Source organism: Vigna unguiculata, chromosome 11 (genome assembly GCF_004118075.2).
Source record: "Vigna unguiculata cultivar IT97K-499-35 chromosome 11, ASM411807v1, whole genome shotgun sequence".
Lineage (NCBI taxonomy): Eukaryota > Viridiplantae > Streptophyta > Magnoliopsida > Fabales > Fabaceae > Vigna > Vigna unguiculata.
The window spans coordinates 8,411,208-8,483,296 of record NC_040289.1 but is presented as its reverse complement, the minus strand read 5'-3'; the positions used below and the strand labels follow the sequence as shown (position 1 = coordinate 8,483,296).

At 35.3% G+C, this 72,089-nt stretch overlaps 1 protein-coding gene and 1 long non-coding RNA gene across 2 annotated transcripts; both read right to left on the bottom strand.

Moving 5' to 3' along the window:
* Window positions 1-22,072: 22,072 nt before the first annotated feature.
* On the bottom strand, window positions 22,073-24,276 carry LOC114169771. The gene is made up of 2 exons (XR_003601001.1): window positions 24,023-24,276; window positions 22,073-22,201 (listed from the first exon to the last, which is right to left on the bottom strand). It is a non-coding gene; the product is annotated as an uncharacterized LOC114169771 (long non-coding RNA).
* Window positions 24,277-27,876: 3,600 nt separating this feature from the next.
* Window positions 27,877-62,036, bottom strand: LOC114170148. Its single transcript, XM_028055632.1, has 5 exons — window positions 61,687-62,036; window positions 31,040-31,477; window positions 29,007-29,049; window positions 28,168-28,265; window positions 27,877-28,083 (listed from the first exon to the last, which is right to left on the bottom strand). Exons 1-4 carry the CDS (start codon window positions 62,034-62,036, stop codon window positions 28,203-28,205), a joined length of 894 nt encoding a protein of 297 aa, XP_027911433.1. The 3' UTR covers window positions 27,877-28,083; window positions 28,168-28,202.
* Between the last annotated feature and the right edge of the window lie 10,053 nt (window positions 62,037-72,089).

The window sequence follows — 72,089 nt, the reverse complement described above, 5'->3', positions numbered from 1 at the left end:
AGTGTTGGTCGTAGTGGATGGTGAGGATATCACCGGAAGGAGAAGAGAACTTCATGGCTAAGTGGGGGGTGGAGACAACGGCGCCAAGGGTGTTCAGGGAAGGGCGGCCTAGGAAGATGTTGTAGGATGTTGGTGCGTCGACGATGAGGAAGCGGATTGGGATGGTTTTGGTTTGGGTCCCTTCACGAAAGACGGTGTGGAGGTCGATGTAGCCACGAGTGGATACTTGTTCGCCAGAGAAGCCATAGATCGGCTCGTCATACGGGACCATGGCGGTGTCCGGAAGTTAAAGTTTTTGGTAGGTGGCCCAATACAGGATGTCAACGGAGCTGCCCAGATCAATAAGGACCTTCTTAACGGCGTAGTTTTCGATTTCTACAATGATGACCATGGGGTCATCTTGTTGATGGTTTAGGCCATGAAAGTCATCATCTGTGAAGATGATAGGAGGCATGCGGCGTCTGTGGTGGGAATGGGTGATATGGTTTATGGATTAGATATGGCGGAGGTGTCTTTTTCTGGCAGAAGAGGTGGATCCTCCACTAGCGAAGCCACTAGAGATGGTGGTGACGGTGCCACGTAGGGGAGGGTCGGCGGGGGTGATGTCGGTGCGGGCTGGTTCGGGTTCTTGGTTGGTGGGTTGGGTGGGGCGTCTGTCGTGACGGGAATCATGTGGAGGGCGTTTATGGTCAGATCGAGGGGGGTGGCAAGATCGAGAGGAAGATGAATGGTCATCTCTACGGATGAAACGGCGAAAGTGGCCAGCACAGACCAGTTCTTCTATTTTATCTTGGAGTGCTTTGCATTCTTCTGTAGTGTGGCCATGGTTGCGGTGGTAGTGACAATATTTGGTCATGTCTATATTAGGAGGGGTGGTTGTCTTGCGTGGTGGAGGGATTAGGTCAGCTTGTAGGGCCTCATCGAGGATGCAGGAGCGAGCTACGGTAAGGGGTATATCTAGTGAAGCGAGGTTGGCGGATCTCGCGTGGGCGGGCATTAGGGCGGGGAGGTTGCGGGGTAGGGTTGGCGGTGGTGGCTGCATAGTCATTGCAGAATTTGGTGTGGAGGGTTTGCATTTCCTCCATGCGACGTAGTTGGCTGCACGTAGTTTAAGTTCGTGCATAGAGGCAGGTGGGTGGAGGTAGACGTTGTTGGCGAAGGGGCCGGGTTGCAGGGTAAGTGCCATGCACTAGAGTATCATCTCCTGGTTGAGGTGTGGGGTGCGAAGAGCTGCCTTACTGAAGCGATCTATGAACGCTCTGAGTGGTTCGCCTTGTTCCTGTCTAATGCCAGGAGGGAGATTGTGGTAGTTTGGTGTGGACGGCTGCCAGCGAAATGGGTGGAGAACATTTGGGAAAGAACATCGAAACTGTCAATGGAGTAGGGTGGAAGGGTTGTGAACCATTTTAGGGCAGGACCCTTAAGGGTGGTGGGGAAGGCTTTGTAGAAGACTGCGTCTTGGGACGTGTACAGGGCGACATGGGTGATGTAGACTTTGAGGTGTTCGTTAGGGTCGGTTTCGCCAGTATAGCGGTCTAGGGTGAAAGGTTCCCATTGGGCATGAAGAGGGGTGTTGGCGATAAAGTCGGTGAAGGGGTGACGACGTCTGGGCTGGTGGGGAGGGAGCAGGTGGGGTGGGATGGGTTGAGTGATCATAGCGGGGAAGGTGAAGGTAAAGTTGTGAAGGGGGATGTGGCTTGTCGGGAGGTATTGCGGGTTGTACGTTGGAACTTGTGTGGTGTGTAGGGTGGGGGTATGTTGTAGGGGATCTGGGTGGTAGGGAGGGTAGCGACAGGGGTTGGGGCGGTGGTATGCCCTGATTGATTGGATGGGAGGTGAGTTGGGTGGGTAGAAGGGATGGGTGTTTGTTGGGTGGTGGTGAAGGTGTGAGGGGTGGGGTTGTATTCGCTTTCCTCCTCTGTGGGCTGGATGGCCGGGGAGCTTGCGGCTTCAGAGGCTTCCTTGGCCTTTCCCTTCAGGGTGGGATCAACCTCGATCTTCCGCCTAAGGCGAGAGTTCTCTTGTCGCAGCGCCTCCATCTCATCCGTGCTGCATTTCTTCAGGTCTGTCAACTCTTGTTGCATCTTCGCTTGGCCGTCCAGGATGGCGGCGAGGTCAAGGGTGATGCCAGCAGGTCCAAAGGGACCAGCATCCGCCTGCTTGTTCACTCCAGCTTTGCTGCAGGTGGAAACCATCTTTAGAGAAAAATGGGTACTAAAGGTGTTCGTCTCGTGCGCCACGGTGGATGCCAATTGTTCCTGCAGAGAACAAATAAGATGAGTTAGGCACAAGCGTCACCTTACTATGTAGTCCGTTATCTCCTCGGTGGGCTTCTTCCTGGTCTGTACATATCGGTTTGGACCGAGAAGGGGTTACCTGCAGAAGATACTCCGAAGCTCAAGTGAGTCAAAGCTCTCAAAAAGGTCAAATATGTGATTAATGAATGCGTACCTTTAATTACTGGGGTCCACGCGTATTTATAGAGCATTAATGATGTCTGATTATCCCATGGGCCAGGCCTTGACTTGGGCTCTAGCTTGGGATGTGAGTGGGCCTAGGCCCTAACCCAGGCCCTTAAGACCTATTGAACGCGGGGGCTTCCATTTTTATTAAGTCTTTAAGAGCCTTCTAATCCGTTTACCTCTCAACTTGTCGGATGTCGTCCTTGGCCGCACACTGTCCTAGATTGGCCGTTTTGTTGTTACTTTTGTTTTCGTTCAGTTATGAGTCTGATTTTATGCCGGCCCAAGTCACGTACTTGGGTTGTTTCCGGCATATATGTGAGGGTTGTCATTTATATGGTTACGTTGACTAGGTCCGGTACACCAGTCCCCCAACCTTTGCCGATATGATGTGTCGGTGAAGGATGATATGTATGGATGTGCTACTCGAGATCGGCTAGGTGTGATATAGGAAGTAACCGTTAATTTAAACATATGACATTTGGTTGGGTATTAGTATATTATCAAGCAAAGATAAACCATTAATTTTTCACAACCTCACTCTGGTAAAGGATCTTGCATTCCAGACTAATGTAAGTTTCTTCCTTCATCTCCCTCAATATAGGAAATTTATTAGAATATTCATGAAGCTGAAAGTTGACTAGACATTTTCTTATGAGCATCTTGCCTTTATGTGCAAGTTGAAATTTGGAAGAAAATTTATATAAGGGTCTAAGTCATCACCATCTTTGCTTTTTATACAAGGAAAATGAGGAACATTTTTTTTTAAAACAACAATTACTTCCCCATTATATGAGTTTACCGAAATACAATAAAGTTGAACTACATCCCCTACAACAACAACAACAAGGAGAAGACTTTCAGTATTCTCAGAAAAAAATGTTGACAGACAATCTAACATCCTGATCAATGACATTGTATAATGCGACTCCTACTACTGGGAAATATAGAATGCGGTTAACACTAAAGGATTCAACGACTAAAATTCATGCTTATGTAATTGCTAAGAATGGGGAGATCCTGTTTTACGGTTATCCTGTAGCTAAAAAGTTAAGAAGGAAAGCAAAATAAATTTCTTGGAGTACTAGAGAATTCAATGACTAAAATTCATGTTTATGTAATTACTAAAAATGGGGAGACCCCCTTTTATGGTTATCCTTGAAATGAAAAGTTAAGAAAGAAGCAAAATAAATTACTTAGAGTACGGTCATTTATCTTAGAATAATTGATGGCACACATCACGATGTCAGCATATTTGTCAACATTTTTCCTTAAAATACTAAAAGTCTTCCCCTTATTGATGTTATTAGAGATGTAGTTCAACTTTGTTATGTTTCGATAAATGCATATAATGGGGAAGTAAATATTGTTTTCAAAAGAAGTTGTTCATCATTTACCTTGTATAAAAAAGGCAAAGATAGTGATGAGTTGGACCCCTATCCAGTTTCTTCTGAATTTCAACACAAACATAAAGACAAGATGCTCATAGATAAGCTTGAGAAAATAACTCTTCAATTTCCAATTTCATGAAGATTCTGAAAATTTTCCTATGTTCAAAGAAATCAAGGAAGAAACTTACATTAATTTGGCATGCACGAGCCTTTACCACAGCGAGGTTTCATAAGATCAATGGTTTGTCTTTGTCAACGATGGTATTGATACTCAACCAAATATCATACGTTCAAACCTATAAGATGAACTTCAGTAGTGACTTCCTTTGTAAACAGAAATTTTATGTATTTTCCCAACTATTGGATCCATCTCGGGAATAACTTTTGAGAAAGATGTTTAAAAGATTCATTTCCATCTTTTAAGCATTGGTAAATGAATTACGATTATGAATATGTAGATTAAGTTGCATGTTGGACTGTAGCGTGGTGTTTTTTGTAACATCCCTAAGGAATATTACTGATATTAAATAAATAAAGTTTGAAATACAATAAATGCCGCATTTAATATAAACATTTTCCCAAAACATGGGAAAATTTAAAACTTTAATATATAAAGCCATAAAACCAGGAGTCCATAATTCGTAAAACTGAAATAAAAGTCAATAGCTCCCGCTAGGTTTACATATTATTCTCAAAGCTAAAATAATAAACATATAAAATATGTATATACAAAATATCATCTGCTAGCCCTCGCTCCGAGTCTAAGCATCTCCTGGTTCACCTGTCACATCATCTGCTCCCGGATAACAAGTCATCTGATCATCGGCACACACACACAGAGAAAGGGTGAGCTATGCCCAATATATATAAACAAACATGAATATAAATATGTTTCCCAACCCAAAATAACATAACTAAATTCTCATACTTTTCAAATCATCCAACCATGACCTCATAGTCCTTCATGAGTCATACACATGAACTAGATCTTGGGACTTCACTGTGCTTCCAAGAAACTAACTCATTTGTGGTCCAACCCTATGAGCTTATCCTGCTCATAGTCCTGCCCTACAAACTCCTCGTCTGTAGTAAATCATCCAAGTCTTCTCACTTGGACCCTGACACGCACGCAATCACCATACTATGGACTCCTCGCCCAATAGTAGCCGACGGGAACATAACAGTTCCTTACCCATCGTGCGCCCGACACATGCAATCACCATACTAAGGACTCCTCGCCCATTAGTAGCTGACGGGAACTCAACCAGTTCCATGCCCATCATGTGTCCAACCACAAAGCACATCCCAAACCCCTATTGGACTTAGTCCTTCAAGCCCAAACACCACACCACATGCACATACATCCTATCCTTAGGATGAACAGCCAAAACACACTCACAAGCACATAGAAACATATTAACTCACATAAAATGGCTTAAGCTAGGGACTTCTCGCCCAAGCTAAGCCCTCAGCCTCGCTTAGGCTAACCCACCTCTCCTGAGCGAGCTAAAAATAATGACCACATCACATTATCTCGCTTAGGCGAGATCCTCTCGCCTAGGCGAGTCACACCTTCGCCCAAAAAAAAAACACAGACCTCGCCTAGACGAAGTTTCGACAAAACAACACCACTGCACTTCGAAAACTCACACAGGTGAGTCACTCTCGCCTGGGCGAGAGTGTCCATCGCCTCAAAACCCAAAACCTCTCGCCTGGGCGAGATATCGCGCTCAAAATTCCCAAGTCACTTCGCGACCTCGCTTGGGCGAGTGTCTCTCGCCTGAGCGAGAGACCAAGTCGCTCAATTCGTCCAGAGTCGCCTAGGCAAGATACGTGTACCAGAACCAAACATGAGACTCTGCAACTCTCGCTTAGGCGAGATGGACTCGCTTGGACGAGACTTGCAGAGTTCCAACTCTGATTGCGCACACAATTCCCCCAACCTTGCCCAATTCGCATACCAACACATGCCAAAACAACATTCGATCATTACCCAACATAAAACAATGGCTAGCAAACATCAAACCTGTTATTTCATCCATTCCTATCACCCTAACTCGAGATTGAGTCATCCTTACCCAATTCCATACCAAAACCCTCAATGTACCCCATATACGCATAAAAGACTTTGCACCCCAAATGTCAAACCAACCAATTTACATCCACAGTACATAGGATACGAAAATGTACTTCATTCAGAATACATGTGAGAAAACCAATAAATCCAGAATTATAGCACACGCATCAACGAATTCACATGCACAAAGACAGCTCCCCTAACCTGGAATTAGTGATCAAAAATCGAAAAGATAGAGGCCTTGATTCGCAATCTCCCTCTTGGTTCAGCCCTTGCACACCCACAACTCCACTCACACTCTCAAATTCGTGCTTCTCTCTATAGCAGTCCACCACAATGCCAAAACCCTTCCCTCTACCTAAATTTTGGCTTTTATAGGTGCCTTTAAAATGGGTTTTAAAAATAAAACAGGATTGGCTTTAGTGTGGGCATAATGGCTATTCAAGTTCCTTAGTGGGTGATTTTTCAGCACCTAGTGGTTACCCTTCTTTTTTTCAGAGGAGTTCATCTTGTAATTAAAAAAGTTTATCTTATAGTAAGAAATCGGTGTCTTACTCCATTTTAAGGAACAAAACAAGAGAACATTAGCCTGACAAAGGGTTTAGCCATAAAATCGAATCCATAATTGATTTGAGATATTGATAAGGTGAATACCCATTTCTCGTCAATGCTAAACATAAAGGGTATAGGGACCTAAAAAAGATTATCTTTTCTTCCTATTTTTCTGCTAGGTTTTCTTTACCCCTTCACATTCATACCACAACTAATAGTTAGCAAAAATAAAGCTTATTCTTTGCCCATCAAGGTTTGAACCCGTGACCTTCCACTCATAAGGCCAAAACACAACCACTATGCTGAACCAAATTTGGTGAGACCCTCCAATCAAAAATAGTTTATATCATCAATTCCATACTCATACATATTATTAAAATTAATAATAAAACAACAACAAATAATTGGCATACATAGGACTCAAACCCAAGTCCTCTCACACAATCAAAGTACTGTCAACCATTTGAGCTAGTACTTTTCCACATCACAACAACCAATAATTAATTCCATAAAGGCTCTTTCTACTCGCATTTATAAATTAATTACTTTTTTAATTAATTAATGTCACGGGTCTTACATTTTTACCCTTAGTACAAAACTTTGATATATATAATATGATAGGATGTCTTTAACCTCGGGAGGAATGTCTTGTTTTAGTTTCCCTGAGTCTTCACCTATAACAATGAATCATCATGATCATTTTACACTTGTTACTTATATGAGTGTCATCACTCATTCAAAGGTGATGTATATATTCAACTATGTTATTCGGGTGGTAGCAGCAATGACATGCTAAGCTGAGAGTCTATACTAAAGACTTAAAGGTATATATTAAGTTGATCTTTGTAAGACCCGGGAAAATTAAATAGTTATTTAATTAATTATATAAATAGGATGGGTAATGAGAACATTTAAAGTAATAAATGTGAAGAACTATGACGTGGAAAAGTACTAGCTCAAGTGGTTGAGAGTGCTTTAATTGTGTGTGAGGACTTGGGTTTGAGTCCTATGTGTGCCACTTGGGTGTTATTTAAATTATGCGTTTTGTGTGTTTATATATTGAATGCGCGGTTTGATGATAAATTCTTAGAATTGTAGGACTTATCATGAAATAAGGATTGGTTGAATGGTTTGGTCTTGGTTGGGTATGTGCATGAGTGTGGGTTCAAACCTTGGTGAGAACTAAATAATTTCTTTTTACCAAATTTTATTTTTGCATGGAATTTGAAAGGGGCAGCTTAACCTAGTTGTCTAAGGGGCTGAAAAATCAGATGGATGATCCACTCAATAGCTATTAAACCCCATTTAAAGTAATTTTCGTTTTGGAAAGTGAATGAGTGAATAGATTACTCATAAGACAAGAGAAAGAGTGAATTAGTGAAAGGAGAGGTGTTGTGGTACGTGGGAGACTTGGACAGAAGGTTTTGTGGATTTGGGACTGAAAGCAGAGGGAAAGTAAGGAGAAGAAACTAGCGTGGGAGTGTGAGCAAGGGCAAGGAGATTTTGATTGGAGCACACTCACACTGATTCGTAATTTGAAGCAAATTCCAGGTTAGGGGAGTTGCTTTCTTGTCTTTTGTGCTTGTAATCGAATTACTGCGTTGTGCCTTGAATTATAACACGACCTCTGCACTGTTTTATGCACTGTTGCATTGAAGTTTCTGGATTTTTCCAGAAACCGCCTGGCGGTTCATCCCCTACCGCCAGGCGACACATCAAGTTGTTGTGTTGTTCTTGTTTTGGTATGAACCGCCTGGCGGTGATGAGTTTCTGCCCGGCGGTGCGACACTTTCGCGTTCGGTTTGATGGGTTCACTGCTGTTTTGCATGGATGTAATGAGTTGTCGAGTTCTGATTAATTTTATATAATTGTGTGATCGATTTATGGTCTTGGATTGGTTGAGGGATGTTGGGGATCATACTAAAATTTTCATATATGGGAAGGTCGGGTTGAAACCAATGGGTTATTGTGAACCTTGGGTTGTTAGGGTTAATTAAGAAATAATTTAAATTATGATATGCATAAAGTATATTGGTTATAGGGATGCGTATTGAAAATGTTGCAATTGGTGAGGTGACGATTATTGGGAAAGAAGAGAAGAGAGTTGGGATCGTGGAGTATGCAGAAAAATGGGGTAAAGGGGTCTGCGTCTGATATGCCGCCTGGCGGCCTTCATGCTGGCCGCTAGGCGATGCGGTGTGGCAACCCAGGTTAGCTGTTGCACTGTGGTAAGGCGAGAGAAGGATAGGAAGTGAAATACACCCGTATACAAATAGTGAATAGAAGGGAGCGGTGAGATTGTAATTGTTGATGTTCGATAAGAGATGAAAATGTTGATGGGGATATAGAATTCGATATAAATAAATGGTTTGGGAGAGGTAATCATAATTTGTAAGTAAATATAAGGCTTGCGTTTTGGTATGCTAGTTAAGGATAAGTGAGGGATGTGAGAATGCACTAAGAGGGGTTATGCATGGGAATTAGGGTGGAAGGCATGCATTGGTTAGTTTAGCATGGTAGAATCGGTGGTATGAAGTAAGGAAATGGATTACTAGCTAATTTCGTGGGATGTATGGAGATGCACCGTTATGACAATGTTCTTGTTACTTGAAAAGAGTTGAATAAGATGGATTTATCATGGTAGTGTATAGATACTTGATTAATCATGTTTGGGGTAGACTAACCACAGGGAGGAGTCTCTATTGGTCCATAAGAGTGAGTATATAACCAATTAGACTAGTTGAGGTGCTAAAACCAGTGAAGTACTGTTCTAGTATAGTGCCTGGCGGGCTAACGAAACCGCCAGGCGATAGGCTTAGCGTGAGAGAATACTACACCGAGGGGCGCCTGACGGCACGGTGTGCTCCGCCAGGCGGTGACGAGAAAACAATGGGTCTGGGAGAATGTTGGCGCCTGGCGGTGAGTGAATACCGCCAGGCGGTCTGGAACAGTTTAGCCTGGCGGCATGTGGGCCGCGCCAGGCAGAAATGATGTTGTTCTTTGCTTTCTGGTGTGTTGTTTTAACTGACAATGATGCTTTGCTTGGATCGGGAGATGCTGTGCCATGAGCGGGTAGGTTCATGGATGGTGTTTGACATGTGATGATATGAACGGGGAGGTTCATATCCAGTTACTCTCACGTGGGGATACGAGCGAGGTAGGTTCGTATGTTCCATGCTCACGTTGAGAGATGCCACGTGCGGGGAGGTACGGGGGCTGGTGGATCACATGTGTTGGAGTACGGGCGGGCAGGTCCGTAGAGTAGGACTACGAGCGGGGAGGTTCGTAGAGCAGGACTACGAGCGGGGAGGTTCGTAGAGGTAGGACCACGAGCGGCAGGTTCGTGTGAGCATCAGGTTCCTGAGTTCAAGGCTAACTAATTGTATGATTTGAAGACTGCTAAGTCTTGGGGTTAGGGTCTTGGCCAAGAATTTTATATAATGAATAAGATGGGTGTATGATTTATCTCATTTTTTTTATGCTTGTTATTTTATTTTTCTCAGCTCACCCTTTTTGTTTGTGTTTGGCGATGATCGTGTAATTCGTTACACGGGAGCAGATGTTGATACAGGTGGTGCTGAGGATGTTCAGATGGCGGAGTGAGGGCTAGCATGGGATTAGAGCTAGGGTTTTGCTCATATGTATTTTATGTTTTAAATACAAATTTTGGGAACTTGTAACATTTTATGAATTTAATTATGAGTTTTGGCGCGCTATTTTAATAAATTGAGATTTTCCCGCGTTAGGATTTTTATAAGGATGACTATTAATATAATTTTTTCTTTTATTATTTATTTTTAAGTAATATTCCCTAGAGATGTTACAATCTTCGTTGTGTATATAACTTTAAAGGTAAAAACACCATGCAACTTAAGACGCATATTGCTAATTTTGACTCATTTAATAATGTTTAGAAGGTGAAATTGACTCTTTTAAACACTTTCTCAAAAGTTATTTTAAGGATAGATCCAACAGTTGGAAACGTACGTAAAATCTCTCTTAGAAAAGGCAAAGGTTCTAATTGTAAAGGAAGTAACCGTTAATTTAAACATATGACATTTGGTTAGGTATTAGTACATTATCAAGCAAAGATAAACCATTAATCTTTCGTAACCTCACTCTGGTAAAGGATCTTGCATTTCATACTAATGTAAGTTTCTTCCTTCATGTACCTCCATATAAGAAATTTATTAGAATATTCATGAAGTTGAAAGTTGACTAGACATTTTCTTATGGGCATCTTGTCTTTATGTGCAAGTTGAAAGTTGGAAGAAAACATATATAAGGGTCTAAGTCATCACCATCTTTGCTTTTATACAAGGAAAATGAGGAACAGTTTTTTTTTTTTTAAAACAACAACTACTTCCCCATTATATACGTTTCCCGAAACACAACAAAGTTGAACTACATCCCCTACACCAACAACAAGGAGAAGACTTTCAATATTCTCAGCAAACCATGTTGACACACAATCTAACATCTTGATTAATGACAATGTAGAATGCGGCTCCTACTACTGGGAAATGTAGAATGCGGTTAACACCAGAGGATTCAACGACTAAAATTCATGCTTATGTAATTGCTAAAAATGAGGAGACCCCATTTTATGGTTATCTTGGAACTGAAAAGTTAAGAAAGAGGCAAAATAAATTACTTGGAGTACGGTCATTTATCTTAGAATAATTGATGGCACACATCACGATGTCAGCATATTTGTCAACATTTTTCCTTAAAATACTAAAAGTCTTCCCCTTATTGATGTTATTAGAGATATAGTTCAACTTTGTTATGTTTTGGTAAATGCATATATCGGGGAAGTAAATATTGTTTTCCAACAAAGTTGTTCATCGTTTGCCTTGTATAAAATAGGCAAAGATAGTGATCATTTGGACCCTTATCCAATTTCTTCTGAATTTCAACACAATCATAAAGATAAGATGCCCATAGATAAGCCTGACAAAATAGCTGGTCAATTTCCAACTGCATGAAGATTCTGAAAATTTACCTATGTTCAAAGAAATCAAGGAAGAAATTTACATTAATTTGGCATGCAAGATCCTTTACCACAGTTGTAACATCCCCAAGGAATATTAGTAATTTTTTTATAGATAAATTTACCATTAAAAAAATAAATACCGCATTGATTATAACTATTTCCCAAAAACGCGGGAAATTTAAAACCATAACTGGTACCATACATAGTCCGAATGTACAATATCGTGAAATAGAAATGTTATTAAAACTCATCATAAAAATATTTACATCAAAATCAAAACTATAAAGTTTCTTTCAAAATCCCAAGTAGCCCATGCTCTCCGTCTCTAAGCATCTCCTGGCTCACCTGTCATATCATCTGCTCCCGAATAACAAATTATCCGATCATCGCCAAACACATACAGATAGGGTGAGCTATCAACATTAACAATATAAACAGATATATGAAATAAATATGTTTCCCCAACCCAAAAATACATAATTAAAATCCTCATAGTTTCCAAATCACCCCAACCATGACCTCATAGTCCTTCATGAGTCATATGCATGAACTAGGTCTTGGGACTTCCCTATGCTCCCACGAAACTAACTCATTTGTGGTCCGACCCTATGAGCCTATCCTGCTCATAGTCCTACCCTACAGACTCCTCGCCTGTAGTATAAACATCCAAGTCTCATAACTTGGACCCTGGCACGCACGCAATCACCATACTATGGACTCCTCGCCCAATAGGAACCGACGGGAACATAACAATTCCTTGCCCATCGTGCGCCCGACACATGCAATCACCATACTAAGGACTCCTCGCCCATTAGTAGCCGATGGGAACTCAATCAGTTCCATGCCCATCATGTGTCTAACCACCAAGCACATCCCAGACCCCTATTGGACTTAGTCCTTCAAGCCCAAACATCACACCACATGCATGTACAACCTGACCATGGTATAAACAGCCAAAACACACTCACAAGCACATAGAAACATAGTAATTCGCATAAACTCGCTTAAGCTAGGGACCTCTCGCCCAAGCAAGACCCTCAGTCTCGCTTAGGCTAATCCACCTCGCTTGAGCGAGTTTAAATCAGCAACAACAGCACGTTATCTCGCTTCGGCGAGATCCCCTCGCCTAGGCGAGATCGTCTCTCGCCCAAACACCCATTTCCATATCGCCTGGGCTAAAATACAAGCAAAACACCACACATGACCATGACATCTCGCTTAGGCGAGACCCTGGTTCACTCAAAATCCATAAACTCCTCGCCTGGACAAGAAGTCGCGCTCAACACGCGCAACTTCATCACAACCTTGCTGAGGCGAGCGTCTCTCGCCTGAGCGAGAAGCAGGTCGCTCAACTCTAATACTAGGTCGCCTAGGCGAGATAGGCGAACCCGCACCCAACACAAGACCCTACAACTCTCGCCTAGGCGAGAAGGGGTCGCTTGGGCGAAACATGCAGAGTTTTGCCACTACTAGCGCACCCGAAACACAAAACCAATACCAATTTACAATACCTTCAGGTTTCATTTAATATGTACCATCAATCAAACTCTAAAAACACGTTTTACACAAGTTTAAATCCCCAAAACGCATAAAAATAACCATGATTCAATAATAGTACCCGAAACCCTCATGACATTGCTTATTTCATACCCAAAAGACTTGGCACCCACATTCTCTTCCAAATTCTCAATTGCAGTATACTTTATACCAAAAACCACAACACATAAAATCCCAATTGAGAATAAAACACAGGAATACAACCCAGATAAAATGCACATAATTCAGCACCCCTAACCTGAATTTTAGATTGAAATTGGGAAGAAAAATTGAGATTCTTGGTTTGCCAATGACGTGCCACAGACTCCCTCTCGATTCAGCCCTTTGCACACTCAGAACCTTCCCTCACAGTCTCAATTTCGTGTTCTCTCTATAGCAGCTCACCACAATTGCCAAAACCCTTCCTTTTTCCTAAACTTGGGCTTTTATAGGTGCCTTTAAAATAGGTTTTAAAAATAAAACGAGATTGACTTTGGTGTGGGCTTAATGGCTATTCAAGTCCCTAGATGATTTTTCAGCACCTAATGGTTACTCTTCTGCTAGGTTTTCTTTACCCCTTCTCATTCATACCACAACTAATAGCTAGCAAAAATAAAGCTTATTCTTTGCCCACCAAGGTTTGAACTCGTGACCTTCCACTCATAAGGCCAAAGCACAACCACTATGCCAAATTCACATTTGGTGATACCCTCCAATCAAAAGCAGTTTACATCATCAATCTCATACTCATACATATTATTAAAAACTAATAATAAAATAGCAACACATAATTGACAAACATACGACTCGAACCCAAGTCCTCTCACACAATCAAAGTACTCTCAACCACAAGAGCTAGCACTTTTCCACATCACACTAGCCAACAATTAATATATATTAATTAATTAATTATGTAATTAATAATTTATTAGAATATTCATGAAGTTTAAAGTTGACTAGACATTTTCTTATGGGCATCTTGTCTTTATGTGCAAGTTGAAAGTTGGAAGAAAACTTATATAAGGGTCTAAGTCATCACCATCTTTGCTTTTATACAAGGAAAATGAGGAACAATATTTTTTTTAAAAAAACAATTACTTCCCCATTATATACGTTTACCGAAACACAACAAAGTTGAACTACATCCCCTACACCAACAGCAAGGAGAAGACTTTCGGTATTCTCAGCAAACCATGTTGACACACAATCTAACATCTTGATCAATGACAATGTACAATGCGGCTCCTACTATTGGGAAATGTAGAATGCGGTTAACACTAGAGGATTCAACGACTAAAATTCATGCTTATGTAATTGCTAAGAATGGGGAGACCCCATTTTACGGTTATCCTAGAACTGAAAAGTTAAGAAAGAAGCAAAATAAATTACTTCAAGTACGTTTATTTATCTCAAAATAATTGATGCCACACATCACGATGTCAGCATATTTGTCAACATTTTTCGTTAAAGTACTAAAAGTCTTCCCCTTATTGATGTTATTAGAGATGTAGTTCAACTTTGTTATGTTTCGATAAATGCATATAATGGCGAAGTAAATATTGTTTTCCAAAAAAGTTGTTCATCATTTACCTTGTATAAAAAAGGCAAAGATAGTCATGAGTTGGACCCCTATCCAGTTTCTTCTGAATTTGAACATAAACATAAAAACAATATGCTCATAGATAAGCCTAAAAAAATAGCTCGTCAATTTCCAAATTCATGAAGATTCTGAAAAGTTACCTATGTTTGGCATGCAAGATCCTTTACCACAGTGAGGTTTCATAAGATAAATGGTTTATCTTTGTGTGGGGTGGTATTGATACTCAACCAAATATCATACGTTCAAACCTATAAGATGAACTTCAGTAGTCATTTCCTTTGCAAACAGAAATTTTAGGTATTTTCCCAACTATTGGATCCATCTCCGGAATAACTTTTGAGAAAGATGTTTAAAAGATTTAATTCCACCTTTTAAGCATTGGTAAATGAGTTACGATTATGAATATGCAATTAAGTTGCATGTTGGACTATAGCGTGGTGTTTTTACCCTTACTATAAAACTTTGATATATATAATATGATAGGTTGTCTTTAACCTCGGGAGGAATGTCTTGTTTTAGTTTCCCTGAGTCTTCACCTATTACAATGAATCATCATGATCATTTTACACTTGTTACTTATATGAGCGTCCTCACTCATTTAAAGGTGATGTATATATTCAACTATGTTATTTGGGTGGTAGCAGCAATGACATGCTAAGCTGATAGTCTATATTGAAGACTTAAAGGTATATATTAAGTTGATCTTCGTTGTGTATATATTGAAGCTTTAAAGGTAAAAACACCATGCAACTTAACACGCATATTGCTAATTTTGACTCATTTAATAATGTTTAGAAGGTGAAATTGACTCTTTTAAATACTTTCTCAAAATTTATTTTAAGGATAGATCCAACAGTTGAAAATGTACATAAAATCTCTCTTAGAGACGGCAAAGGTTCTAATTGTAAAGGAAATAACCGTTAATTTAAACATATGACATTTGGTTAGGTATTAGTACATTATCAAGCAAAGATAAACAATTAATCTTTCGCAACCTCACTCTGGTAAAGGATCTGGCATTCCATACCAATGTAAGTTTCTTCCTTTATCTCCCTCAATATAGCAAATTTATTAGAATATTCATGAAGCTGAAAGTTGACTAGACATTTTCTTATGGGCATCTTGTCTTTATGTGCAAGTTGAAATTTGGAAGAAAATTTATATAAGGGTCTAAATCATCACCATCTTTGCTTTTACACAAGGCAAATGAGGAACAATTTTTTTTAAAACAACAATTACTTCTCCATTATATGTGTTTATCGAAACACAACAAAGTTGAACTACATCCTCTACAACAACAACAAGGACAAGACTCTCAGTATTCTCAGCACAAAATTTTGATACACAATCTAACATCCTGATCAATGACAATGTAGAATGCGGCTCCTACTACTAGGAAATGTAGAATGCAGTTAACACTAGAGGATTCAATGACTAAAATTCATCCTTATGTAATTGCTAAGAATGGGGAGACCCCGTGTTACGGTTATCCCGGAACTGAAAAGTTAAGAAGGAAGCAAAATAGATTACTTGGAGTACTAGAGGATTCAACCACTAAAATTCAAGCTTATATAATTGATAAAATGGGGAGACCTCGTTTTATGGTTATCCTGGAACTGAAAATTTAAGAAAGAAGCAAAATAAATTACTTGCAGTACGATCATTTATCTCAAAATAATTGATGGCACACATCACGATGTCAGCATATTTGTTATCATTTTTTCTTAAAATACTAAACGTCCTCCCCTTATTGATGTTATTAGAGATGTAGTTTAACTTTATTATGTTTCGGTAAATACATATAATGGGGAAGTAAATATTGTTTTCAAAAAAGTTGTTCATCATTTACCTTGTATAAAAAAGGCAAAGATAGTGATGAGTTGGACCCCTATCCAGTTTCTTCTGAATTTCAACATAAACATAAAGACAATATGCTCATAGATAAGCTTAAGAAAATAGCTCGTCAATTTCCAACTTCATGAAGATTCTGAAAATTTACCTATGTTCAAAGAAATCAAGGAAGAAACTTACATTAATTTGGCATGCACGAGCCTTTACCATAGTAAGGTTTCATAAGATCAATGGTTTATCTTTGTCAACGATGATATTGATACTCAACAAAATATCATACGTTCAAACCTATAAGATGAACTTCAGTAGTCACTTCCTTTGCAAACAGAAATTTTAGGTATTTTCCCAACTATTGGATCCATCTCGGGAATAGCTTTTGAGAAATATGTTTAAAAGATTCATTTCCACCTTTTAAGCATTGGTAAATGAGTTACGATTATGAATATGCAACTTAAGTTGCATGTTGGACTGTAGCGTGGTGTTTTTACCCTTACTGCAAAACTTTGATATATATATATATATATATATATATATATATATATATATATATATATATATATATAAATAATATCATAGGCTGTCTTTAACGTCGGGAGGAATGTCTTGTTTTAGTTTCCCTGAGTCTTCACCTATTACAATGAATCATCATGATCATTTTACACTTGTTACTTATATGAGTGTCCTCACTCATTGAAAGGTGGTGTATGTATTCAACTATGTTATTCGGGTGGTAACAGCAACGACATGCCAAGCCGAGAGTGTATATTGAAGACTTAAAGGTATATATTAAGTTGATATTCGTTGTGTATATATTGAAGCTTTAAAGGTAAAAACACCATGCAACTTAAGACTCATATTGCTAATTTTGACTCATTTAATAGTGCTTAGAAGGTGAAATTGACTCTTTTCAACACTTTCTCAAAAGTTATTTTAAGGATAGATCCAAAAATTGGAAACATACATAAAATCTCTCTTAGTACATTATCAAGCAAAGATAAACTATTAATCTTTCGCAACCTCACTCTGGTAAAGGATCTTCCATTCCATAGTAATGTAAGTTTTATCCTTCATGTCCCTCAATATAAGAAATTTATTAGAATATTCATAAAGTTGAAAGTTGACTAGACATTTTCTTATGGGCATCTTGTCTTTATGTGCAAGTTGAAAGTTGGAAGACAACTTATATAAAGGTCTAAGTCATCACCATTTTTGCTTTTATACAAGGCAAATGAGGGACAATTTTTTAAAAACAACAATTACTTCCCCATTATATGAATTTACCGAAACACAACAAAGTTGTACCACATCCCCTACAACAACAAGGAGAACACTTTCAGTATTCTCAACAAAAAATGTTGACAAACAATCGAACATCCTGATCATTGACAATGTAGAATGCAGCTCCTACTACTGGGAAATGTAGAATGCGGTTAACATTAGAGGATTCAACGACTAAAATTCATGCTTATGTTATTGCTAAGAATGGGGAGACCTCGTGTTACAGTTCTCTTGGAACTGAAAAGTTAAGACAAAAGCAAAATAAAATACTTGGAGTACTAGAGGATTCAACGACCAATATTCCTGGTTATGTAATTGCTCAGAATGGGGAGACCCCGTTTTACAATTATCTTGGAACTGAAAAGCTAGGAAAGAAGCACAATAAATTACTTGGAATACGGTCATTTATCTCAGAATAATTGAGGGCACACATCACGATGTCAACATATTTGTCAACATTTTTTCTTAAAATACTAAACGTCCTCCCCTTATTGATGTTATTAGAGATGTAGTTCAACTTTGTTATGTTTCGGTTAATGCACATAACGGGGAAGTAATTATTATTTTCAAAAAAAGTTGTTCATCATTTGCATTGTATAAAAAAAAAGGAAAAGATAGTGATGATTTTGGACCCTTATCCAGTTTCTTATGAATTTCAACACAATCATAAAGACAAGACGTCCATATATAAGCCTGAGAAAATAGCTGGTCAATTTCCAACTTCATGAAGATTCTAAAAATTTTCCTATGTTCAAAGAAATCAAGGAAGAAACCTACATTAATTCGGCATGCAAGATCCTTTACCATAGTGAGGTTTCACAAGATCAATGGCTTGTCTTTGTGTGGGATGGTATTGATACTAAACCAAATGTCAGACGTTCAAACCTATAAAATGAACTTCAATAGTCACTTCCTTTGGAAAGAGAGATTTTATGTATTTTTCCAACTATTGGATTCATCTCTGGAATAGCTTTTGAAAAGATGTTCAGTAGAGTCATTTCCACCTTTTAAGCATTGGTAAATGAGTTACAATTATGAATATGCAACTTAAGTTGCATGTTGGACTGTAGCGTGGTGTTTTTACCCTTACTACAAAACTTTGATATATATAATATGATAGGTTGTCTTTAACCTCGGGAGGAATGTCTTGTTTTAGTTTCCCTGAGTCTTCACCGATTACAATGAATCATCATGATCATTTTACACTTGTTACTTTAATGAGTATCCTCACTCATTCAAAGGTGATGTCTATATTCAACTACGTTATTCGGGTGGTAACAGCAATGACATGCCAAGCTGAGAGTCTATATTGAAGACTTAAAGATATATATTAAGTTGATCTTCGTTCTGTATACATTGAAGCTTTAAAGGTAAAAACGTCATGCAACTTAAGACGCATATTGTTAATTTTTACTCATTTAATAGTGCTTAGAAAGTGAAAGTGACTCTTTCAAACACTTTCTCAAAAGTTATTTTAAGGATGGATCCAACAGTTGGAAACGTACATAAAATCTCTATTCGAAAAGGCAAAGGTTCTAATTGTAAAGGAAGTAACCGTTAATTTAAACATATGACATTTGGTTAGGTATTAATACATCATCAAGCAAAGATCAACCATTAATCTTTCGCAACCTCACTCTGGTAAAGGATCTTGCATTCCAAACTAATGTAAGTTTCTTCCTTCATCTCCCTCAATATAGGAAATTTATTACAATATTCATGAAGCTGAAAGTTGACTAGATATTTTCTTATGGGCATCTTGTCTTTATATGCAAGTTGAAATTTAAAAGAAAATGTATCTAAGGGTCTAAGTCATGACCATTTTTTCTTTTATACAAGGCAAATGAGGAACAATTTTTTTAAAAAGAACAATTACTTTCCCATTATATGCATTTACCGAAACACAACAAAGTTGAACTACATCCCCTACAACAAGAACAAGGAGAAGACTTTCAGTATTCTCAGCAAAAAATGTTGACACACAATCTAACATCCTGATCAATGACAATGTAGAATGCAGCTCCAACAACTAGGAAAATGTAGAATGCGGATAACACCAGAGGATTCAACGACTAAAATTAATGCTTATGTAATTGCTGAAAATGGGGAGACCACGTTTTATGGTTAACCTGGAACTAAAAAGTTAAGAAAGAAGCACAATAAATTACTTGGAATACGGTCATTTATCTCAGAATAATTGATGGCACACATCACGATGTCAACATATTTGTCAACATTTTTTCTTAAAATACTAAACGTCCTCCCCTTATTGAAGTCATTAGAGATGTAGTTCAACTTTGTTATGTTTCGGTTAATGCACATAACGGGGAAGTAATTATTGTTTTCAAAAAAAGTTGTCCATCATTAGCCTTGTATAAAAAAAAAGGCAAAGATGGTGATGATTTGGACCCTTATCTAGTTTCTTCTTAATTTCAACACAATCATAAAGACAAGATGGCCATAGATAAGCCTGAGAAAATAGCTGGTCAATTTCTAACTTCATGAAAATTCTGAAAATTTTCCTAAGTTCAAAGAAATCAAGGAAGAAACTTACATTAATTCGGCATGCAAGATCCTTTACCATAGTGAGGTTTGATAAGATCAATGGCTTATCTTTGTGTGGGATGGTATTGATACTCAACCAAATGTCTGACGTTCAAATCTATAAAATGAACTTCAATAGTCACTTCCTTTGGAAAGAGAGATTTTATGTATTTTCCCAACTATTGGATTCATCTCTGGAATAGCTTTTGAAAAGCTGTTCAGTAGAGTCATTTCCACCTTTTAAGCATTGGTAAATGAGTTACGATTATGAATATGCAACTTAAGTTGCATGTTGGACTGTAGCATGGTGTTTTTACCCTTACTACAAAACTTTTATATATATATATATATATATATATATATATATATATATATATATATATATATAATATGATAGGTTGTCTTTAACCTCAGGAGGAATGTCTTGTTTTAGTTTTCGTGAGTCTTCACCGATTACAATCAATCATCATAATCATTTAACACTTGTTACTTTAATGAGTGTCCTCACTAATTCAAAGGTGATGTCTATATTCAACTATGTTATTCGGGTGGTAACAGCAATGACATGCCAAGCCGAGAGTCTATATTGAAGACTTAAAGGTATATATTCAGTTGATCTTCGTTGTGTATATATTGAAGCTTTAAAGGTAAAAACGCAATGCAACTTAAGACGCATATTATTAATTTTGACTCATTTAATAGTGCTTAGAAAGTGAAAGTGACTCTTTCAAACACTTTCTCTAACGTTATTTTAAGGATGGATCCAACCGTTGGAAACGTACATAAAATCTCTATTAGAAAAGGAAAAGGTTCTAATTGTAAAGGAAGTAACCGTTAATTTAAACTTATGACATTTGGTTAGGTATTAGAACATTATCAAGCAAAGATAAACTATTAATCTTTCGCAACTTCACTCTAGTAAAGAATCTTGCATTCCAAACTAATGTAAGTTCCTTCCTTCATCTCCCTCCATATAGGAAATTTATTAGAATATTCATGAAGCTGAAAGTTCACTAGACATTTTCTTATGGGCATCTTGTCTTTATTTGCAAGTTGAAATTTAAAAGAAAATGTATCTAAGGGTCTAAGTCATGACCATTTTTTCTTTTATACAAGGCAAATGAGGAACAATTCTTCTAAAAACAACAATTACTTCCCCATTATATGCATTTACCGAAACACAACAAAGTTGAACTACATCCCTACAACAACAAGGAGAAGACTTTCAGTATTCTCAGCAAAAAATGTTGCTGATCAATGACAATGTAGAATGCAGCTCCTACTACTAGGAAATGTAGAATGCGGATAACACTAGAGGATTCAACGACTAAAATTTATGCTTATGTTATTCCTAAAAATGGGGAGACCACGTTTTATAGTTATCCTGGAACTGAAAAGTTAAGAAAGAAGCACAATAGATTACTTGGAATACGGTCATTTATCTCAAAATAATTGATGGCACACATCACGATGTCAACATATTTGTCAACATTTTTTCTTAAAATACTAAACGTCCTCCCCTTATTGAAATCATTAGAGATGTAGTTCAACTTTTTTATGTTTCGGTTAATGCACATAACGGGGAAGTAATTATTGTTTTCAAAAAAAGTTGTCCATCATTAGCTTTGTATAAAAAAAAGCAAAGATGGTGATGATTTGGACCCTTATCCAATTTTTCTGAATTTCAACACAATCATAAAGACAAGATGGCCATAGATAAGCCTGAGAAAATAGCTGGTCAATTTTTAACTTCATGAAGATTCTAAAAATTTTCCTAAGTTCAAAGAAATCAAAGAAGAAACTTACATTAATTCGGCATGCAAGATCCTTTACCATAGTGAGGTTTCATAAGATCAATGGCTTATCTTTGTGTGGGATGGTATTGATACTCAACCAAATGTCTGACGTTCCAACCTATAAAATGAACTTCAATAGTCACTTCTTTTGGAAAGAGAGATTTTATGTATTTTCCCAACTATTGGATTCATCTCTGAAATAGCTTTTGAAAAGATGTTCAGTAAAGTCATTTCCACCTTTTAAGCATTGGTAAATTAGTTACGATTATGAATATGCAACTTAAGTTGCATGTTGGACAGTAGCGTGGTGTTTTTACCCTTACTACAAAACTTTTATATATATATATATATATATATATATATATATATATATATATATAATATGATAGGTTGTCTTTAACCTCAGGAGGAATGTCTTGTTTTAGTTTTCGTGAGTCTTCACCGATTACAATGAATCATCATAAACATTTAACACTTGTTACTTTAATGAGTGTCCTCACTAATTCAAAGGTGATGTCTATATTCAACTATGTTATTCGGGTGGTAATGAGTCTTCACCGATTACAATGAATCATCATAATCATTTAACACTTGTTACTTTAATGAGTGTCCTCACTAATTCAAAGGTGATATCTGTATTAAACCATGTTATTCGGGTGGTAACCAATGACATGCCAAGGCGAGATTCTTTATTGAAGACTTAAAGGTATATATTTAGTTGATCTTCATTGTGTATATATTGAAGCTTTAAAGGTAAAAGCGCCATGCAACTTAAGACGCATATTGTTAATTTTGACTCATTTAATAGTGCTTAGAAAGTGAAAGTGACACTTTCAAACACTTTCTCAAAAGTTATTTAAGGATGGATCCAACCGTTGGAAACGTACATAAAATCTCTATTAGAAAAGGAAAAGATTCTAATTGTAAAGGAAGTAACCGTTAATTTAAACATATGACATTTGGTTAGGTATTAGAACATTATCAAGCAAAGATAAACTATTAATCTTTCGCAACTTCACTCTGGTAAAGGATCTTGCATTCCAAACTAATGTAAGTTCCTTCCTTCATCTCCCTCAATATAGGAAATTTATTAGAATATTCATGAAGCTGAAAGTTCACTAGACATTTTCTTATGGGCATCTTGTCCTTATTTGCAAGTTGAAATTTAAAAGAAAATGTATCTAAGGGTCTAAGTCATGACCATTTTTTCTTTTATACAAGGCAAATGAGGAACAATTCTTTTAAAAACAACAATTACTTTCACATTATATGCATTTACCGAAACACAACAAAGTTAAACTACATCCCCTACAACAACAACAAGGAGAAGACTTTTAGTATTCTCAGCAAAAAATGTTGACACACAATCTAACATCCTGATGAGTGACAATGTAGAATGCAGCTCCTACTACTAGGAAATGTAGAATGCGGATAACACTAGAGGATTCAACGACTAAAATTCATGCTTATGTTATTCCTAAAAATGGGCAGCCCACGTTTTATAGTTTTCTTGGAACTGAAAAGTTAAGAAAGAAGCACAATAAATTACTTGGAATACGATCATTTATCTCAGAATAATTGATGGCACACATCACGATGTCAACATATTTGTCAACATTTTTTCTTAAAATACTAAACGTCCTCCCCTTATTGAAGTCATTAGAGATGTAGTTCAACTTTGTTATGTTTCGGTTAATGCACATAACGGGGAAGTAATTATTGTTTTCAAAAAAAGTTGTCCATCATTAGCTTTGTATAAAAAAAAAAAAAAAGCAAAGATGGTGATGATTTGGACCCTTATCCAATTTTTCTGAATTTCAACACAATCATAAAGACAAGATGGCCATAGATAAGCCTGAGAAAATAGCTGGTCAATTTCTAACTTCATGAAGATTCTGAAAATTTTCCTAAGTTCAAAGAAATCGAGGAAGAAACTTACATTAATTCGGCATGCAAGATCCTTTACCATAGTGAGGTTTCATAAGATCAATGGCTTATCTTTGTGTGGGATGGTATTGATACTCAACCAAATGTCTGACGTTCAAACCTATAAAATGAACTTCAATAGTCACTTCCTTTGGAAAGAGAGATTTTATGTATTTTCCCAACTATTGGATTCATCTCTGAAATAGCTTTTGAAAAGATGTTCAGTAAAGTCATTTCCACCTTTTAAACATTGGTAAATGAGTTACGATTATGAATATGCAACTTAAGTTGCATGTTGGACTGTAGCGTGGTATTTTTACCCTTACTACAAAACTTTTATATATATATATATATACATAATATGATAGGTTGTCTTTAACCTCAGGAGGAATGTCTTGTTTTACTTTTCATGAGTCTTCACCGATTACAATGAATCATCATAATCATTTAACACTTGTTACTTTAATGAGTGTCCTCACTAATTCAAAGGTGATGTCTATATTCAACTATGTTATTCGGGTGGTAATGAGTCTTCACCGATTACAATGAATCATCATAATCATTTAACACTTGTTAATTTAATGAGTGTCCTCACTAATTCAAAGGTGATGTCTGTATTCAACCATGTTATTCGGGTGGTAACCAATGACATGCCAAGGCGAGATTCTATATTGAAGACTTAAAGGTATATATTTAGTTGATCTTCATTGTGTATATATTGAAGCTTTAAAGGTAAAAGCGCCATGCAACTTAAGACGCATATTGTTAATTTTGACTCATTTAATAGTGCTTAGAAAGTGAAAGTGACACTTTCAAACACTTTCTCAAAAGTTATTTAAGGATGGATCCAACCGTTGGAAACGTACATAAAATCTCTATTAGAAAAGGAAAAGATTCTAATTGTAAAGAACGTAACCGTTAATTTAGACATATGACATTTGGTTAGGTATTAGAACATTATCAAGCAAAGATAAACTATTAATCTTTCACAACTTCACTCTCGTAAAGGATCTTGCATTCCAAACTAATGTAAGTTCCTTCCTTCATCTCCCTCAATATAGGAAATTTATTAGAATATTCATGAAGCTGAAAGTTCACTAGACATTTTCTTATGGGCATCTTGTCTTTATTTGCAAGTTGAAATTTAAAAGAAAATGTATCTAAGGGTCTAAGTCATGACCATTTTTTCTTTTATACAAGGCAAATGAGGAACAATTCTTTTAAAAACAACAATTACTTTCCCATTATATGCATTTACCGAAACACAACAAAGTTAAACTACATCCCCTACAACAACAAGGAGAAGACTTTTAGTATTCTCAGCAAAAAATGTTGACACACAATCTAACATCCTGATCAATGACAATGTAGAATGCAGCTCCTACTACTAGGAAATGTAGAATGCGGATAACACTAGAGGATTGAACGACTAAAATTCATGCTTATGTTATTCCTAAAATTGGGGAGACCACGTTTTATAGTTATCCTGGAACTGAAAAGTTAAGAAAGAAGCACAATAAATTACTTGGAATACGGTCATTTATCTCAGTATAATGGATGGCACACATCACGATGTCAACATATTTGTCAACATTTTTTCTTAAAATACTAAACGTCCTCCCCTTATTGAAGTCATTAGAGATGTAGTTCAACTTTGTTATGTTTCGGTTAATGCACATAACGGGGAAGTAATTATTGTTTTCAAAAAAAGTTGTCCGTCATTAGCTTTGTATAAAAAAAAAAAAAGCAAAGATGGTGATGATTTGGACCCTTATCCAATTTTTCTGAATTTCAACACAATCATAAAGACAAGATGGCCATAGATAAGCCTGAGAAAATAGCTGGTCAATTTCTAACTTCATGAAGATTCTGAAAATTTTCCTAAGTTCAAAGAAATCAAGGAAGAAACTTACATTAATTCGGCATGCAAAATCCTTTACCATAGTGAGGTTTCATAAGATCAATGGCTTATCTTTGTGTGGGATGGTATTGATACTCAACCAAATGTCTGACGTTCAAACCTATAAAATGAACTTCAGTAGTCACTTCCTTTGGAAAGAGATATTTTATGTATTTTCCCAACTATTGGATTCATCTCTGAAATAGCTTTTGAAAAGATGTTCAAAAGTGTCATTTCCACCTTTTAAACATTGGTAAATGAGTTACGATTATGAATATGCAACTTAAGTTGCATGTTGGACTGTAGCGTAGTGTTTTTATCCTTACTACAAAACTTTGATATATATAATATGATAGGTTGTCTTGAACCTCGGGAGGAATGCCTTGTTTTTGTTTCACTGAGTCTTCACCGATTACAATGAATCATCATGATCATTTAACACTTGTTATTTTAATGAGTGTTCTCACTCATTCAAAGGTGATGTCTATATTCAATTATGTTATTCGGGGGGTAGCAGCAATGACATGCTAAGCTGGGAGTTTATACTCTCCTATTACTAGAAAATATAAAATGTGGCTAACATTAAAACATTCAACTATTGAAATTCATGCTTATGTAATTGTTAAGGATGGGGACACTTTTTTTATTGTTATCCTAATGCTGAAAAGTTGAAAAGAAAGTCAAATAGATTACTTAAGATTATCTTAATGTGATGGTATCAAAACCATTGTTAGATCCTATCGTATTTATTGGGCATATTTTTTAACTTACTATCGAACCAACCATTAATGTTTAGTCTCATACTCGAGATCTATATATCTAACATTGAAGGGTGTGTTGGATGTGTCACATCAACTATAGATAAGACAAACTTATAATACATATGTGAGTGCAAACCTAACCTTACAAGCCAATTTTAAAGTTGACTTCTTAACAAACCCTATGTAGACACAAGAGAGATTAACCATAAACAGTTTTTCTCTATATTTAACATTGCATCTAGAACTTAAGGTTTTTAGGATTTTTTTTGTCACCCTTGCCACCACAATCGTTGACGTTGTCGTTGCCATCGCCGTCAACAATCACTGCCATTGTCGCTGGAGTGTTAGTTCTAATCGGTGACCACACGATGTTTATCATCTTAGCCAAGTGAACCCCACACCGTAAGAATCACTATCGTTGGAGCAACCACACTCCCTAACACATTGTTCAAAGTTAAGCCTCCTCTAGCATCACCATTGCGCATGGTGGATCAATGCCACTCTTCTTTAGCAACTATCACCTACGCCAGCATCGTCTCTTCATTCTCTTTCTGGATTTGGCCTTGGTAATCAGATTGGAACTCTTTGGTGTTTTAGGATTTTTTTTTCAAAGTCCTTTTCTGTGACGTCTTTCACTGCCTCTTCAAATTCTAATGTCTCTTTTGCCTCTAGTGTGTCTAACCTAGTAGCAGTTGCCTAGGAGGGTATGTCAAAAACAAAACTTTAAGCTTGAGATATCATGTTAAATATAGAGAAAAATTGAACAGGAATCTCCCTTGTGTCTAGAATACACCGAAGGTGAATATATTTATAATAAATAGTGATACAAGTATATATGGCAATCAAATATAAATTTAGTAAATAGAAGATATTATTACAAATAATATCACAATATATGCACCAATATAAAAAAATGTCTATGTTTATCTACGCCAAAAATTCATAGGTAATGAATAATTTTCGTAGGTTATTGTTTAGGAATTGCCTACGAAGAAAAATTCGTAGATAAACTGCTCATATATAACTTTACCTACAAAATATGTATTCTTAAATAATTTACTTACAAACTTTATCTACGAAAACTATTTGTGGAAAAAGCATTTAATTATCTATCAAGATTTTTCTATGTAACTTACCTACAAAATATTTCTTAAGTGACTTAAATATATAAAAAAATTGTAAAAAGATTAGTTAGAACGTAATTATAAAGTTATAAAACATGTAGCTTGCCTAATCATTATAGGTCAGATTTAAATAACTCTTTTACCACAGTCATTATAGGACAGATTTAAATAACTCTTTTGCCTAGTCTAGGCAAATGCTTAACAAAACATATGTAATGTATACCTAGTCAATCCAGCTAGTTTAGTACGAAAGTCATTGAACTCTTCCCCAAGCCTGATTCTGCTTCACCTGAAAACAAATTATAGCTGAGTATATTTTTACGGAGAAATCAGAACAAACATTTATAATTAAATTCAAATTGAAAAATAGAACCTTGTAAGTACTCAAAGAACTGTTTTTTCCCATGTTCATGCTCGGGTAAGTAGAACCCATGTGTATGTCCATTTTAGTACTCTTCTACACTCGATTATCTGAAAACATGAAACAATTATTAGGAAGGAAGCCATCTATTTCACTCCCAAAATGAATTTTATGAAACAGTGGGGCAGCTGACAATGAATTTCCCTACAGTTATAATAATAGCAAAGAAAAATGTAAAAAGATTACTAGCACTAAAAGTTCTCACAAATCACAAGTTTCATGGATTGTTGAAATGTTCAATGACTAGCTAAAGCATTTGAAACTATCTGCCACGGGCAGATGAACTGGTCTAATCTTACAATCAAAACCCTGTTAAAGCTTCAAATAATACTACAAATCAATCTGAACAAAACACTAAAAAAACAATAATTTACTTGTAGCCTGGCCTAAGTAATAAACTTAAGTTGTGACTCAGGCTGACACTGTATATCACTAAGCTTCTCAGTCAGCAAGCCAAAAATAAAGAGAGGACTAGTGAGCAAATATATAATGTTTATGATTATGAATAAAAGATTTTGCAATAATAGAAAAATATTACATAGATTTTGGCTTATGACATGGAAAAGTGAGCTACAACTGTACCGAGTTAGAAAGTGCATATTCGTGAAAACAATGTTTTTTCAGTAGCCAAAAATTACATTCTAACGTACCTAATGTGAAGGTTCGTTAGACAAAAATTACTGAAGTGCAAAAAATTACATGTAAGCTAAGAATATTTTTACAAACAATATGCCTGAAGATGACATATATATATATATATATATATATATATATATATATATATAACTTACATGAACAGTTTGCATCTGCTGCAGATCTGCAAGAGCTTTTTGCCTTGATTGTATACAAGAAAAAGCAAATTGCACTGCTATATTAATACTTATAATCACGTAAGAAAAAGCATATACCCAGATAAAGTAACAATACTACAGAATACAGCTTAAAGTAGAGAATGGAAAACAAATCAATGTCCATAGCATATAAAGTATAAAAAATTATCCAGCTAGCCGTCTTCGTCATACAAACTAAAAGCCTCTTAAAACACTCCTCGTTAAGTTAGAGGCACAACACTCTCAAGGACAGAAGATGTTTCTTTGGTATTACATCTCTAACATCCCCAATCACCCAAGACAACTCCAGTTAGATTTGAAGCATAGATAATGCATAAACCCGCCCATCTAATGCTGAAATTCAAATTTTTTTTAGTTGTAAGAGAACACTGAGGATGGAACTTTAGATCATTTGGCCACAGACACTAATAAACTGATATTCCAAAAAGCTTAAGTAGTTAGGTAGGCAACATCAATAGGTTTCTTTTTAATCTAAATATCCACCAACCAATCGAGCATGGACATAATATGAAGATCATGAGAAAGAAAGCATAACATACTGCAATAACATCGGACTAATAATGCTGAAGTCAAATCCCTAAACGTGGGTCAAAAGCTACAACTTCAAGTTCAAGTTTTCCAGTCTCAATCTTAGCCTGATCAAGTTCATGCTAACACTGATACACAAAATAATTGATTTTTTAGAGGTTCTTTTACAAAATATATATATATGTGTGTGTGTGTGTGTATATATATATATATATATATATATATATGACGGTGCCGATTGAGTTTTATCAATTAAAAAACCAAAACCCATTGATATTGAAAGATTAAAGGATGAAGAACTTTAGCAACGCTATTGTAATCCAATAAGACACATAACACTTAATGGCAAAAAAAAAAAAAACTGACTGAAATCACAACTCTAACAATCACACACTTGTATCGTAAAACAAGTTAATAAAACATTGAATGAAAAAAATAAAAAAGTACGTTAAATATTTGAAAAACATTATTATCAGTGTGATAACTTACAAATACCACAATCCAATTAACTGGCATATGTCTGGAGAAAGTGAATATCACAGATTTTTACCTCGCAAGCCATTGTCATAAGAAAATGAAACACAAAGACTGACAGCAAGATAACATCATAGATTTCATTGTATAACTCATTTAAATGATGGATTTCATTAAGGAGAATGATAAATTCGTAATCTGAGAGAAGAGGGAAATTACAGGAAATTAAACATATCTTAAATTCACATTCAAAAATGGATTCCCTAACCAATGAAACAAATTCACATTCAAACAAGGATATCATATCTATGCTCAGACCATATAATTAAAAATGTTTTTTTTAAAGTATATGTTTGAAAAATATTATTTTAACTTTATCCACATTTTGCTAAATATAGATCATTTCAGTCTAATTAGTTATTCAATCTCTTTATGTTTATATATACCACCTAATTCACTTGATTCAGAAGAAAACATGTGCAAAAACATGAGGAATTCACTGATTTATGGAGACCATTAACTAAGATCGAATCAGATTAAACAAGCCCTCCTAACGCAACGTCCATTACGAAAAGTAGCAGCTCGTACCAAACTTCAATGAATTCAAATCCAAACAAGAATCAAAATGATCATTAAAACAAATACCGAAATCATTCAATTTTCTCAAGCAATTATTTAAAATAACAATTAAACAAATTGCACCTCTTCATTCAATAATTTTTCAAACTTCCGGTTCGAACTTTAGTTTTATCCTCAACACCCGTTGAAGCCAAACAAAATCATCTCTCCCAAAATAAATTATAAACTCGAACTTCCATCAACGACCAAAATGTATTCAAAATTGAAACCACCAGCCAAATGGGTGAGAAACGAGAGCATGATATTTTCTCTCTTGAAGACATGATTAATGGGGAAAATGAATGAACCAAAATAGAGAACAAGGGAAAAGGCTCGAAGAAAATCAAACTTACAGAACAAGCTCAGATCGCCGACACCGGTGACAGTGAGGGTTTGACACTGAGAAACGAACAAATGCAGTGAGAAAACAAGTAGAAGAACAGAATTTCAGGAGGGGGTCGTGAGGATGAGGGCAAGGACGGCGACGAGCGTCGTTGACGAGGACGGCGACGAACGTCGTTGACGAGGACGGCGACGAACGTCGTTGACGAGGACGGCGAAGAACGTCGTTGACGAGGACGGCGAAGAACGTCGTTGACGAGGACGGCGACGAACGTCGTTGACGAGGACAGCGGCGAGCCTCAGACGAGGACAGTGACACGACAAAGAGGGTGTTGATTGCAAAGACTACTTTTTGTGTGTGAATAGCGAGTCTTCTGCCTTTCAGGTGCGAAAGTAAACCTAATAAAAAACGATAAAGGTTGGGCTTTAGGGTTGGGCAGGTTTTTTCACTTGATAAAACATAGACCAGGTCCTTTTAATTACATACGAGAGTAGGAATATTAATGGGGCGGGTAGGGTACGGGTAATAGCTCATTCGTATTCTATCTGGATAAATATATGTTCCGTATCCGTATCTATATCTGTTGGATATCTATTGTGCGAGTATCCGTCTATTTTTTTATACCCACGGATACTCGTGGGTATTTGCAAATTTATTTAAAAAACAAATATTTAGTCATAAATTCAAATAAAATAAAATACATTACTGTCATAAATTTTAAATTTTAAATAAAGTTCAAATACACTCAAATTGATACAAGTCCAAATAATTGTAAAAGTAGATATAAAATGACGTTCAACACAATGGAAATTCTTTAATTAGTGCTTTGATTAACAAACTCACTTTCTCCTATTGGTTCCTCAAAAATAAACAAAATAAGCAAATAATAAACCTCAATTGTCACGCGTCAAGTATTCTTATTTTGATTCCATCATTTGACAACAAACATACCATAAACGTTATTATCTACATAAGATTTAATGTATATGCCCAATTTGAAAGAAAGGAATGAGAAGAATGTCAAGGGATGTAAGTTTAGCGGGTATGGATATCTACGGGTACGGATACTATGATACCCGTATCTGCCCCCGTTAACATGCGAGTATCAAAAATACCCGTACCCACGGGTAGCGGGTATCCATTTTTAATATTCGTTTTCTACCCATTGCGGATTTTATCCGTGGATACCCACGAGTACGGATTTTTTTGACATCCCTATACGGGAGTCGTCAAAATAGTTATTAAACTCGCATGTCGTCCGAGTTTGTATTTTTACATAGGTCTTTTGAGTTAATTTGGTTGTAAACTTTGTATTGTTTAAATTCAGTAGAATCGATGGTAAACTCACTCGACTAGCTCAAACTTGCAAGCTTGCATTGGGTCGATGAGTTCGAATGAAAAGATTTGTAAATTCAAAAACGGTAGCCATCTTAATTGTTTGGTGTGTAAGAGTAAAAAAAGCTCAGTGTAAGGTTGGTAGTTGCTCGAAATTCGTAGCTCATTGCTCGTTTGTGTTCTGATCAGTGCTTCATCACGTGTGCAAAACTGAAGAAATTCGTCGTCGTTCTGCATAGAGGATTCTATCATAGAGCATCTACGGGTTGGGTCATGTTAGGGATTTTTTTTCCCTCTCTTATTATGTTGGGTCATATTAGTAGTTTAGGATTTTTTTTTTTCATCTCTTATTACTAAGATTTTTTTTCTTGTAAAACATTACATAAAGTAGTAATTAAAGTGTAATAATTATTATAAAAATATCTAAAAGTAATATATAATAATATCATAAATTAATAATAACAATACACACAAAAAATATAAAAAATTATTTATAACACTATACGTTATTAAATTATTACATTATTTTTTAATATTTTGATTTTTTTGTAATGAATTAAAGTCTTACAAGTTTACAATTCGAATTTAAGATTCTAATTTGGAGAACTCTCACGATTTTTTTGTTTTGAGAAACACTTGTATTAATCTATATTAATTGTTATGAACCTATTTTATGATGAATCATTAATGAGTTATTTTTATCATTTATATTAGTTTTAATGATATACTATTTATGAATCTTACAAGTCAACTTACGATCTCAAATTACGAGTTTTTATTTCCTTTCTCATCCCCTTACAATCCTTGAGTTTGATAACATTATCTAATACTCCAACAAAAAGCATTCTCAAATAAAAAATAGGTAATTTCGTCAAGAAGTTTAACTTAGCAAAATATGACCATCATAAGTTTGAGACTTCCTTCAGATTTCCAATAGTATCGAACTCTGCTTTAATGAAACTCTTATTTAGTATTATGAAAACACTAAATAACATAACTCACAAGACTGTTATGTAACCATTACTTTTAAACACAAATGGATTATAATTGAAAAAATACTCACACATTATTGAAGAGATATGCTTTTCCCCGCTCCCAATAAAATGCTTAAGAAGAATAAAAACCAGATAGTAAGATGTGAAGTAATTTAATCTAGCACAACAATTACAGTAACGTTCTGGTAGAAACCAAGCAAAACCTAGAAGATAGAGATTATGCATTCAATTAGAAGCAGAAGGTGTTAATTTTCCATTTCCTCCTTACAGTTTGCATGTCATTTAAATACTTATATTTTAATTAAAGTAGTTACTCATATAGTACACGATAATCTTGAAAAATAAACACCATAATAAGATGGAATGAAAAATAAATATTATTTTTTATAATTATATAAATAAGGAGCGGATGCATTCTAATACAAAGTATCTAAATAATATATGCATTATTAGAAACAATTTCATTTTTTCCTGTGTCATTTTTTTTTATTGGAGGACATCAAGTCTCCATTGTCTGTTGTATTGATTCCATGTTCTCAATATAAATAAAGCATCTATGTTCTCTTAGAAATACAAAGTTTTAGCTTAATCTCTCTCTTTTCTATAGTTTAACAATAAGAAAGGACATATTATACTAGTGTCAGTGATTTTTTAAGATTTCCCCCCTTAATGTGTGAAAGACATTACACTGTGTATCCCAGTTCTCCAAAAAATAAACAACCTTGTGAAACCCTATCAAGCGATTACCTCTTGGTAGGGTATCATGTAAACTTTCAAGAAACCACTATAGGTATTTCTGTAATTTTCACTAAAAGAAGCAATGAGACAGTCATGTCGTCAACTGAAGGGAAATTGTAAGTTCTTATTGAAGTCTTTTTCTAGTTATATAACAAAGGACTCTCTTTTCCCATCATTGTAGCATAATTTTTGACACATACGAAGTGAACTCCTCTATTAGCATATCAACCTACTGCTACATATATAATATAAAGTTTTTCATGTGTTTTAACCTAATTGATTAAAACTTTTGTCAAGGTTGGTTCACCATAGTATCAAATGTTATGTGGTTAATTAAGTTATTCATGCTTGAAGCCAAAAGAGATATTGTTTGAGGAGCATGTAAGATTTGACATAAAGTCATTTTTATGTCTTCAATACACAACTTAAGCTTTTGCAGTAATTGCTTCATCAAACTTCACCAGTCTTATCCAATTATTTCTGCATTTGAAAACTTATCCTCAATATTGAAGTTATAAAGTGAACTAAATTCTCTTGACCACAGATTGCAATCTTCTCAGCATACCTTCAATTTATCCACGGACAATAATCTATAGTAAAACGACTAAAATGAATGATATTGACAATTCATGCAACAAACCAGTATTTCCCAATATGATTTGTTGCCAATACAGTTATCCTTCATTGTAAGAAAAAATGACCCCATAAGTTATTATATCATATCGTAGGCAATCCCCACTCTCCAAGGAGACAATTATAGGATATAAGCCTTTTTTTTTCACCAGATTAGCCAAAGTTCTTATTTTCAATAGTGGTAGAAGCTGCAATAGAAATATTAATGAGAATATCATACTTCCATAGGGAGTTTGGACAAGATAACTTAAACGATGAATATATGATACTGCCACCGATGATGATGTTATGAGTTCTAGCACATAATCACAATTATCAAATCTCACAGACCCAATAGAAAAAGACACAATATTTTAACATACCGACATATGAAAAATGAAATGAAAAAACATATTTTTCTTTAAATAAGGAAAAAAATTGCTCTTTTATGCTCATTTCATCTCGCAAACCTCATCTCAAACAACAATATTAGATGAAACATTATTTAACATCAAGTTAGAAAGAGAGAAAATCGTACCCAAGAGATGAGATCATCGACAAGGGCTAAGTGGGTTTTGCAGGACTTGCAACTGTTCGACCTGCCCTCCAACTCCACCATGAAGATTCTTCCCATTTTCTTCGGTTTTGAAAGACAACATCTTATATCTTATGTTACCACCACTCACTATTTTTGAATATTCGCTTACCAAGGTAAAGAAAATCAATTATACAAGTCACAATTCATATGAACTATGAAGACAAAGAGACATCTGAAGGATTCTAGTAGTAGAGAGAGAGGAAAACGATCACGTGGTACTGAGTTACTGGTAGAATGAACAATTCAATTAATATTTGTTCTTTAACTTTTTTTTTCATCAATTTTGCTTACTTACGGTAGTTTTATTTGCATCAGAACTGATGAGTCGTTAATTCAATTCGCACATAAACAATTTTTCTTAAAATAAATGTTAATTAATGATCGCTTTGGCAGTTGTAATAATAATTCGTTTCATAAGTTTCCATGAGAAGGAACAATTAACTCTCTTAATTTTTTTTTCAATGTTTGTATAATTTTAATTTATTTTAATTAATCTTTTAATACTTGCTAGTTTAAAGTAACTTTATTATATGTTAAGATACATAATTTACCTTTAGCAAAATTGAAAATATTTTATTTAAAGAACTAAACTTTCACAGTAGAATACATTAAATTTTAAGGTATCTGAAAAAATGTTAAAATCTAAAGATAAATTAAAGCAAGAAAAAAAAATATAAATTTAAATATATACTTATAACTAGTTTTTTATATGCGCAATGCACGAATATTATTCTAATAATGTTTAATATTTAATAATAAAAATTTATGTAAAATTATTTATATATGATTATTTGAAATATATATCTTTACTTTATAATATTATATGATTTTTTTAAACTTTGTTTAGCAAAAGAAAAAGTAACTTTTGTTGGGTTTAATTGTTAAGGAATGTAGTGATTTAGAAAAATATGTCACAGACAATACGAAATATTTCCCTCTGATAGTGAAAACTATTAAATAAAGAATTTAATAAATAATAACATAATCCGATAAATCACAAATTTACATAATATATTTATATCCAAAAGAAATTTAATTATGCAAACGTAAGAAGAAAAAACTTAAGAATGAACCATTAATTTCTATCAAATCTCATCTCCTATTCAATTATAACAATACTATTTTCTTTAATGTTTTTCATCGGTTTTGCTTACTAACAAAAATTTTATTTGCATTGAAACTGATGAACCATTAATTCAATTTATACATAAACAATTTTTCTTAAAATAAATCTTAATTAATTATCGCTTTGGTGGCACATTGTAGTAATAGTTCGTTTCATTAGTTTCCACATAAGGAACAATTAACTCTCCTAATTTATCTTTTTACAAGCATGAACCTTAAACTTCTTTTTTTATTTACTCTTCAAACTTAATTTTGCTTGTATAATTTTAATTTATTTTAATTAATCTTTTAGAGCTTGCTCGTTTAAAGTAATTTTATTATCTGTTAAGATACATGATTTAACTTAAAAAATTGAAAATATTGTTTCAAATTTATACTTTACATTGAATATTACTTAAATTTTAGAATTTATATTTGAATTTTATATGTGAAACAATTTTAAAATTTTATATTTGAATTTATAAAGTTGTTATTTTTAAACCAACTCAAACATTTTGTCTATAAATTATTGATATATAATATTTAAATCAAAATTTAAATAAAGTTCAATTCAAAATATAAAAGTTAAGTTTGGTCTGAATTTGGAATAGATGAAATTGCTTCAGTTTAAAACAAATGGATTGAATTGAGACACCATAATAGATACAAGGATTAAATTGAGATTTTTTACATCAACAATGAGATGTGCCTCTTACAATTTCACGTCACACTGTCACTGCCACGAGGCATGATCTAAATTTGACATGTGACAATTTTTGTATTTTTTAAAAACTTTAAAAAAATTAAAAAATAAAAAAAAATCACAAGTTGACATGTGGCACATCAGTTAACCTTGTTAGTACAATATTAACAAAAAAGACCTGATTGTAACAAATTTACCAAAATAAGGACCAAATTAAGACAAAAAAAAGAGATTGATTTAAGATTTCTCTACAAAAATGAGACCAATATAATTATTTAACTAATTATTTATATATTATTATTTGAAATATATATATATATATATATATATATATATATATACTTCACAATATTATATGATTTTGTTTTAACTTTTCTATGCAAAAGAAAAGGTAACTTTTGTTGTGTTTTATTTTTATTGGATGTTCTTATTTGTTAGAGAAAGTAGTGATGTAGAAAAATACGTCACAAATAACATGAATTATGTAAGATCCCATTTAATAGTGAAAACTACTAAATAAAGAATTCAATAATTAATAAGATAACCAGTTAAAATCCATAAACTTATATAGTATATTTATATAGTCATCCAAAAGGAATTTAACTATACAAACATAAAAAGAAACTTAAGGGTTGAACCAGATTTTCTATCAAAACTATACACATTTCTTATTCAGCTAACTTAAGCCTCATGTTGAAGACTTTTCACATCCACTAATGCATCAAGGCATGCATCATTCCCTGCTCACACCACATTGGTGATCATAGCAAAAGAAAAGAAGATAGCACTAGACAAACAAGAAACAAAAAGGTAAGTTAGTTGAATAAAATAATACAAATGCTTTATAAAAAGTCCATATGAATAAATTTCCAAATTCAAAATATATAACAACACCACACAACATGTCATATTATAAAACAACTCTTCTAGACTCAATATTATTCGAATACATGCACTTGTGTCAAACTAGTGAAGTTATGCACCTATGGTGATATAACATGCTCTACCAAGTTACTCTACCGAGCTACCACACAAAGTTAATCCTTTTTCATAGTCGTAAGAATAATGCAACCATCCTTATGACAAGACCTCATGCTACTCTTACCACCTAACCATTCTCCTCTACGTGAGCATAAATAGATAGTAGAGTTCAACATAGCCTCACAAAATGGAACAATACTGACTATCAAGGCATACCTTAGTGAAACACATTACCAATGGGAATTCCTCCCTGAAAAATACCTTATGACAACTTAAAATATACCTTTACTTCATTGTACAAACAAATCATTTCATAAATAGCAGTTTACATTAGCCACAAGACACCAAAATTAATCATAGAATAACTACTAGACTCTGATACACTCATTCAGTGAAACTATCCTATCACTAGGTGAAAAGTTCACAAATGTCCACTCATCCAATGACCAGATGGCACGCCCACTGAGTGAATCATTGGAACTTAGGGATGAAAATATTTCCAAAATTTGCGCAACGAGGGTGTTCTCGACCATCGACTACAAAGTTAGTTAAATTCTATTGGGTTCGTTGAGCAAGTAGATACTCAACCAACGACTCCCAAGTCAGTAAGTCCCTAACTTTGGATTCGCTCAGTGAATGGACTTTCACTCAGCGGCTCCTAAATCAGTGAGCCTCTGAGTTTGGCACAAATAATAGTTTAACTTAACACAACGAAACTAAAAGTTTACTTTTGAAAACATATATTTGATGTATAATCTTGACCATTCAACTTCAGATAGTTACTTGAGATTTGTAATCTATTATAAATATAGAAATAGAATGTATAAGTAAAATTACAACAATGACCCTACTTAAATGGTTGCCACGTGTCCAAACTTACCTTGTAAGACCCAAGAAATTTAAATAATTATTTATTAAATGCAGGTAATAGGAGCCTTTAAGGCATTTAATGCGGAGTACTATGACGTGGAAAAGTATTAGTTCAAATGGTTGAGAGTATTTGATTATGTGAGAAGACTTGGGTTCAAGTCTTATGTATGCCATTTGTATGTTTTTTAACTTGTGTATTATTTTAATGTATATTTGAATGCAAGACGTGATAATGTAATCCTAAAATTTTAGGAATTATCACGAAACATGATTGGTTGAATTGGTCGAGCACTTGACTTGACAATTGAGTGGTTGTGGGTTCAAACCTTGCTAAGAACAAAACTAAATTCCTTTTTGTCTAAGTTTCTCTTTTTGCATGGTAATAAAGAGGCATAGAAACCCTAGCTGCAAAAGTGGCAGTGAAATTGGGGAGAGTGAGGGAAAACGGGACTGTAGTTGAGAGTACTGGCAAGAGAGGATTGCAGAGGAGTCATTGGCATTTTGGGAGAGGTAGAGTTGATTTTTGTGTGAAGAAGAAAAGGGAAACTCTTGGACATCATAAGGACAAGGGCTAGAGGACCAATTGGAGCACGAATTCCAAGTTAGGGGAGCTACTCTATTTGTCATATTAAATTGTATGATTTATGTGGTATGTTGTATGATTGGGTGACTCTTCTGCATTAAAATTCTACTGGTTTTAAATTTCTGGAAATTTCCAAAAACCGCCTGGCGGCTTTGAAGGTCCTTCAGGCGATGCATGAGCGTGACACCCATTTTTGGGTTGTTTCAGATTAAGCGTCGGGCGGCACGGGTGCTTCTGCTAGGCGGCACGAACAATGGTGTGATTTATGTGATTTTTTTATGGACTTTATGATATTTTGGGTTGATGCGAAAGTATCATATGCATGTTGAATGAGATTTGGGAATTTAGGGTTCTTCACGGGTGCAGGAAAAATCTGGGATTTTCCCAGAACTGTATGCACCGCCTGGCGGTAACGAGCTGCCGCCAGGCGATAAGTGTGGTGTTCTGTTAACGAAAAATGTTGTTTTTTGTGTTTTCGCGGAGCAGGTATCGCCGGGCGCTGCTTTCATGCCGCCAGGCACCACGAATTTTCCTAGTCTGCGCAGTTTTCGTAAAACTGCATTTCCCAATTCCTTAACCGTCCGATTTAGGTGAAATTTTGGAAGGTTATTCACAACATGTTGTTCTTCACTTTGAATGGTGGAGATTTGAATTGGATGCCTGAAGAGGGAGATATACGTCACTCATGATTGGTTGTTTGAATTCCCTAATAGTATGATTACTAATGGATGATTAAGTGTGCTCAAGTGCTGATATGACCTTGATTGGTGAATGTATATATATAAACATATAGATGTGTGATTGATGAGTATGTTTATGGTAGTGCTTGTTGAAACACGTTGAATATATGAACCTATATATGTTAGCTCGAATGTATGATGTTATAAGTGTGTGAATAAAGCCACTATTGATGATATCACTATGATCGAGTGGTGCATGATCATGACGGGTTTTGGGAAAGTATGGGAACATGATAATCATACTTTAAAAGTAATGGAATTGATTTAAGAGGTAGGTATATATGAATTATAAAAGAGAGGAATGTGTGGTTATACTTGAAAGATGCATAAGTATGTTGTTTTGTTGGTAATGATGGAGTGCTATTGTGGTATGATTTTGGTTTGGTTTGGCATTGGTTTGGGTGAATTGTGTGCGTGACAGAGAGGGAGCTCTGCAAGTCTCGCCCAAGCGGGTCTATCTCGTCTAAGCGAGAGTTGCAAAACCTAGTTTCTGGTTTTGGTTCGCGCTGCTTGCTCAGGCGACCTGGTTCAATGTTGAGCGACACCTAGTCTCGCTTAGGCGAGAATGGCTCGCCTAAGCGAGGTCACGATAAAACTTGGTGTTTTTGTGTGGAATCTTCGTCCAGGTGAGGAGCTTTGTGTGCTGAGCGACCTAAGGTCTTGCTCAGGTGAGAAGTGATCGCCTAAGCGAGATGAATTGGTACATCCACTGTTGCATGCTCGCTTAGGCGAGATAGTGTAGCTTAAGTGAGACCGACGTACTAGCTTGGGCGAAAAGGCATAGCTTAAGCGAGAATGGCGAGGAGTCATATTTATATGTGTTGTTTGTACTGTTACTTGTTCTTTCCTAAAGTATAGGAATTATGTGCATGTGTTTGTGGTGTTGGCTTGAAGGACTAAGTCAAATAGGGGGTCTAGGATGTGCTTGATGGTGGGACGCATGATGGGCATGGAATTGTGTAGTTCCCGTCGGCTGCTAAGTGACGAGGAGTCCTTAGTATGGTGATTACATGCGTCGGACGCATGATGGGCAAGGAACTGTTATGTTCCCATCAGCTGCTATTGGGCGAGGAGTCCATAGTATGGTGATTGCATGCGTGCCAGGGTCCGAGTGAGGGAGGCTTGGATGTTTTACTACAGACGAGGATTCTGTAGGACAAGACTATGAGCAGGATAGGCTCATAGGGTTGGACAGCGAATGGGTTAGTTTCGTGGGAGCATAGTGAATTGCCAAGACCTAGTTCATGCATATGACTCATGAAGGACTTTGAGATCAGGGATGGGTAATTTGAAAATAATAAAATATTTTAGTGGTGTTATTTTCATTGGGATGGAGGGCATATTTATTTTATGTTTATATGTCTATCTATGCATAGCTCACCCTATCTGTGTGTGTGTGGCGATGATTGGGTAATTTATTATCCAGGAGCAGATGATGTTTTAGGTGAGCCAGGAGCTGCATAGAGGCGGAGAGTGGGAACATAGATCATGGGATTTTTTATAAAGCATTTTTAAATAACTTTCTGTAATTTCATTATGGTTTTGAACAATAAATTTGTAATAGGAGGATTTGAGTATATTATTAATACTTTATTTATTTATGTTGGAAATTAAATTTAAAGGATTTGAATTTTTCCGTGTTTTTGGGAAATGCTTTATTTAATAAATGATGTATTTATTTCTGCCAGTTTATTTTATTTTATTTTATTATTTTATTTTAAGTAATATCCTACCGGGATGTTACATACCTAAATTCCCTTACTTAAATTTATGACACATGTCCATTTCGTTTTTAACTTTCACTTATTGCCCATCCTCTTATTGCAACAAGCGTATAAAAACTTGGTTTCTTTGTTGCAGATGACGCTAACTTTGAAGTCACAAGGTTGTGTTTTCAAATTCACATTTGTAGAAGAACCTTCCCCAAGCTTTCTCTAGCAAATTTCTTTGATTTCTCTACATCTCAAACCCAATTATCCCTTCATTTCCTTACCTTTCCTTTCCTATTTCGGATTATCTCTATTTCCCTGCCAATTTTCATCAACCTTTCAACAAATTTATCTTTATATTTTCAATTCACGAAAACCCTTTTTTTTATCTTCATCTTCCTCTTCACTACATGTTTGTCCAAGGTAAAAGTTTCATTTTTTCTCTGTCAGATTTGTGGTATGGTTTTTAGGTGTTGTGTATATTCTGTGTAGTGGTTTCTGGATTGTGGATCTCTATTGTGGTTGTGGTGTTTTGTGAGGAATTGATTCTTTTATGATTTATTGTTCTGTTTTATTTATTTTTTCATTTGAGATGCGGTTACGCATTTTGCGTTTATGTGTTATGCATTTCAGTGGTGGATTTTCAAGAGAAGTTAATTTTCTAAGAAGGTTTGTGGTGTTGTTTGATTTTTTGTTTTAAAGTTGTTTCCTATTATGTTGTGTATTTATAATCGTGGAAATCTTTCTAGATTATACTTCTGCATTGTGGTTGTGGTTTTTCTGTTGTGGTTTCTATTTTGTTTTTTTGGGTTTAGGTTAGATTATTGTTGTGTTTATACACTATTTGTTCTTTGAAGAGAAACCAAATGAAGTAATGGAGTAATTAGGTTGGAACATTTGAAATTTGGAAAAGGAAACAAAGAAACAAATGGCTTTAATCATTCTCTTCTTCCATTCTTACACTTGAAAATTTACAATTTTAGTAACTACTACAAGTTTCAATGAGTGAAATCAAGTTAAAAATAGTTTGAACAAAGAATACTTTCTTTCATGTCATATATTGTTTCTTTCTTCTTTCTTTTTGTTGGAAGTCTTTCATCTATCCTTTAGAGATTTGCAAATGGCAACATATAATCTTACAACACTCATAGGTCAAGGTGAATTTGGTCTTGTTTATAAAGCTCATATGTCTATTATGGAGACTATTGTAGTTAAAGTTCTTGCTACTAATTCTAAGCAAGAGGATAAACAATTTCACATAGAGGTGAAAATAATAATTTTTTTTTTCAGTCCTTTGGTATGAGAAGAAGGTTTGATGATATTTAATATAACCTGAAAAATAGTTTCTTTATATGATGTATTTTCACTTGCTTATATTTTTCTCTCATAAATATGTAGATAACCATGTATGCAGTCAGGGAATGGGTTGCTTCTCATGATAGCAAGCTTTTAGAGGTTTGTTTTACTTCTTGAACACTAGAATCAATTGCCATATTATATTAACACAACATTTTGAGCTTATATAATGAAACTCTAAATGATAGGTTGTTGCTATAAATAACTCAACCGGTTAAAGTTCAACCCATTGAAGTTCTTGATATACGAGCAGATGAAGTGAAAGAAATTACAGATAACTTTTGTCAAGATGATATGATTAGAGAGATATCCTATTGGGATGAAAGAAAATGAATATGCAGGTAAATTGATGCTTAATTGTTCACTTCATATCATGTACTGATAATCTATGTGAATATATACCATATCATTTTCTAAAGAATTTATGGCATACATACATTATACTCATTCAATATACTTATGAAACTAACGTCATGTATAGTTTCTCACCTTATGAGGAGCTTATATGTTTCTTTTATTGATTCTTCTATAAATAGGATCCAAGATTGTTTAATAGTTTAGAGGAACTAAATAGATAGCAGGATAAAAAGCAAGACCTGAATTTACTTCTCTACAAATCAAGCAAATTTGGTTAAAACTCATTGCATTCAATTATTATTCATTCTAAAATCATGAAAGATTTTATCTATCTATCCATTTGTACATATCTATCATTTTATGCAATTGAAGCTAACTAACAAGTTTAATTAGAAATAACATATTTTTATTTTATTTGAGAAATTATATCAAACATTAGAGAAACGTTTTTAAAAATGTGTACTATATTTCTCCGAGTTATTTATGGCTTGGACCATTTTCTGAGTTTGGTATTGTTTCCAAATTTGAGCTAATTATGTGTTAGAGGAATTCCTCTCAACATCTCAATTAAGTGAAATATGCAGAGATATAAAAAAAGAAAAGTGAAACCAACTCTGATAATATATTTATAAACTTGATATATACGATTGATAGTTAAACATATATTTGTTGAGTATGATAGAAGATCTATTAATACTTAGATTCATGTGTATTCAAAATTAGATTCTTAAGCGGATCTAAACAATTTAACATTAGTTTATAACCCCAGGACAAAGGATTTATACTCTAGAAAGTCCTTAGTAATGCAATAATGGAATGCATGTATAAATGGTGAGAAATAGAAGATTGTGGGTAAATAAATTAATCAATAAGCAATATAGTATGTGCATGGAAAAAATAGAGTAAGAAAAAAGTGGAAGAAAGATGGTTAATTTGGTAGAGGAAAGGTGCACATGCAAATGCCATATTAATAAATGTACATGTATGGTCTTATCTGAATGCATGATGGTGTGATTGTTAACATGAAATATTAGACATGTGATATTGAATGGAAGTGCATGAATTCTAAAAGAGACACTACGTATTTATTAAAATTGATTTACATGTCTGAACATTATGTTCACCCTTTTGATTTCCCAAGTTACAACCTTTGGTTAGTTCCATGGAAATCCTTTTCTGAGGTGTCAAGTGTTCCTCTTATTTATTTCAACTAATCTTTATAGATTTGATTTATTTTATTGGTGGGTTTCAAGACTGTGTCGCCACCGAAATTGTGACGAGATAATGAACCAAAAGTTAAATTTGAAAAAAATAGAGTTTGGAGTCGCCACCATAGTTTATCCTAGAAAACTACAGAAAAACAAAAAAAGATAAGACAAAGTTTGCAAAAAATCAGATTTCGGGTCTGGAAATCGGTTACGCGTGGGGAAGGTATTAGCACCATACAACACTCATCCTAAGACAATACCTTTAATTAAACGACGTGCAAAAGGATGTGATTTTTTAAAACATTTATTTTCTCCGAAAATAATAATAAATGAATCTACAAAAGAAACAAAAATATTTTTTTGGTTTTATAGGCCCGACAAGGATTAATCATCGCTCTTATGTATCTCCATTTACAATGGAGAATTAGGGTTACGTAGTTCTTTATGAATCTTTAAAAAATTTGTTGATTTGACTTCTTTTTTATAATTTTGAAAACTTTTTTTTATGTTTTTTTTATATTTTTAATTATTTAGAAATGAGTGTCATGCGATGCGAGCGGCCGGACAGACATTAAAAAGTAAAAAAGGAAACTATTTTTTATTTTAGTTTTTTATATATTTTTTATATTTTCTGAAGAAAAAAAGAATTTTAAAAATTAGTGTTATACAAACACTAAAAGAGATGATGAAAACTATTTTTTGTTATGATTTTTAAAATAAGATAAAAAAGAAGGCCAAAAGTAGAGGTAGAAAAAAACTTATAATATTAAAATAAAATATTGTGAAAATTTGGGAATGCATAAATAAAAAATATTGGCACTGACATATCTTTTAAACTTTTTCGTTTCTCTCCTTCTTTATCAATCTCCTTCTTTTATTTTCTACATTATAATTACCTTCTCTCTCTTTTCATTTTTCTTACATCCTCTAATAAGAATTTTGCTCGCTCTTCTCCCAAAAAAGATATAAAGGAGATTTGATTGTGAGTGCTAATGAGAAAGATAGAAGTGTAGAGAATATTTTTTTTTTCGGTCCCTTCTCATGTGACATACTGTCTATTTATATTCACACATTGTAATATCAATGCAATCCTAGCCTTAATTGTAATTAAAAATATAAGGAAGAAAGTTGTCATGATAGTAGCACATTATTATGGGATCAAATAATAGCAAATCAGAATACAATATCAATCAAGATTGGTAATATTGCTTCTAAGCATTAACACATGAGAGCACAAAATCAATCACAATTAGTAATATTGATTCTAATCATTTGAAGAGATATTCCTTCTGATTATTAGAATCATATCACTAATTTATTAACAAAGGTAGAAAATATATTAATAACAAATAACAAATTGGATTCTTTCTTCTTTTTATCCTTTTTTCTTTTTTTTTTCATTTCTCTTTTTTTTTTGTTCTAAAATTAAAGTTTGAAGATCTTTGAACAAATTTTGTTTCACATTTTTTTACCATTAACTAAAAAACATTTTTTTTATTTAATTTTATATTTTCAAAAATAAATTTATTCACCTGACAGAATTGGGTGTTAACAGACCGGAAAACAATTAGTTGTGTTGTTGTGGCTTACAATTTATAGCAACCGTTGAAAGACTCAAACTTAAATTTTTATTTTGCATGGAACAAATTTGATTACTTGCAAGAAAAAAAAGACCTCGTGCAGTAAGTGATAACTTTTTTCTTATGGTAAAAATAGAATCATATAACTACATTTGATGAAATGTGATTTAAATTTTTATTAATCATTGCATTTAAATGACCAAAGAAATTTTCTTAAGGGGTCATTTGCACAGGCTTTGAACATGAAGGCTCTTTGAGCAAGGTTGATAAGCCCGAGTCCAAGGTGAAATTTCTTAGATTCGTTGGAACATTCTTCATGTGTAAGCCATTCTAATAACTAGCAACATGGTGCAACTTGCATGTCCTACAGTACACTACAATGCGTTTTGGGGGGATTTTGGTAAACTAAAGAATGATTACATTAGGAACAAATATAATTTGATTTAGGCCTTTCAATATTTTCCACTTAATTAAACTTACTATACAGTGATACTGGTGTTAAACCTTCTATATACTTATGCTTAATTATGTAGAGAACAATATTAAAATAAGTGAATATATTAGTTGCTTCTTGGTTGACCAATTTTATTATTATAACAAATTTTAATGTACATATACTTTCAATAAATACAAATTTAAATATAATATACATTAAAATTTACCTTTCCTTACTTTATTAATATTAACATTGTTACCTATATTCAAACATCGTAAATAAATTATGTATATAATTTTAATTTTTAAATATAATTTTACAGTTCTCCTTACTTTCTTTTTGAGCAGTTGCGAACCTCTGCTAGGGTTTGATTCCTAATCCTCTCCAAGCAAACTCAAGCTCTTCCACATCTCAATGACCTCGTCTTGTTCTGTTCCATTATTTTTCCAGCTTCTTATTTTGTTCCTAGAGCTGCTGCGCTCCATTGTTCAGTGTCGAGGTTGCGTCGGGATATTCTGCTAGCTTATTTCCAGGTAAGGGAAGTTAGAGTTTTGGGTTTTAGATGACTTTTGACCTATTCTTGATTTTGTTTGGTGTTGTATGAGTTATATGTTACTGTGAACATGCGAAATGCCTGTATTGTTGTTTGGTGCGAAAATGTGATTGCTACAGGTGAGAACATGGGCAAGAACTGATAGTCTCGCCCAAGAGAGCTAGTCTCGCTTAAGCGAGACTGGTAGAGGCTCGCCCAGGCCTTCTGCGCGAGCTGTCGCTCAGGCGGGCCATCTTGGTTTTGAGCGAGAGAATGCCTTGCTCAAGTGAGGAGATCTCGCCTAAGCGAGCTAGTGCGAATTGCCACTGTTCCATATTGTCGAGCTCTTGCCTAGGCGAAGGGAGCTCACCTGAGCGAGACCCTTCAGCCTGAGCGAGGAGCTGGCCGAGGGTAATGTGATATCTTGTCGTTTCTCTGTTCTTGGATGGTTGGCACTTGCTTGAGTTTTAATTGTTATGTTAAAAGCATGAGATGAATGATTATGCGTGAGTGATGTGGTTCATGAGTTGTGAATGATGGGTTTGGTATGATCTTGACATGTGATTTAAATGAGAAGGTTGATATTAAAGTGACATGGTATTGGTATGAGATGAAATTCTATATTCATGGATTAAGAATGATGAGTTGGTATGGATTCACCTGGAATATGAAAAAGGTTGATTATAAAGGGCTGGCATGAGATATATATATATATATATGCATGATAAATCCTTCTTGATTGATTGAGTATGATTGGTATGTGGTCAGTACGTAAACCCATGAGCCTCTAGGTGAGACCTCATGGTGGTGCTTCAGTGGTCGGGACGTAAATCCATGACCCCTGTTAGTGGGAGTTCATGGTGGTGCCCCATCTATATAATTTGGTAAGGATTCAAGGTAAGATTGCATCCTGACACTCTAAGGAGTCAGTTAGTTTCACTTAGAGCGGACTGACTCTTGTGGTGAGTGTAGCAGGAGGTCTGAAACTCATTGAGGACTAACCTTGTGTGTGGGGGGATTGAGACATTATAACACTTAGCTCGGGGGTGAGCATGAAAATCCACCACAAGTGCAAGCATCCGTTGAATCCGACTAGATTATATGTATCCGGATGAGTCGAGTCTGAGTCTAGTGTATTGTTTGAGAAGTCATAACATGTTTGGATGATATACCCTGCTTGGATTGTGTTAGCATGTGACTACATGATAAACTATTTTCTACTCTAGCTTATCCTTTTGCTTGTTTGGTTGCTCTGTATGTGGTTCTCCTCCTTTTGTGATGATCATCAATTTATTGATGTGAGCAGATGCGAGAGGTACTCGAGGTCAACAGGGAAGAGATGATTCCGCTGCATAGACTACCTGGGTTGGACTTCATGTTTTATTTGGGCTTTTCTTTAAGGCTATGGCCCATGTACTGCTTTACTCTTTAATACTCTATCAACTATTGTTAAGTCTTTGGATTTCGTTTATGTCCGACATCGTTGTGTGCCTTGGTCTCTCCTAGCATTTTCTGGATATTGTAAGGAGTAGCTTTTATACTCTAGGACTCGTCTCTATATTTCTATCTGTGTGGCATTTCATTTAAATTAAAGTTATTATTTAAATGGGGTGTTACAATTGTTATTTGAACTTATAATAGTATTAATAGTATTGGTATTAATCATTAAATTTTAATGGCTTAATTTTAATTTCAACAACTACATATTTTCATTTACAATATATATAAGGACGGAACATAGCTATGACCAAAGGAACTGTGGTTTCCCCGAAGTTTTTTAATTTAATTTTTTAATATTTTATTATATTTATATATTATTATTTATATTAATTTTATACTATGAAAATTATTATAAAAAATAAAATAAAAATCAATTTGATGAAAATGTTGGTTAACAAAAGAGATTAGGTACGTGTCTCTAATCAGAGATTAGGTATTTGTCTTCGACAATAAGGATATTTCATACACTAAGTCATCATCAAAGTGTGAGAGGAGAAAGAAAGACAAAATGATAGTTTGGGAAACTAAGATTGGACAATAGAGAGATTGAAATACATATTCTTACATGATTTTTCACATATCAAGGTTATCTTATTATGATTTATTTATGTTAGATTTACTATTATCCTGTTACGATATTTGTCCCAAATTAAGTTTTCCTAAATTAGTGCGAACCCTAATTATAATTTTAGAAATTATTGAGATCGACATGAACTCTAATTATATTCTTCCCATAATTAGTATAACCCTAAATTATGAAATTTAGGAATTTTGTGTCTTCTTTATATAATGATGCTTATTTAATTAAAGTGGTATGAGTTTTGTTATGTTTTGCAATGTGATAATTGTGATTTGTGAAGATAGATTTTAGTTTTTTTTTTTAAATCGGTGAGAGTTGATAAATTTATATTTGAAAGAGAAAGGCATGTGATGAAGATAAAAAAAAATGCGTTTACTTCAACTAAACTTAGAAAAATTTCTTGAGAATCCAATAATTGAACAAAATTAAAAATAATCAAAGTTCCTAGAGTTACACATATAATGAATCTGAAAATTCAGTAGAATGCGATCCAGACAAACGTCATCAAATTTGACAATACCTATCAAATCAAATTGATGAAGTAAAAGGTTATATAAAATGATTCATATCAAATGCACTTAAAAAATTATTTGTGGTCTCATATTATAATATGATGGTGAATGATAATCATATTTTTTGAATTGTACTATCATGTATAATTGTTTTGAGTTGAAAAAATAAAGAGAGAAAATGATTTTTTTATTAAAAATAATAATTTATTTGTAATAATAATTTAATTTATTTGTCCAAGTTCTCGCCACTTAATAAATACCAACATAATAAAAAACAAAAAACAACGAAACATGGGTCTCTCTTATGTTTTAAACATCTATATTTATTATTAAAATTAAATTCTTAAACAAAATCATTATTTTATATATTATTCTCAACATATAATAATAATTTCATTTAACCATTTATTTCAACATTACAAAATATATCCATATAATAACATTTAATTATTATACATCTTAGTATTTACAGATCTATGTAAAATTAAATATTTTAACATAATTTAAATTTAAATTAATTAATTATTTAACTATTTCAATATTATCAATCTCGATTTAAATATTATTATATAAACAAATTATTTATATAAATAAATATAATAATAATAATTATATTAATTGTTATAATAAAATTAAAACAAAAAAACAAAAATAAAACACGACGACCAGCACTGGTCTTAATATATAAATAAGTATTTCGATGTTAATACGTAAATTGGGCTTTTATCATGATATTTTGCATCAACTTAAAATTTCTAGATTTCGGAACCAATTAAACAATTAAATTACCTATTCATGAGAAAAAGTTTCAAACATCGATGAATTTTATTTATTTATTGAGAATTTCAAAAGTTAAATATGAAAATTTTTATATATTTTTAAGTATAAAAATAATGGTAATGAAAATATTTAATTTTTTTAGTTAAAATTAATAATTTTCTTTTTGCAGATATCATCATTAACTTTAAATCATTATAAAGAATTGCATATTAGCTACAAAAAATTTATTAGCTAATCCTTAGCTAATCCATAGCTAATTCCTCGTTAACAACTTTTGCTATAGATTAACTATGGAATTGCTAGAAAATGTTCCGTAGGTAAATCTAGGTAGCTAATTAGGAAGAGATATAATCCCTCGCTATTCTATAGCTAATTTGTCTCTAATTCCTTACTAATACCTCACTAAAATTAAGTGATGAAGTTTTAGAATTTCTAGCTAATCTGTAACTAATATGTCACAACTTTTCTCTCTCTAATCCTTAACTAATTTGTCATAATTTTTTTCTCGCTAATCCGTAGTTAATTTGTTGCAAATTTTCTCTCACTAATTCGTAGCGTATTTGTCGCAACTTTGTTCTCGCAAATTCGTAGCTAATTTGTCGCAACTTTGGTCTCGCTAATCCGTAACTATTTTCTCACAACTTTGCTCTTATAAATTTGTAGCTAATTATCGCAATTTTGTTGTCGCTAATCTGTAACGTTCCATTTAATTTATAAACGTAATTAAAAGAAACGCCACACAAAAAAGTACAACAACGCAGTCTTGGGCTACTTAACACCACCCCTACAAAGCTAGGCACACCATGATGCCGAAAGAAAACCAGTTGAAGAGTCTGACAGATACAGATAGAGTATTAAAGCATGTCGTAATACATGGGCTAAAGCCCTAAATAAAAGCCCAAAGAACTAAAGTCCAGTCCAAGCGGACTATGCGGCGGAACCACCACCTCCCTGTTGTTCACGGGTGTTCCTCGCATCTGCTCACACCAACAAGTTGATGATCATCGCAAAAGAGAGTACCACACAACAGAACACACAACAATAAAAGTAGGGTAAGCTAGAGCATAAAATTTTTTATCCAAACGATCAAATACATATTCACCACTCCATATACACATATCAACCAAGCATGTTATGACTTCTCAAGCAATACACTAAGACGCGACTCGACTCATCCGGATACATATAACCTGGTCGGATTCAGCGGATGCTTGCACTTGTGGTGGATACCTCTGCTCACCCCCGAGCTATGTGTTACAAGTGTTACAATGAATCAATTTCCCTCACCACAAGGTTAGCCCTTTATGAATTTCAGGCCTCCTGCTACTTTCACCACAGGGTTCAATCCGCTCTAGGTGAGACTAACTGACTCCTTAGAGTGTTAGGATGCAACCTTACCTTGAATCCTTACGTAGTTATATAGATGGGGCACCACCATGGATACCCACTAACAGGGGCCATGGAATTACGTCCCGACCATTGAAGCACAACCCTGAAAAACCCCACCTAGGGATTTCAAGGAATTACGCACTGACCACAGACCAAAACATTATCAAAACAAGTAATTATTCAACACACACATATGTAAATATCCCATGCCAACCTTGGCAATTCCATCCTCAGTTGTATCCCATGTTAATCTCTTTCATTCACCAATCTCAAACCACAAAAGTAGGAGTGTGTTTCATACCGACATCATGCCACGTTCATTAACCAATCTTCACTCATGTCTCATGCCAAATCCATACCAACACATCACTTTAATTCCATGAATCATCCCATACCAAAAGCACACTCACATCATGTTAAAACTCATGAATCACAATTCATCATTCATCTTATTCATGCAAAGCCACTCAATTCATACTTAGAAGGGCATAAACAATTCATACATATATTCAACATCCAAGAATAAGGAAATCCGTCAACATACATACTCCTCGCTCAGCCCTTCGCTCAGGCAGAAGGGTCTCGCTCAGGCGAGAGGTCTCCCTCGCTTAGGCGAGCACGCTCTGCCTAGGCGAGGGCTCGAGTCAGGAACAAAGGCAGTGTCGCGCCCGCTCGCTTAGGCGAGACCACCTCACTTGAGCGAGATGGGTTCTCGCTCAAAACTGGTGCTCGTCGCCTGGGCGACCGTTCGCTCAAGCAGCCTGGGCGAGTTACTGCTAATCTCGCCTAGGCGAGTTACTACTAATCTCGCCTAGGCGAGATGTACTCGCTTGGGCGAGACAACCAGAACCCGTCACTATTCACGCAAGTAGATGCATCCAAATAGACCAAAACATGTTTTTAGCAGCTCCTACACGGATTATAATGGCACCCAACATTCAACTCACGAAACAAGACCAAGCATATAAGAACACGAAATAAAACAGTAAGCCCTAACTTCCCCGTACCTGGAAAACGTTAATTAAGGCTTTGATACTCGAACAGTGAAGGATAGTAGCTTAAGGAACAGCTTCGCGAACTGAAAAACAGTGGGACAAGTTCCAAAACGAGCTCATTAGAAAGCTCTAACTGAGAACATAAGGGAGAGACAAAATGAACATAGAGCTTGAGTTGGGAGAGACTTACGCGGAATGGAAGAATGAGGCTGAGCTTGCTAGGCGATGACGATTCCAAACCCTAGCAGAGTAACGACTGCAGTTCTTAGAACAAAAGGGCAGATTCTGAAAGTGAGTAAGAGGGTTAGGATTAGGGCAGACTTAGGGTCTGTTTTCCCTTTGGGCCAACCCTTAGGCCCAACTCACATGGGGCAGCCCTTTTTAAATTAGGGTAGAAAAAGTGGACCTTACATAATCCATAGCTAATTTCTTGCAATTTTATTGTCGCTAATCCATAGTTAATTTTCAAAATTTTGTTATCGCTAATTCGTAGCTAATTTATCGCAATTCTGGTATGGCTAATCTATAACTAATCTCTTACAAATATTGTTTTGTTAATTACAATAACAAGAATATTGTTTTGTTAATTACAATAACAAGAAATATCGCAAATAAAATTTATAATAAAATTTTAATATAATTTTGTTTTACATTATTTTTAAATTAATAAATTATTTAGGGTTTAGGAAATAATTTATTTTTAATAAATTACAAAACAATTTGGAAATAATTTATTAATTTTACTAATACTAATACTTAAAGAATTAAATTATGAAAATTAGTTCTTAAAATAAACAAATAGAATCAAGTATTTTATATGTTAAATATATTATTAACAAATTAATTAAATAATTTATAAAAGTATAAAATAATTTTAAGATTCCTTAAATAAGTTAACTAATCCTAATTTTTCATTAAAAAAACTAATTCCCAAATGCCAACATTAAAAAAACTATAAATAATTTATAAAACTGACATGATGAAATGATATATATATATATATACATATGTTATAATTTAACTATTTTTAATTGATAAATTGAGGTTTACATTTAATTTGAATTTATCTCTTTGTTTACGTAAAGTTTTCTAATCATATATTAGTCAATCAAATGGTTAGTACCATGTTGGACACAACTTGGTCATCTCTTCACCAATCTCGAATTTATCTCTATATTAGAGTGTGGGTAGGATTTCCATTAAACATCTAACAAAAATTTCAACTACTTAAACCTAGGACAACTTAATATAACAAAACAAATTTAAAGCTGAAACTAAAAACAATGAATTAAAATTCTATTTAACTATTCTTACATGTTAAAAGTAACAATAACAAATTAATTACTAGAATTTAAAAGTACTATAATACTATCTATGATTATCAAGCTAAACTGAACACTAGTAAAGCTGAAAATTAAAACTAGGCAAGTAAATAATATAGAACTAGCGTGGCTTTATGTAATTCTAATAGGTACCTGCAAAATAGAAATTCAAGACAAAGTTAGAACTAAAAATCAAAATGAAAAGCTGGAACTATTTAACAAATTGTTAGTGTAAACTGGTCAGCAAAAGGGAATCTGGTTAGTAAGGTTAGTCAAAGTCAGGTTAGTAAAAACAGGACTAAGGTAAAGAGAAAATACTGAAATAGAACATCACCAAAACTAGTTGAATTTCCCCAACTAGTTATGTTCAAAAGGCGATGATGATAGTTATGTTAAAATTGTCAATTCCCTCAATTCAACAGTGACAAAAGCAAGAGTGGTAATCCATACGTGAAAATATACCCTGTTGGATATGGTAAATAAGAAATCATCTTTATTTCAATAAACTTTTTATTGGAAAAGACTCTAGTACTCTTTGTGACAGAAACAAAACACAAAACACAATAAAGAATCTTATTCAGTGGTTTATTCTTCAGGTTCCCTTCATAAGGCAGCAATAGCAAATGTAACTACTTGATGTATTGATTTCTTGGCCTGAGTTTGACCAGAAGGGGATGTATTGACAGAAGCATAAGTACAAGAAAATAAATCAGATCACAAATGGACATTACCAAGGCAATAATGAAACAGAGAAAGGAAAAGAAACAAGAGAACAGAAAGGAAAAGAAACATGAAAAGCATTACATATTTTCCTGCGCCTGCTTCTTCATGTAGTACAAGTCAACTCCAGTAGAGTAAATGAGATCAATCAATGAAACGCGCCCTAATCTCTTCACCTCAGCCACCATCTCATTCCTCAGTTGATCCTAACAACATGCGCAATTGCTTTAATAAACGTTTGATTAAGATTAAGCATTATCACAACTCAGTGAACGAGGCGATGGAATATAATCAATTATAATCCATTAAAATGAAAATTGCAAGCAATGAAACCTAATCGACAGAAGAAGAAGTAGATAGAGCGTATGAGGATGATGTACTCTTTGCCGGAAACGGTGTGGAGAAGTTCGAAATAGATGAAGTATTTTTTGGACCAATTCAACGACATTTATCGAATGATCGACTTGGCTTGCTGCGTGTAGTCGAATTGTCGCTACAGCTTGAGCAGTTCGTCGTCTATGGTTTGATCTTCACGCACACTCGAATGCATTTCTCTTTCGTCCTTTGAAAGATCACTGAAACATATTTATGAAAAAAAATTGACAAAAATAACCACGAAGAAAGAAGTGTAAAAGATTAAAAATATTAAAATAATATAAATCTCGTTAGCCGTTAAAAAATCCTAACACATTCTCTCTTTCCAATTGTTTCATATAACCCTTCCAAATCAACCGCTAATAAAAATTAGTATTTTTAGTGAACAAATAAAAAATATTTTTTCTAAATAACCAAATCTAAATAAAACATTGGAATTTTTTAAAAATTTTGTAAACTATCTTACTAAAGAGATATGATAATGTTTTAGTTAAAGTATCAAGTATATTTTTTCTTTGTTTAGTTTATATTTTCTTAAATTTATAATTCTTTTACTACAATTAAAGTTTATATATCTAATGTTTTTGTGTTATTTTATTGTTTAGTTTTAATTAATGATTAAGGTTTATATTATTAAGATTTGTTATATTACTCAATATTTATTATAGCTCGATTGTGATGAATTCTTTTATATTTTTGTGAGATAAATATATTCTAATTTATTTATTGATATTTATATTCTATATTCTATATTTCAATATATACGATTATCTTTAAAGTAACAATTTTAGATATTTAAATTAAAATTGATTTAGAATATTTAAATTAACAATAATTTTAAAATATTTAAATTTTAAAAATAGATATTTCAATTAAAAATTATTTTAATTTTTAATTTAATATAATTTTAATTGAGAAGAAATAGCTACAAATACATGTTAGAGTAAATTTGTAGCTATTTTACTATGAATAAGTTACAATTTTATTTTTTCATTATTTCTCACAAATTAGTGAAAGATTAACTACAAATACATACTCTAGTAAACTTGTAGCTATTTTGTTACGAAACAGCTATAAATTTATTTATTCACTATTTCCTAGTAAATTAGTGAGAGATTAACTACAAATATAAGTTATGGTGAATATGTAACTATTTTGCTATGAACAAGCTACAATTTTTCTCCTTCTCTATTTTCTTGCAAATTAGCTAGAGATTAGCTACAAATATTTTTCCTTGCTAATTTTTCTAGCAAAACAAAAATTTTCTTATAGTGAATTATATATATATATATATATATATATATATATATATATATATATATATATATATATAATATAAACAATAATAAATGATAACAAATATATAAATATAAATAACAATAAATAATATAAGTAAACATAATAACAATCGTAATAAATAATAATAAATGATAATAACATTGATATTTATTCTTTAATAATATTTTTTAAGTTTTATCAATTAAATGATAAATTTTTTCGTTACTATAAAATGGAAAAAATAAATCTGTGAAATTCAAAGATAAAATTTTAATTTAATTTATTAAATAATAAATTCAACTTTTAATTACAAATATCAAATTTATTTTCTTATAATAAAATGATAATATTTGAATTTACTTCATCATGTTTTATATCAAGATTTTTAGGTAAAAAGTTAAAAATACATTTTTTTTATATAAATATAGTTTAAAGGAATTATTGTTTTCAAAGTAAATATATTTATTGTATGTAAATTTTCTTTTACTAAAGAGTATCAGTACCTAATTAAACAAGTGATTTGAAATAATCTATTATAAATCAGTTATGTTATTTTAAAAATTATTTTCCACATTATTAATTTTCATTCATTTATAATATTATTTATATTTTAAATTTGAAGTTAAATTTAAAGGACTTTTAGGTATAAAAACAATGATAATAAAAAGATATAAGTAAATATAATAATAATAATAATAATAATAATAATAATAATAATAATAATAGAATGATTCGTAATAAATAATAATAAATGATAATAACATTGATTTATATTTTTTTAATAATATCTTTTTAAGTTTTATCAATTAAATGATAAATTTGTTCGTTACTATAAAATGGAAAAATAAATTCTGTGAAATTAAAAAATAAAATTTGAATTAAATTATTAAATAATAAATTCAACTTTTAGTTACAAATATCAAATTTATTTTCTTATAATAAAATAAGTGTAAGACCCACTTTTTTTCAGTCCTAATCTTTAAAGACCTACTTTAATCAGTTGGGCCTAAGGCTAGTCCATAGGGAGTCCAAAGCCCCTAAACCAGCTTAACACTCACTTTCAGAAAATCAGTTTCTCAAACACTCCATTTTCCTCTCAATAGAAGCTCTGCTTGGGTTTGGTTCCCCCTTGGTCACGCCAGCTCAAAAGCTCACTCCCGTCTTGCGTAAGTTAGTTCTTGAATCGTACTCTCTCCATTCTAAGCTTGTTTTCGTGGTTCCTGTTAGGGTTCACCATAGTAACCCTGTTTTCTTTCTGTGCCGCTATTCTCAGCTCTCGAGTCTGCTCCTGGAGCTGTTGTGTTCGTTGGCTTAGGTGTCAAAGTCTTTTACTAGCTCTTTCCAAATAAGGGAAGCTAGGGTTTCGTTTGTTTATTCGATTCTCTACTTGTTTTGGTTCTATTTCATGATTGTATGGCCTTGTTGTTGCTCTATTCGATTTCGATTGGAAATCTATTAATATATCATTTGGTTCAAACGACTGACTGTTGCACGCGTGAACAGTGGGGAACTCTGGTATTTTTGCCCAAGCGAGCTAGTCTTGCCCAAGCGAGAGTACTAGAAGTTGCTCCCTAGAACTTGCACGAGCTATCGCTTAGGCGGCGAGCTCCTGTTTTGAGCAAGAGTCCATCTCGCTCAGGCGAGGAGGTCTCACCTAAGTGAGGGAACGCGAAGGCCACTGTTCCCACTTTTCGAGCTCTCGCCTAGGCGAAAGGAGCTCGCCTGAGCAAGAGAGCCCTCTTGCTTGAGCGAGGCCTTTTAGCCTGAGCGAGAGTGTGCCCAAGATCTGTTATCTTCGCTGTTCTTGGGTGTTTGCCACATGATTGGTTGGATTGCTATGTTAAAGCATGAGATGAGTTAATATGAATGAGTAAAATGGTTTATGGGTTGTAATTGATAAGTTTGACATGATCTTGGCATGTGACATGTATGGGATGGTTGGTTATGAAAGTGGCATGAAATTGGTATGAGCAATGATTTTATATTGATTCATGGAACATGATGTTGGTGTGGTCAGGACGTAATTCCACGATAGTTTCATGGCGGTGCCTCATTGGTCAGGGCATAATTCCATGGAAACTCTAGGTGAAATCTCATGGTGGTGCCTCATTGGTCAGGACGTAATTCCATAACCCCTGTTAGTGGGAGTTTCCTAGTGGTGCCTCATTATATAATTTAGTAAGGATTTAAGGTAAAGATTGCATCTTGACACTCTAAAGAGTCAGTTAGTCTCACGTTGAGCGTACTGACTCAAGTGGTGAGAGTAGCAGGAGGTCTAGGACACTTTAAGGCTAACCTTGTGAGTGGCAAGATGAGACCCATTGACAATTAGCTCGGTAGAGTAGTAGAGGCCACCATAAGTGCAAACATCCGGTGAATCCGACTAATTATATGTATTCAGATAAGTCGTGTCTTGAGTCTTAGTGTATTGGTTGCGAGTCATCACATGATTGGTTGATGTATGTATCTTGAACTATGAAAATGTATGCAATTGTATAATAAAATCATTTTCTACTCTAGCTTACCCTTTCTGCTTGTTTGTATGTGCTTTGTGTGGTTTTCTCTTTTTGCGATGATCATCAATTTATTGATGTGAACAGATGTGAGAACTCTTTGTGGTCGTCAGGTGATGGAGATTTCACTGCTTAGCTTTGGGTTGGATTCCGCTGTCCAAGTTTCTTTTAGGGTTGTAGCCCATGTATTTGTCTGTCTCTTGGGCAATTATTTTGAATACTGTTGATCCTTGTACTCTGTCCTATATTGGCATCGTGGTGTGCCTCGGTATCCCCTTTTAGTGCCTTGGATATTTGTAAGGAGTAGCCTTTATACTCCACGACTTGTTTCTTATATTATTCATTGTGACATTTCATTTAATTAAGTTTATCTATTAAATGGGACGTTACATTTATGGTATCAGAGCAGTTCGTCCTTAGGACGAACTGAGGTTGTGGGTTTGTCATGTCTCGCGGGCTTAAGTAGTCAAGTCTAGTCGAGTTTGTCAGTAAAACTAACAGTTTTAAGAACAGAAAGCACCTTGATAAAGTAATGAGGGTGCACACTCATGAGTAGATTAAATGTTGTTTTCCTTTCTTAATTCTAATGGTTAGGGGAAATATGGGTGACAAACAAAAGGTTTGGTTGCCTGTAGATGATGGAGTGTTGCTTTGTATGTTCTAGTTTGTCTTGTTACGCCTCTGTGTTTTGTGTCTGGTGTTTACGAAGATAAGGGAATGCAAATTCAATGTTAACTTGGTCTGCTTACCTTTACAAGTGCTGGATGAGGCCTCCAAGACAACTTCTTGCCTCAGAGATAGAAGGTTGATGTGAGATGTATATCGTTGAGCAAGGAAAGCTAAGTTTGGGTTAGTAGTCTGAGAAAAGATGTTGGAGTTTAGCAACGTTTGGACTAAAGGAGCTTCAAGGACAAGTATGTGATCAAATACCACAAGGTTTCAAAAATGAGTTGAATCTAGGGGTTAGAACATATGGAAGATATCAGTGGATACAAGTGTAACAACGTTTGAGGAAAATTGTAAGACCCGTGAAAATTAAATAATTAAATAAATAAATAATTAATAAATACGGGTAATGAGAGCCTTTAAGGCATTAATTATTGATTTATATGATATGAAAAAGTACTAGTTCAAGTGGTTGAGAGTATTTAATTATATAAGAGGACTTAGGTTTGAGTCCTATGTATGCCAACTATGTGTTATTTAATTTATTATTATTTTTAATAATATGCTTTATCATATTGAGTGATAATATAATCATAGAATTATATTAAATATCACGAAATATGAATTGGTTAAATGGTTGTTAGGGAATTAACATTGGTGTAGGTATGGGTTCGAACCTTAATAGATACAAATTCAATTTCTTTTTAAAACTAAAATTAGTTTGGCATGAAGGTGAAAGGTAGAGAAACCCTAGTTGACAATGGGCAGCAAAGGGAGGTTGGAAAACAGCCTCTAAATGGACCTTGAATGGTAATTAAACTCTAGTTAATGACAATTTTCGTTTTAGTGCATTAATCTACCATTAAGGTATCATTAAAAGACAAATTTTGGGTGAGAAGAAGGTTTCTGTGCTTGTCTTTGTGTCATAGTTAGATGAATACGAAATTGGAGAGTGATCAAAGAGGAACTCCCAAGAATCTCCATTTTTAGCAAAGGAATACAAGTTAGGGGAGCTTTACGCATTAACTTTAATTTTAATTTGATTGGCATGCTAAATAGGGTAATTTCATGCGTCGATTAATTTAATTCTAATTGGTATCCTGAATTTGGTATGAACATGATTGATATTTTATTCCTTTTAATTTATTGTTTCTGGGAATTTCCAGAAATTGTCTGGTCGGCGATGAATTGCCGCCAGACGATTCTTTCCTTCTTTTAGGCAATTTTAGGGTTCCTATAGAGGGACCACCTGCCAGATATAGTGTAAAATATCCTGTTGGACCACTGTTGACCGCCCTTGACCAGAGTTGACCAGAGTTGACCAGTGTTGACTCTTTGATTGTTCAGTGCGAGGTTGTCACGTGTCATAGCAGTCTCTCCCAAATCAGTTTTCACTTCCAAAATTAGGGTTTGACTGTTAGGATGGTTGTCGACAGGTGCGCTATGCAGATCCGTTGGTGGCCATGGTTTATCCGGTGGAGGACATGATCGGCGTTGAGCTTGTTGTTGTTGCAGTGATGGTGAAGAACTACTGCTATTGTAGGGGCGTGCTCGTCAGGACTTAGCATTTTCTCGTGCTAGAAGAGTTACCGCGATGGAGAATACGCAACTGCAGGTTCAAGGTGACGCGGTAGTTGCAGATCCAAACTGCACGCAGCGTGAAGAAGTGCATGTGATACAACGTCAGAGGTGCTGCTTTCTTTCTTCTTCTCCGATCTGCCGATCTGGTGCGCAGTGCAGGTGTTTGCACGTTGAGGCCGCAACGATGGCTTCGCGTTGGTGCATTTTCCGGCCAGGCGGCCGTGGACGAGACGCACCTCGATGACGATGCGGAAGTGACAGGTTCGAGCTCCTGGAGCACGACGGTGGCGACGTCCCGGCTTAAGCGTGACGATGGTGGCGCGAGAACGACGTAGCAAAGCTCGCGTTGGCTGCCGCATGTCTCGCTAATGCCGCTGCAATGGTGTTTCCGTCATGATGTGAAAATGGGGGCTGCAGTTCCGGTATGGTACATGTCGAAGGCCGAGGGAGGCGCGGAAGTTGCGGAAGATGGTGGCCGCCGTCCCTGCGAGAGCTATCACAGTATGGTGGTGGCTGCGGGACGTGCAGAGAAGACGCAGCTATCGCGAACCACTGGTGCAGCAACGGTGGCGAGGTTTCCGACGAGGGTGCAACGGGCGATGGCTTTCCAGCGTGGGCAATGGTGGCCGAACGTGGTCGTGGTGGCTGCGGAGTGTGGCGACTGTGGAGTGGGTTGGTGCGGAAGAGAGAGAATAAGGAGATTAAGGTTAGGTTTTGGTTGTGTGAAGGAGAAAGAGTGATAAGGTGGCATGTTTTAATTGGTGATTTGAGTTAGTGGAGGATTGATGATGTGGCAAACTGTGAGTGGCTATTTTATTAAGTGAAGGATTACCATGTGGCAAAATCTGGTGGACGGGAGTTTAAGTGACATTAGGGGTGCAACTTAGTACAAAGGAGGGATGCAGAACAAGAATTGGAAAAAAAGGGGTGTAAACCTGAAACAGGGGGTGTAGTTAGCTCCAGAATTGTCTTTTTTCAGAAAAAGTTATTCCAATTGGAAAAAGGGGGTGTAAACCTGAAAACAGGGGGTGCAATTAGCTCCAGAAATGGTTTTTTTTTCAGAAATAGATAATCCAATTGAAAAAGGGGAGGTGTAAACATGAGAATTAGGGGTGTATTTAGTACCTGAACTATTTCTCTCCAAATTTTCTTATTTCTGGGACTTAATTTATGAATGAAAATATTCTTTATTTACACTTTTAAGGACTTAAATTAAATTCTAGTTGCATTATTAAACTTAAGATTATCCAAACATATATGATGCAATTAATATCACTTCTTAAGTGCAAAAATAATATTAAATTCTTAAAATTCAATTATTTAATGTGAACAAAGGTTTGACTCATCATACATTTCAAGCGGTCTGGAAGCGTGCAACGCCTGGTGGTACGTGTCCCCCGCCAGGCGATTGTACTACAGCGGTATTGGGTTTCTTTTTCTTGACGTGCGTGATCTACAAATTTTTAGTGATGCCTTAAAGGTCGGCTTGCTGGTGTTCCTTGAGTTGAGCTCGGAACATATCCTTTGAGTTGAGCTCGAGATAGTGGTTAAGCACGTGGCATTCCTCGAGTTGAGCTCAGAATGGCATCCCTCGAGTTGAGCTCGGGATGGCGGATGAACACGAGGAACCCTTGAGTTGAGCTCAGGTTGGCGAGTGTTGCCGGTGTGAGTGTGCTGGTTGTGGCCAGTACGGATGGGTCTAGATGGATTGCCCTCCTCAGTAATTAGCTGACGAGTTTGGTAGTCTTGGGACGTTACGAACTATGTTCGTATTTGGGAACTCCACTTGGCATTACGGTGTGTGATTGTAGCATGGTTTCCCGCACGTGCTCTATCGGTTGTGGCCGGTAGGTATGGCAGCAAGACATCTTGGGGTAATCGCTAGAAGACGTAGAACACGATTTTTTATGGTAGTGGCCATGTGGTATGGGATCAAAAGAATAAATTCCTTTGGTGTGTTTGTGTGATATATATAACTGTGCAATATTTATATATGTGTGGAATTTGTTAGCTTATCCTATCGGCTTGTGTTTGGCGATGATCGTGTACGCAGTACACGGGAGCAGATGATATTGCAGGTGGATCTGGTGAGACCTAAAGACGGAGCGGGGCTAGTATTGGGAGAAGTTTTTTTATCAGAGTTTTATTATGTTTTGGAACAATTGTAATATTTTATATTATTAAACTTGGTTTTTATTATGGATTTTTATGTTTCAGTTATAGTAGAGGTTTTGAAATTATTTATTACTACTATACGGTTTTAATTTTCCCGCGTTTTGGGAACATAAGTTATAATAAATGAAGTTTTATTACTTATTTCTTTATTTTATTATTTAAATCCGTAATATCTAGTCGGGATGTTACAAAAATCAACTTGGTTCTACATCCTGGCAATGCCGAGGTTCAGAGTTATGCAAATACATGCAATGTTAAGAGAATTGTCACTAGATATAGTCATATGGCCATATCTAGTGCTTCCTTAGATTGGTGGAAGAGAAGCAGTTGGCATATCCTAGGTTGCAGAAAATAATGACATTGCTTGGCATCAAGCAAGCTAAGAAAGATAAAGACCATGAAGTGTAAAAAGACGACAAATCTCTAGTTGGAGGCTATGATGGAGCAGAGCTTACGGATCAGACAAATAAAATGATGTTTCCTAAGTAGAGGGAAAAATAATATGTGGATAAGGATGAAGTGGCATAAAGGTTTCATACTAGGTTAGATAGTCAGAAGGGGATGATTGGTCTTTGGAGTTAATAGTAGGATGTTTCAAGGAAAAGTAGTTCACATGAGCAGAACAATTGACCTTGGGTTGAAGCGGGGAAATTTAAGTGTTGGAAGAATAAGCATACCATTAAGTTTGATCTTGTAGGAATGGAAAAAGCTATTGGGGGTAAAGTACACTAAAGAATGAAAGGAGAAGAAAAGTCTGAAGTAATTTAAATGGTGTATGAGATAGTTGGTGCTGGAGTGATTAGCTAAAATGATCAAATTCAAGGATACAAGGTATAAAAGTGATGCTTGGGATATGGGTTTGGTTTTGTTTGGGGTTGTATACTTCTTGGTGTCGCCAATATGGTAAAGGAGTCATGGCTACCTGCAAGAGGGAGTTAGAGTTGAGATGGTGGTTTGCTATAGTTACGACCAAGTGAAGTTTACTAGGGCGTGTCTCATGTTTCATGGTGATCAAAGGATGTAAGTTCAAAGCCAATTTGAATTGTTTCCTTTGCAAGGTTGGGACATAATCTCAAGGGTGAATAAGTTGTTCTCTTAATCTCATTTTTAAGAGATGTGATCCTCAAAGAAGTGGTATCCTTTGATTTAGAGAGATAAGTCAGTGGTAGTGTAAATGGTGTGGATCAAGCTGAAAGGTGAGGGCAGGGTTTCATGTGAATCAGAGTTATATGACAAAGGAAAGCGAATGATAGATGCAAAGGATCTCAGTAGTAAAAGAGTTTATAGATTTATTCTGAAGTAAATATTAGAGCTTTTGCTTTGGAGTGGTGAAGTTCACTTTTGCATTTGTGTATGGAGTTGAACTTGTGCTAATAGTTTTTAATTGGATGGTTTATGCTAGGAGTGTGAAGTAAGAAAAGCAAGTGAAAGAGTTGTTGGAGACATAATGGTATAAACTCAGTATAACCACCGGAATAACCGTAAGTTTGGTGAATCTTTAAAAAGAAGTTGTGGTGTGTCAAACCATCCAAGAAGAATATTGACTAAGGTGACTAATAAGACATATGGTTTTAAAAGGATGGGTACCTTGTTGAGAAAATGGAATGTTAAGGCTGTTATAAGGGGAGTTTAAAGAGTTTTGCAGGTTTTATAGAGGTTGTGAGGAAGGTTTCTCAACAATGATTGTTTCCTTGTCATAGTAGACATGAAAGGATCATCATTTTGAGTAAACAAAGAAGTGAATTTGTGTATGGATCAAAGTAGCGCAGCGAGATGATGGCAAATGATGCTTATGAAAGGTAAGAGGTGCAATAGAAGAATTATCTTACTCATAACCTAGTGGTTACTATGATAACCAGTTCTTTATAAACAACAAAAGTGTCGTTCTTATGAGTATCAATTAAGGATGTTCAATGATCATTTAGAGTTGGAATTGTGGAGTTACTCAGAGAAAGTTGTGCAAGAGAAGTAGGAGATGGTTTGAACTATGGTTTCGAGTTGGGGTGCCAACCTAGAAGTAAGGGAGTAAGAGTAGGTGCTTAGCCAAAGAAGGGAACTCAAGATCTGGGCTTGACAAGGCAAGAGTAAGAGTTGGTGGAGAAGTATAAATGTTTGAGTTTGGAAGAGAAAGTGTGAGGTGATTTCATTAGTCTAGTTACCTGACACGAACGGGTGAGTTTCTCAAACGAGTTTGGAAAAAGGGGCAAATCGGACAATCTTAGTTCGAGGTGTATCGTAGAGTGGATTAGTACATATCAACTTAGAGATTTCAAGTTAAGGAAATATATGGTTCTAAGGCCTTTTTGAAAGGATGGTTACAAGTTAGTAGATCAGAAATGAAAGATGAGATGCCAAAATGAATCTGGTGGTTGTAAAAGAAAAACGTTTTAATTTGGAAATGGAATGACTCAGTTGTGAGCTTTGTTACCCTTGGTTGAAGTTAGTAAAGGAGGCAAGATGTTATGAGTGTCGTCATGGATAATGATGGCCAAGAGTGTTGATATGGGGCAGTAGGCCAGAACTCAAGAGTGATCAAGTCAGTGGAGTGATGCATAAATGAGTGAACAAGGTGATGTGGAGTGATGCATAAAGGAGTGAACAAGGTGATGTGGAGTGATAAAGAACATGCTTTAGTTTAAGACTTGAAGTCATTCGAGACTTTGATAAAAACCTACAAGAGGTAGTGGAGAACATATGGTAGGTGAGTCAGTATATCAGATACAAAATAGTTGAACAACTATGAAGGAGCATTCCAATTTTAAGGTTACAGGTTGGAAGCTACTTCCAGTGTAGTGACTAAACAAATCTACATAGCTGAACACATATCGCTTAGCATAGAGGAAAAGTTTTCGGTGACTATAGGTGTGAGAGTCGTTATATCAGTTGTGTCCGAGTAGTGGTTGTCAAAGAAATGAGGAAAACATAGTTTTCTTCCTATCTCGTCGGTGAATTTTCGAGGTCAAAATTTTTTGTTGTTGGGGAGAATGTAAGACCCACTTTTTTTCAGTCCTAATGTTTAAGGGCCTACTATAATCAGTTGGGCCTAAGGCTGGGATTGAACCAAATTAAACTCTCTTTTTGGCTTAGTTTTATTTTTGCATGGGATTGAAGAGGCATGAAAACCCTATCTACCGAGAGGGGCAACTTAAAGGGCTAGAAACAATTGAATTGAGGCCATGATTAACAATTAAACATGAAACTTAAATAACAATTTTCGTTTTGGTATTGAGGGCATATAACTAGGGTAATAAGTGAGAGAGAAGCTCATTAGAGGAGAGATATAGTACTGTGGATTCGAGTTCAACATAGGCAAGGGTTTTCCAGAGTGTTAGTGCTGATTAAAGGGAGTGGTGTGGCTGAAACCACGAAGGTTGGAGTGGAAAGCAAAGGCTAGGAAGGTTTGGTGAAGGGAGACGCATATCAATTCGAATTTAGCAAGGAATCCAGGTAAGGGGAGTTGTTTTTATTTGTTTTGACTCGTGCTAACTATATTGTGATTGAATGAATCGAATTGGATGAGTTTCTGTGCCTAATTATGCAGTTTGTTTAACATTTCTGGGTTCTTGCCCAGAAACTGCCTGGCGAGCATGAAGGTGCCGCCAGGCGGCACATCAGTGTTAGCCTATTCCGGGTTCTCTGGCATGAGCTGCCTGGCGGCGAGGCTGAACCGCCAGGCGATGTGCGATGCTGTCGCTGTTTTTATTACACTCTGTTGAAATTATGACATGTGGGATTTACAATTGTATTTTCTATGTCCGTGTAATTGAATAATCTTGTGATATTTTATGTGTTCTGGGGTTTTGGGCATATTAAGAATCCGTTTGGGGACATGTGAGATTTATACGGGAATCAAAGAATGGTATGAATGGTGGGTTAGGTATGATTGCTATGTGATTGGAAGAAATGAGAATAGTAACTGAATGATATAATAGGGTGATGGTGTTTTAAGTCATGTTGAGCGAATTGGGCTTTGAGATTGGAGACTGGTTCGACTTCGGCGGTTGAGGATCTTCGCAGGTGCAGGAAAATTGGAGTTCTAATCTGGTACTGGAATGCCACCTGGCGGCGTTACACTTGCCGCCAGGCGATGCTAGGATGCAGACCCGTTTCTATGCAGAAATGGAATGACACGAGAAGAGGCAAAAATCAATGTGTGGGTTGATAGGAAGCTTTAATTAATGAAAAATTTTGGAGATTTATAGAGTAAGAGAAGAGGAAGGGGAGTATATTGTAATGTATTGATGATTAGTTAGGCAATGGAAACTTTAGTGAAGATGAATGATCTGATATAAGAATGTGGTGGAAGAAGAGTGTATCTGCAATTTACGGGTGAGTATGAAATGTTGTGTTTTGGTAAGTCAATCGATGAAGAATTACGGAATGGAACAATGTAATAGGTTAGTAAGCATAAGGCTTGGGAATTGACTGAAATTTAGTGTTAATGGCGTTAAGCAACTATTCTACCGTGAGCCCTAGATAGTTGAGGGGGGGGGGAATTCCATTTTTAGACTTGAGTAAGTCAGAGGGAATGAATTAGGCAATCTCTTCAAAATTGAATGAGACATTATGTTGGAATAGAGAACTTGGAGAATTTCTTGTGGGGAATATAGGGACCTATGAGTATGGTTATGAGTAATTCAATTGATTGTGATATTGTTGAGTAACTTTGCATAATGTACTGATGAATGGGAAGAGTGATGCTTGTGGTATTATCCTATTTTTGAACCAATCAGTGAGTGTGCCAAAACCAGCTGTAGAATGCTTCTGGTATGGCACCTGGTGGTCCACTGATAACCGTCAGGCGATAGGCTTAGCGTAAGAGAGCATTGCACTGAGTGGCGCCTGGCGGCACGGTGTGCTCTACCAGGTGGTGACGAGAAAATAATGGCTTTGGAAGGACGCTGGTGCCTGACGGTGAATGGATACCGCCAGGCGGTCTGGGACGATTTCGCTTGGCGGCGTGTGGGCCGAGCTTGGCCGAAATGCTGTTGTCCTTTGTTGTTTGGTGTGTTGTTTGAGCAATGCTGCTACACTTGGATCGGGAGATGCTGTGCCATGAACGGGTAGGTTCATGATGGTGGTTAACATGTGATGGTATGAGCGGGGAGGTTCATATCCAGTTACTCTCACGTAGGGATACGAGCGAGGTAGGTTCGTATGTTCCGTGCTCACGTCTGAGAGATGCCACGTGCGGGGAGGTACGAGGCTGTGGATCACATGTGTTGGACTACGGGGCGGGCAGGTCCGTAGAGCAGGACTACGAGCGGGGAGGTTCGTAGAGCAGGACTACGAGCGAGGAGGTTCGTAGAGGCAGGACCACGAGCGGGTAGGTTCGTGTGAGCATCATATTCCCGAGTCCAAGTGATGAAGGATTATCTTGTTCCCTTTTAGAGTTATGAATATGGTGAAGTTGTTTAAGAAAGCTTTTTGAAAATTCCCACTGGACATTAAGATAGCATGCTATCTAGATGTGAAGGTTCATTTCTCAAGCTCATGAAAGGAAGAAGAGAGTTGGATTCAAGCTTAAACACACACGGCAATAACAACACTAAAGAGCAAAATGAAAGAAGAAACAATAAAAATGGAAAGCATAGAAGATGAAGAATGGAAGAAGCACGCCACTCATAGGGGGGGATCTAAGCCAACCAAGCCCTAGAGATGAGTGATGGTGCCGCCACTTGCAAGCAAGATAAGGCAAAGGTGAGTTCACTTCTAGGAAGGAGAGCTCACGAAAATTTAAAGGTTGAAACACAATAGTTTAGAAACAAAATGATCAACCCTTTTACAAGACAAGGAGCACCCTTTAAATAGGAGTTCATAGGGGTCCTTTAGCAAATACAAAAACATGAAAAAGGATTAACTAGCAAACCCTAAACCTAATGTGAGAGTGAGTCTTGGCCAAGTGAAGGAAGATGATTGGTGGAGGCATTCCCATGAGGATTCTAGGCCAAAAGAGGAAGGAGACCAAGTGACCTTCTAAGGCATAAACCACAAAGGCAAAAGGAGACAAGGTACATGTCTACTTTTGCTTTTGCTTTATGCTTTTTGCTTTCCTCTCTCTTCCACTTCATCCAAGTGCTCCAATCACCAAGTGCCACCTAGCCATGCTCTACTTTCTCTTAATTACCTACAAAACAAGACAAACAAGGATTAGCATGTTGGTTTAAGTTAATCTAATCTTGGTCAAAGGTCAACTTTGGATCAAAGTCAACAAGTCAACCAAAATAAATCAACTAGAAACCAACTTAGGGAATTCAAACTAAAGTAATGCAAAACAAAGATAAAGGTGATGGAATAGAAGACTCCCCTCTAGACATGCTTCTAGTGATCCTTTTTGATGGAGCTTCTAAGGAGGTGGTCATGCCTTCATCATCCTCCCCTTCTTGGAGAGAATTCGACCACGAATTCTTAAACCCTACATCAAAAGGAGAAAGGTCACAAACATTAAATGAGTTACTTATGTTGTAGCTTGGGGGTAAGTCTAACTCATAAGTATTGTTGTTAATTCTCCTAATGACTTGAAAGGGGCCATCCCCTCTAGGGAGGAGCTTAGACTTCCTTTGAGTAGGGAATCTCTCCTTTCTCAAGTGAAGCCAAACCCAATCTCCCTCTTGGAAGATGACTTCCTTTCTTCCCTTATTACCATCCTCTTGTTGTTTCTTAACTCTCCTCTCAATGGTTTCCTTAACTTGTGAATGCAAGTCTTGGATGTACTTGGCTTTGGTCTCACCATCTTGGCAAGTCCATGCCTCATGAGTGGGTAGGGGAAGGAGGTCTAAGGGAGTTAGGGGATTGAACCCATACACAACCTCAAAAGGGGAATGAGAAGTAGTGGAATGCACAACCCTATTGCAGGCAAACTCTATGTGGGGAAGAAGTTCCCCCCACTCTCTAATGTTTTGCACTATCATACATCTTAGCATTTGCCCTAGGGTTCTATTAACCACCTCGGTTTGGCCATCACTTTGGGGATGAAAAGTGGTGGAGAAAAGAAGCTTGGTGCCAAGTTTACCCCACAAGGTTCTCCAAAAATGGCTTAGGAACTTGGAGTCCCTATCACTTACAATGGACCTAGGTAGGCCATGTAGTCTTACCACTTCCTTAAAGAAAAGATTTGCAATATAAGTTGCATCATCAATCTTATGGCAAGGAATGAAATGGGCCATCTTAGAGAACCTATCCACCACTACAAAAATGGAATCCCTACCTTTTTTGGTCCTTGGGAGACCTAAGACAAAATCCATAGAAATGTCAACCCAAGGCTTGGAAGGGATAGGCAAGGGGGTGTAAAGACCATGGGGTTGGACTATAGACTTGGCTTTCATGCATGCTATGCAACCTTTGCAATGCCTATCTACATGCTTCCTCATGTGAGGCCAATAGAAGTGTTCTTTCAAGACTTCCAAAGTCTTGTTTGGCCCAAAATGCCCCATTAATCCTCCCTTATGTGCCTCTCTAGTGAGTGAGGCTCTTAAGGAACCTTGGGGAATGCAAAGTCTCTTACCTTTGAAAAGGTATTGATTGAGAAGGTAAAAGTCTTTGTAAGCCCCTTGGTGGCACTCACTAAGAATGGGGGAGAAATCAACATCCTTTGGATACAATTCCTTAATATGATCAAAACTAAGAAATTTAGTTTCAAGAATGGAAAGGAGGGAATGCCTTCTTGAAAGTGCATCCACCACAATGTTAGCCTTTCCTTGCTTATGTTTGATCACATATGGGAATTGTTCTAAGAACTCTACCCACCTAGCATGTCTCTTGTTTAACTTGCCTTGGCTTTTCAAAAATTTGAGTGACTCATGGTCACTATGTATCACAAACTCCTTTGAAAGAAGATAGTGTTGCCAAGTTTGCAAAGTTCTCAAAAGAGCATAAAGCTCTTTGTCATAGGTGGAGTAGTTGATGTGACTCCCCTTGAGTTTCTCACTAAAATAAGCTATGGAGTGCCCTTCTTGGAGAAGCACGACCCCAATGCCTACATTGGATGCATCACACTCAATTTCAAAAGTTTTGGAGAAGTTAGGGAGGGCTAAGAGTGGTGCATTGATCAATTTTTGTTTTAAAGTTTCAAAAGCCTTTTCTTGATCTTTGTCCCACTTATAGGCCACACCTTTCTTGACCAATTCATTGAGAGGGGCAGCTATGGTGCTAAAGTTTGGCACAAACCTCCTATAGAAACTAGCTAACCCATGGAAAGACCTAAGCTCACTTACATTATTTGGGGGAGGCCAATCCTT

Bases quoted from the DNA above. Each gene is read 5' to 3' on its own strand.
- LOC114170148 (XM_028055632.1), bottom strand. From the start codon at position 62,036: ATGCGGCAGCCAACGCGAGCTTTGCTACGTCGTTCTCGCGCCACCATC. The intron at 31,478-61,686 runs GTAACTCTTCTA...TGTTTTATCAAG, and splicing joins GTTGCGTATTCTCCATCGCG to TGAAAAAACCTGCCCAACCC. The intron at 28,266-29,006 runs GTAAGTTATATA...TCATGTTTTCAG, and splicing joins AGCAGATGCAAACTGTTCAT to ATAATCGAGTGTAGAAGAGT.